The sequence below is a fragment of the Macaca fascicularis genome, chromosome 1 (assembly GCF_037993035.2).
Source record: "Macaca fascicularis isolate 582-1 chromosome 1, T2T-MFA8v1.1".
In the NCBI taxonomy this organism is placed as follows: Eukaryota; Metazoa; Chordata; class Mammalia; order Primates; family Cercopithecidae; genus Macaca; species Macaca fascicularis.
In genome coordinates this window covers 204,248,708-204,318,392 of record NC_088375.1, presented here as the reverse complement: position 1 = coordinate 204,318,392, position 69,685 = coordinate 204,248,708, and the positions used below count along the sequence as shown (strand labels likewise).

Sequence of the window (69,685 nt, the reverse complement as noted above, 5' to 3'; positions counted from 1 at the left end):
GTAAGGCCGCACTCATCTCCTGGAAGGACCAGGCAGTGGGCACCCTTGGTCCATGCTTAGCCCCGGGGCAACACTCAGCCTGTGCCTACTCCTCCTCCTCCTCCCTCCTCTTGGTCCTTGGGACCCTGTCTATTTTCCTCTTATCCCCCTGGCCACTCCTTTGGCTCCCTTGCTGGTCCTTCTTGCTGTCCCTGAAATGTAGGGGTCCTGGGGCTCTGTTCCAGGTCCTCTTCCCTGATCTTCCTCTCAACTCCTCCCCCTCGGGGCTCATCACTCCCTGCAGCTTCAGTCATCTACATATTTGCCAATGATCCCCAAACCTTCACCTGCAGCTCAGGACCTGCTTCCCCTGCCCCCTGGACACTCATGGGGTATCCACCAATACAGCCACATCTAGAATCTCACCTAACCCCAAACCTACTTCTCTATATGAGGACTTTAGTGAGGGTCCCCCAGGCACCCAAGTCAAAAACCTGGGAGCCCCCCTCCACTTTCCCATCACTCATCACTGAGGCTAAGACTGAAACCCCCAAATGTCTTCAAATTGCCCATTTCTCCCAAGCCTGCAGCCACTATCCTATTCAGAGCTCCATGGCCTCTAGCCTGCATTACAGCCCCCACCTCCTGACTGACTCCTTCCCATCTCAGTCCTGTCCGCACCCACATGGTGGTCAGAGGGACTTTCAGACCCAAATCTGCTCATATGCCTTCCCACTTATACCCTACATGCAACTGTCACACTTAGGATGTCAACTCCCCACTCCACACTCACTCTACCCTAATCCAAGCAGCCATATTAATTAGCTTCAGGCCCATCTCACCACCCATCGGCACCTCCCAGGTAAAGCTAAGCCTCCACTTAGCCCCCTGACACTCCCTTCACTTGGGGCATCTGAGCCAGTACTGGCAAGACCAGGAAGAGTTCCCTTCACCTATGAACTCCTCCTTCCCTTCCACCATGAACTCCACCATGAACTTGCAGGTTCCAGCCCATATGCCCCTTCCTCCAGGCAGGTTTCCCTGATTTTTGCCAGGGGCACCCACAGCAGCCTGTGCTCCCCTCCATAGCCATCCTTACACCTCGTGGTGACATGTGCTCAACACCAGTTTCTCTGCTCAACTAAAGCACCATGCTGGCAAAAACTTTGGGTGTCTCGTCCAACTCCACCATACAGGCACATAGTAGATGCTTGGTTGCCATTTAGTGGATGCATGGATGCATGGATGCATGGATGCATGGATGGATAGATGATGAATAAATGGATGGATGGATGATGAATAGATGGATGGAAGAACTGATGGAGGATGATGGATGATGGATGGATGATGGATGGTGGATAGATGATGGATGATGGATGAATGAATTGATGGATGGATAATGGATGATAGATGGATATGGATGGGTGGGTGGATGGATGTGACTTACCAAATGTTCTATTAATATTTGTTGATTTTTTTTTTTTTTTTTTTTTGAGACAGAGTCTAGCTCCATCACCTAGGCTGGAGTGCAGTGGCACGATCTCAGCTCAGTGCAAGCTCTGCCTCCCAGGTTCCCACCATTCTCCTGCCTCAGCCTCCCGAGTAGCTGGGACTACAGGCACCCACCACCATACCTGGCCAATTTTTTGTATTTTTAGTAGAGATGGAGTTTCACCGTGTTAGCCAGGATGGTCTCAATCTTCTGACCTCCTGATTCGCCCGCCTCAGCCTCCCAAAGTGCTGGGATTACAGGCGTGAGCCACCACGCCCAGCCTAATATTTGTCGATTTAAATTTACATTTCGGTGCTACTTAGCTCCCATGTTGTGAGTGGACATGTTGGACAGCTTCAAGGTATCTAAGAACCTCATAAATAATGATGATTAGCCATGGGTAGGATGAAATTTTGGCTTAATTGTCAGACTACATATCTGACAATCAGAGCAGGGTCGGACCCCCAGAGATTATGCCAAACCTGTCCCCACCAGAACAACAGATCTTTCCCCTGTGGAGGACAAAATCTCAGAGGATAAAGCCCTAGTACATTCCAGGACTTGACCTGCCTCTCCTTGGTGCTCCTCACAGTCACCCCCATGAAGTCAGCCTTGTGGTGTCAGCCTACCATCAAGGACATGGTGGCTCCAAGAAGCTGTCACCACTGGGTGACACTCCAAAGCCTGCCTGGCCCAGGGCTATGAAGTTTGAGGAGGAGGTCCCGGGTGGGGACGGCCCTCATGGAGCTCTGCTGCAGATTGGGGTGGCAAGCTCTTGGCCCCTTCCCCTCTAAAAGCCATCAGTCACCTCACCCAGAGTAAAGCTCCTGAGGATAACAGCGGTGCCAATGCCGATAATAATCATAATGATAACACCAACCCCCTCTGCCCTTGGTGGGCCGACCCTGTGCCACGCTCCTGCCAGCACGCCAACCTCCTCATCTCACCAACCCTCGCCACAACCCTGCAAGCTGTTACTGCTCATCCCATATCACAGATGAGGAAACTGAGGCTCACAGAGGTGCAGCGACCTGCCCAAGGCCCCTCAGCCCCAGGCAGAGCCAGGCTGGCCCTGGGTGTCTGACTCTGGGCTTCAGAGGCCTCGTCCACATCCCTCACACTTGAGCAGCTTCTCTGACACTTTCATGCTTTTTGCTGTCCTCTCCCCCTGCACAATGTTGACTCAATCGTCCCTTTAATCCCACTTGAAATAGGCCCTCTGTTTTCCATTTGTGTCACCCTGAGCAACAATATGCATGAAATCAAGTCTTCAATCCACTAATTGCTGGTGGGTTTTTTCCTGATACTATTAAAATACATAAATGACTGGGAAACTATGACATATAAAATGTTTGTGCACCCACAACCCATGGTCACCTTGTATCCCATTAAGTTCAACCCCATCCCTGGGTGACTCTGACTGCTGTTGGAGAGGCGGCAGGACCGGGAAGGACACAGCATCCCATGTGGACGTGGCCTGGCCTCTCCCAGTCCAGCCCAGCCCAGCCCAGCCCAGGGCAGGGCCAGTCTTCTCCCTCCTGGAAAGGCCCCACCCACGCCTGCTGCTCCCAGGCTGGGCATGGACAAAGGAAACTCTGTGGCAACTGGAGGGGGCTCAGCTGACCATGGGCTCTGTGAGGGAAGGCCCATTCCGGGGGAGTTGGGGGGGATTGGAGGGCTGTGATAGACCCAAGGGCCCCTGAGAATGGGATGCGGATGCACGTTGCGGTGCTCACCACACGCACTCCCCAATACTCCTAACTCCTGGAAAAAGCCCCAGGCATGGGACGGAATTCTCACTTTGCACCACTCACAGGAGAGTGGCTGAAAGGCACTTGCAGTCCTCAGGCGAAGGAATTCTGCCAGGAACGAGGTCAGGAGACTGCAAGGGAAAATCTGATACCAAGAAGAAGGGAAAATCCTTCTCGAATTGTGGCAACCTGCCCAAGCAGCCACTGCACCAGCCGTGGGAGGAGGAAGATGGCAGGCAGACAGGCCTCCAGGCAGGAGTGGAGGCTGCCGGACTGGGAAGGGGGTCTGTTCCAGCCTGTTCTGTAGCTGGGACTTGGCCACAGTGCAGCAGATCCACAAATGAAGCCAGCAGGGGCAAGACCCCAACCCGTGAACCAGAGGTGCCCCAGAGAACACCTGAGGCAACAAAGGGGTTTCCCCATGGAGGAAGGAACACCTAGGAGCCATGTGGGGCGGACAGGCCTGGGTCCCAGTGCCAGGCCCGATCTGCTGCTGCAGGTTCATCTGTCCTCTCAGCCTTGCTTTCCCCCACTGTGAACATGGAGTAGTCCTGAAACCAGCGCAATTGTCTGTTAGAACTGATGTTTTTGTTTCTTTTGAATAGACATAGAATTGACTCTCCCAGTCTTAAAACTTGAGAAGGTTACAATTGTCTTATCTAAGTTCCTTTCTCAGGAAACCAACCATCAGGGCCCCCAGATAGTATCAAGGAGCTGAAAGTCACGGATCACTGCATCAGGACAATGAGATGCCAGACCCCTCACCCATCATGATGGTCTCACTGACCACCTGCTTCCTGTTGACCAGTTTCTCTTCCTTATCCCTCCCTAATTCTTATTCTCCTGCATGTAGGTACATTTATTCCCCACTATTGAAACCCTCGACTTTAGTTGGTCGTGACAGATTTGAGACGAATCTCCCATCTCCCATCTCCTTGGCTACAGCACCCAATTAAAGCCTTCTTCCCCAACGGTACTCATTGTCTCAGTGATTGACTTTCTGCACAGTGAGCAGCAGGACCTAGACCACAGGCATTTCAGTAACAGCCTTACCTCCCGCAAGAGGTGTGAGGAATAAAGGAAGTTGGTCTTTTATTGGAACAATGCTTGGCTCATCATAAGCACTAATACATGTTGGCTGTTTATAAATTTATATTTACTAATTACTAGTTAGGAAATATAATACACCACAAGTATGCTATTATAAAATAACATACATATTTTATATTTATATTTATATTTCTTTTTTTTTTTTTTTTTTTGAGATGGAGTCTCGCTCTGTCTCCCAGGCTGGAGTGCAGTGGCGCAATCTCAGCTCACTGCAACCTCCGACTCCCAGGTTCAAGTGATTCTCCTGCCTGTTTATTCTGTAATATACAAGTATTATATGTAAGTATATATAATTGAATAGTATCTACTCTGTAGATACTATACTATAAATCACCACTTATAAATTATTTACTATTACTACCACGGAAGGGCTGTGGGAAGCAAGGAGAGCAGGTTCATGCTTTCCCTCATTCACTCACTACGTATCTTTATCAAGCCCCTGGGGAGCAAAGCTGCCTCAATCTGAGGAGAGGCTAAGTGCGACTCAGCGAACACTGGCTGGCGGAGTTCCCACAGCGGGTGCTGGAGTGTCAGCTCAGTCCACATGGACAAAACGCCTTCTGAGTGCCTGGCACAGCCAGCGGTGCCATCAGTGGAACAGAGCTCAGAGAGGGGCAGAGACTTCCTGAGGTCACTCAGGGCCTGAGTTTAGAGCCACATGTCACACCCAGGTCTGGGCACAGTCCCCTGAAGACTCCTTAAATCAGGGGGCTGGGACTTTGCATTCGAAAGCCTCCTCAGGACAGCAGTCTGCACTGGGGAAACACAGAGGGAACTCCAGTTTCCAAGAAGAATCAGTGGCGGGACCTTCAACCTCCCCCGAATCTCTGAAAATCAGGCACCCAGTATGGAGCCAGGAGCTTGGCCCAGCCTCATGGATGGCCCGGCTAGCTGGCCACACAGTGATAATCAGACCCCATGCCCTGTGCTGAATAAGCCCCTCCGCTCCTTGAGTGCCCCCACCCCACCCCAGCTGCTCTCCCGTCCCTGGTCTGGGCGCTGGCACATGCCCACCGCCACCCACCTTCACATCACTCTCTGGACACTCCCTGGACCGTCCCCCGACTCCCCCGACAGCAGACTCCCCATCACCCTCACGGACAGGTGCTTGCACCTCACAAGGAAGGGGAAGGACAGAGAGAAGCCACATGAGACACCCTACACCCTGGAGGGGCGATGGGAAGGGAGACGCTTTGACCTGGTGTAGGTTTTCCAAGAGGGAGGAAAGGCAGCTCTGAATTTGGAGGAGAGCCGGCCTCCTTGAAGCCCTGGTGTGAACCTGTGATCTGAGCCTCGAGCCTGGGCCCAGACCCTGCGCTGCTGTCGCCACAAAGGTGCAGCTTCGTCTTGAACAGCGAGGGCGCCCGGCCCGTGCTCGGTGCTTTGCACACATCCCCTCGGCTCACAGTCTCCCCCAGCGAGGGGAAATCATTCTCGCCATCTCCCAGAGGAGCAAACTGAGCCCCAAAGCTGCAGTCGCATGACCATGGCCACAGGGCACGCCAGGGACGGAGCACACTCACGCCAGGGCTTTGGATGGCAGAGTCCGTGGTCCCTCCAAGGTGCCTGTGGTCTCTCCAAGCTCTCTTCGACACCTCTGTTTGGTGTCTGTAGTATCCCCTCCCCCACCAGGCTGCAGCTATTTTTGGCTTGAAGACACTTACATTCTGACTTGGGGACAAAGGACTCGGCAATTTGCCCATAGGAATGAGGGAGGGTAGGGCACAGGAAAATACCTCCTTGGTGTGCTCCTGCCTGGCCCCTACTGTACCCCAATGCTCCAGATCTGAGCTGCCACCCCCTGCTCCAGCAAAGCCTCTGGACATGCCCCTCCAGGGCATCTCAGAGTGAGTGATGGGATAGCAAGGCGGGCTGCAATTGGGGAAGATATAACCGTCCCCATGAGAGAAGTCACCACCTTTGGGTGCCTTTGGGAGGGAGTTTGGGAAGGAGGGGATTAAAGAGATTAGATTAAGTGCGACAGGTGCCACAGTGACAGGGACTAGCCCAGCTCACAGCAATGAAGCCTGAGCCCCATCCCCCAGCAGGGCCTGGTCACCCCATTCCTGGGCCAATGGTGCCATCCTGTGGCCAGATTCCTCCCTAGCAGCCTCAAAGCCAGCCATTCCAGCCCCATTCAAATCACATAATTCCACTGCAGTCATCATTTCACTAAGTGTATGAAAACATCCCATTGTACACCTTCACTATAGACAAGACAAAATAAAGAAAGAAAAAATAAATTTAAAAAAAATTTTTTCAATCTGTAATTCCAAGGTCCAAGGCAGTCCCTGAAATGATTTTGCCCCCGTGTCAGGAGTCCATTTCACAGATGGGCAAACAGGCTCAGAAAGTATCAGCCAAGGCACAGTAGAGGGTGAACTTTGGAGTCCAACAGACTCAGCTTCAAATCCCAGTTCCACTATGCCATGACTCAGGTGAGTCTCTTCCCGTCTCCAAGCCTGTGTGTCATCTGTAAAATGGAGCTGATAACCATACTGGCTTCACCTCGTGCTTGTGAACTGTTAAATAGCACGCCGGTCTTTGCCATCATGACTGTGTAGGAATGTCCACCTCTCTGACTCCAGGCTGCACCCCACACTGTGCACAAGCTCAGAATCAAGTCTGAAACCAGAGGCCTGGGCCATGTTCACACCGGGCTCCCCCAGGGTGAAGGCCAGGGCACCACCCCCACCACCACCCCACCCGCCTGCCAAATACGGCTTCATTGTTATGTTGTTCCTCAGCATTTCTGTGTCTGCAATGCTCCCACACTTCCTTTGCCCCTTCCTTCACAGCCAGGCTCCTGTGAAAAAGCAGGGTCATGATTGCAGAAACAACCTGCTCATTGCTGGGGCCCCGGGGCCTGAGCCAGTGCCTGGCACAGAGCAGGTGCTCAGTAAATCACTGTTGGATGAGTAAATCAATGAATGATTTACTTTTGGTCCCCGCTTTCACATGCAATTACACCATTGTTCCTTTTTAACATCATATTCAGTTGTCAATGCACGGCTGTATTATGTCAGCTCAGTTAGCACTGTGGCTGAGAGCACCTGACTCAGGAGTCTGTGAGATCTGTTTAGTCCCACTTCTATCACTCACTAGATGGGGCACACTGACATGCTACTGAAACCCTCCATGCCTCAGTTTCCTCATCTGTAAAATGGAACAATAAATAGTAAGTCCTTCATAGGATCACAGTGAGAAGTAATCAAATCTAGGTCTAGTCTATGAAAAGTGCCCAAAGCAGTGCCTAGCACATAGTAGGTGCTCAATAAACACTGGCCCTTATTACTGGTAACTGCATTTGGCCTCGATATCTCCAACTCTTTCCAGCATCTTCCCTCATTTGTGTCTTACCCTGTCCCTTGCTCGTTAGCCCTTCCCCCATCGTAATCACAGAGCAGGGGGAGCTCACTGCAGAAGACGGGGTTCAGCCTCTGAAGCACAACAATCCTCAGTTCAAACCCTGTTTGAGCAGCTTCTTGCTGTGCAGTTTTGGACAATCTATCTGACCTTTCCAAACCTGTTACTCCTCAGTGAGCAAGAACAGCAATGTGCACCCAGTGCAATATTTGCCATCAATAAAGGGAGGCTGTCATTTTATTACTATCATTGCTCAGGTGTTCCAGTCCCATCTGTATCTGTTGCATTGAATAGACCGGAAGCCACTTGAGATCAAGGACAGTAACTAGTTGATCACTGTCTCCCTGTCGTCAGCACATGTCTTGTGCCCTGCACACAGCAGGTTCTCAGGAAGCATTGGGAGAATTAAAAAACCACCTGAGGTTTCTCTATCTGACTTCCATGGCAATGCCTGGGACTCTTGGAGCACCATAGGGTGAGCAAGACCCTAGTGGAAAGATATCTATACCCCCTTACCCTAGTCCTCACCCTGTTTCACAGCCTAGAAAGTGCCACCCTTTCAGGACCTCTAGCCCTGGGAGTTCTATCTTGCACAAGTGACTTTAGCTCTCTGTGCCTGTCTCTCCATCTCCACAATGGGAGTATTGATGGCAACGTCATATAGTTCTACGTTTCTAGAATGCAGCCTCTGTGAGATCACAGTAAGATGAAGTGAGACGGAAGTAAACAGCAGCCAGACCATACAGCACTTAAGGTGTCAGGCTATGTTTGAATTTTATTCAGGAGGCAGTAGGGAGCCGAAGAAGGTTCTTGGGCAGAGGTTCTGATCAGATGGGCACGGTAAGATCATCACTCTGGTATCAGTGTGCAGAATGGACTAAAGAGCAAGAGCCCAAAGGCAGGAAGGCCAGTTAACCAGTGATGGCCCCAACCTGTGGAGAAAGGAATAGGGCCCCCTTTCACCATGGTAAGCCTGAACCTCAGAGAGGTCGTGTTCTGGAAAGAGCCCTGATCTGGAAGGCAGAGACTTCAGGGTTTAAATCTCAGCCCAGCCACTTCCTGTCCACGTGACACTTTACAGCTGGCAGCCCTAGTGTCCCCATCTGTGAAATAAGTTTATTAAAAGGATCACTGAGAAGTGCGAATTGGAAATTGTGTATATATATCACCCAGCACATAATCATCCGAAAATGGTAACTCAATAGGTGACCCAAACTTGATTCTGACCCCAAATACTCCAAAGTTGCCACGACCCCAAGAGCAGAGTAGCCCCCTCCCCTTGTCAACATACTTTGATGCCAACCAGGGTTGAGTAGCAGGGCGCCCCAACCCCCGGCCTCACAGGCGGCTCTGAAGAGGATGCAGGCCCAGCCACAGGGATCAGGAAGTCCCTGAGCAGCTCCTGTCTACTCCTGGATTAATTGCATTCACATCTGGAACAGATGGAGCACTGGGACTCTTCACCCCCGCCCCCTTTCTTCAAAGAGCACTGGTCCAGGAGAAAACCATGTAATTAAAAGAGGAGAAATGCAAAACAATCCCCTTAGTGGACTATGCCATCTTCTCTCCCTTGTAAATCCATTAATGAACTGTAATTGCAAAGACAAACCCCTTATTGAAACCTGGTAACCAATGCACTACAGGGCCAAGAGACTCCCATTATAGCCCAAGGCCTGAGGAAAGAAAGAAAAGAACAATCCTAATTAGTTTAGTCCTGTTTATTTATACAAAATTCAAAAAAACAAAATTACAGGTTACAAAGTAACTTGCCATCTGTCAGTAGACCACGGCTGCCCGAGGGAGATGCTGGTTTTCGTTTACAACCTTCTGTTAATCAAACCTAGAGCAGAGAGGGGTGTGGGAAGTCCATGGAGAGGATGGATTTCAAAAGGACCTGGAGTAGCCGTGGGGAGAACTGCGATGAGTTACGGGCAAGAGTTTGGGATTGAAAGACCCCAAGAAGCTGGTCCCTGCCTTCCTCAGAGCCTGGTGACAAGTTCCTGCCACTACTCCACCCGCCGGGCAGGGAAGAACGAGGTCCTATTCCCAGGCAGGGCTTCCACCCCATCTGTCTTCACTCATCAGGGACATCTGTTGCTTCTGCCCACCAGCTCCCAGGCCATGGTGTCTGCTAATGAGCCCCTCTTCCTCCTTGGGGACACACTGCTGAGCCTTCTCAGTCCATATCAACATGGCTGCCTTTCCCCCACCCCACCTGTGTGGGGAGAGGGAGTGGATAATCTCAGAAGAAAGGAAGAATGGGCAGAGTCACTCCTACCCCAGGGACAGGCAGAGAGAAAGGGCTTGGTGAACCGTGTAGGAGGTGGAGTCAGGTCACAGGGGCGAGGGTGGCTGTGTCCCGTTAAATCACTCTTGTGTAGTTGTGCTGTTGTACTGATGTGGCTCTTGGGTACTGTTCGTGTTGTTATTCTGCCTCTATGAACTGCCTCTGAGGAAGATCTTTCGGTGTGGTCTGAGCTTCTTGTAAAAGCCTTTTAGACATGCTCTCAAGTGTGAATCTAGTAGTAACACTAAAAATGCTCCATTAAACAAGAATAGGTTCAGAAAATCACCAAAGCTGCCCCTCTGAGAGGACAGAGATGGAGATTCCAGAGGGGTAGGTCCAATAGGGGCCTGGGGGAAATGGCCAAGATCTCAGGCTGTGACCTGCAGACCCCTCGTAGGGGCTGGAGGAAGGGAACATAGGGCCAGGAGTCTTTCTCTTATGCAGTCTCTGAGGTGGAGCTGCTGCCATCTGTGTTGGGGATTTTAGGTTGGGGGTGATGCCGCCTGTGCACAGGAAACAAACAACTCCAACAGGGCGTGTTGGGGGCAGGAGTGGAGAAGCACCTAGGGCAGCCCAGGCCCAGGCTGGAGCCCTTCCCATCATCTCATGCACACACTCATCCCGTGGGCTCCCAGGTATCAAGAGGAGGCACAAACCCCTGGTACAACCTAAACCCACTCTCTTTTCCTCTAGCTGGGGTGGGGGTGACATGAACACCCTGCTCAACTGTAAGTCCCTTAGGGCAGGAACTACGTCTGTCTCTTATGCCACCATCCCCCACCCAGCTGCCCTGTAAGTACATGATACCTGAACGAATGAGTGAACGAACGAATGAATGAACAAATGAGTCCTGTCTGGTGTCATTTCCCTTTTTCTCTGACGCCTTTTTCTTTGATGTTCTTCAGTCCTAGATTCAAGTCCTGTCTCTCCAGTCGACCCACTGCTGAGCAAGTCATTTTATCATTTAGACTCTCAGCTTTCCCATTGGTAATGGGGACAATTTGAGTCTTTTCTGGGTAGGGTTACTGGAAGTGAAATGAGGTCAAGTAAATGAATACGTAACTGAAAAGGCAGGACAAACACCAGCTGGTTTTGGTGTGGTCACCGTCATCACTGTCACCACCACTGTTACCATCCTTCCAACCATCGCCTCCCACCACATCTTCATCCATCCTTTGCCCTGGTCCCCAAATAACCACACTGCCTCCAGCCCCATTCAGTGCTTAAGGTAAATCACATTTAATTGTTTCTCACCAGAGAATAGAGAAATCAGTAAATAAATTCACAGCACTCAGAGTCAAGAAAGGGTTAACTAAAAAAAATGGGAATATATTAAGCTTTTGATTATAAAAATGCAAACGCAGTCTCTCTCACACTCACCCCTGCATTATCACCCTCACACTCGCATTCTGGCTTTCACACTCACACCCACCCTCAGGCACACGTGCACACGCACACACACACACATGCACACATAAACACACAAGCTCCCAAACACCATTACACACTCCCAACAGGCATACCCAGACATGCCCCCTCCCACTCCCAGGCTGGCTTCCCTCACTAAAATGGCAAAGCTACAGGGGACACGCGCAGGATGCTTGGAGAGGCCACAGTGGCGACAGGCAGCCTTAGACGACTGTGTTCTCCAGGATAGCCAGTCGCTTACTCACAGCTTCCAGTGGACTCAGAGTTAAGGAGAGGAGCAGGTTGGCCAGAGCAGGGCAGGGGTAGGTGTGGCCCTGCACTCAGGCCCCTGCAACACCCCACTACAGCATGCGTTCTCCCCTCTGTCAGAACTTATGCATCCACTGTCCTCAGAATGGTGCTTTCCAAAAAACACAGCCGGTTACTGTGAGCCCTGAGTGCCCAGCCCTGCTCAGTTGCAGGTTTAGCCCTGCTGGGTCCCCCACCTAGTCCTGGCTGAGCCAGGGGAACTGTCTGGGGCCCAGCCCCACCTCTGAGTGGGTACTGGGGTCAGGCATGTCACCATGAGCCTGAGAAATGGGGTGTCCACGAGCTGCATGTTCTTCAGAGCATGTCCAGGACTCTGGTGTGTGTCCAGTCCCTAGATCCTGCTTTCTGCTTCAATTTCTCTATTTACCCTTTAGGAGTCTCCACTTTTGACAGGGTCTGCACTATCTTCAGCCTATTCTGCCAGAATGCAGCCCATCAGCAGAAAGCAGGCCAAGAGAAGGCTTCCCAATCGACTACACTTGAACCATGCCCCTGCCTCCCCCAACACTGCCCTGCACCCCTCCCCGGCCCCAGCCACCTCTGGGAAGGGATATGTTTCCTGGTCAGGGCCTGCAGCAGCCCCTCCACTTTGGCCTGGAATGTCACCAGGGACTCACAGGCACACGGATCTTCCTCTGCAGGGGACAGGGAGGAGGAAAAGAGAAAGAAAATCACTGTTGAGTGATTGCCCAGGGGGAGGGGGGACAGTCACTGCCCAGGGCCAGGACTCAGGAGTCTTGGGGGAGTGAGGGGCTCAGGGGACCTGAGAAGGCAGAAAGATATAGATAGTCCTTGAGACAGCACCCTTAGGAGTGATGGAGGAGTGACCCCTGAATGTCTTCCTGGTCCCTTGGAGCCCTGAGAGTGAACTACGAGAGCATCCCTGTACGTGCTGCATGAAGAACACTATTAGGGACCTCTATGTCACCTCAGTGAGTTCACCCCAGCCCTTTGGGTTTGAAGTCATTTATCCCATCTTACAAGTGAAGAATTCAAGAAGTGAAACAACTTGCCCATGGCCAACAGTGTCAGAGCAAAGACACAGGCCCAGGCATGGCTGGCTCTGAAGCCCACATGCCTTACCACTAAGAACCAGCTGGTGAGGTCACCAGGGAAGACCAGAGAGGCAGTAATGTTCAAATCCTGGGTCTCCCAGCTATTAACAGTTGTTCCGCCCCTTTGGCCTTGTTTATCCCATCTATAAAATGGGGGTAATGACATTCTTACCAGATAGGATCTGATGATTTAATATCCGGAGAGCACTGAGAACAGTGCCAGCCACGTAATAAGCATTCAACACGTTTGCTGGTAGTAAGAGCTGTACTTGCCAGCCCACTTTCTGGTTCTGCCAATTCCTAGTGCCACCTCGGCCCCTGCTTTTCCCCACCCACACTGAGTTCCAGGATGGCTCCACTCCCACAGTGCCCCACCTGCACATTCCATCAATGCCAGCCCTGGCCTCACTCACCCACACAGATCTTCTTCTGCAACTTCTTGCCTATCTGGTTGATGGTCTTGAAATCAGCCGTGTAGAAGTAGTGCTCTGCCACAGGCTCCGAGGCTATTTCCCTCAGCTCATCCTCCACAGCATTGCCCACACCCACAGCAAACATCTTAAAGCCTGCCAGGAGGAACAAGAGAAGTAAGGCTGGACATGGGGACGGGCAACCATATGGCTGAGCCTCCTGGGGAAGGCTTAGGCAGCCAACACCAGACACCTCCTGCTGGCAGCTGCTGGAATTGCAAGCACAATGCCTGGAACAAGGACAATGAGAAATCAACATTTCCTGAGGTTCTACTCTGTGTCAGACCCTATAGTGACTTCCCGTACTGGAAGCTTTGTTCAGCAAGCTTCATTTAACCCTAATAATCATCCACCTGATGGTTATTTTTTCCTCATTTAATAGGTTGCAAAACTGAGACTCGGGCTTGTTCCAAAGTAGAGTTGCCTTCCAACAGTTGATGTGCTCTTAGGAATATCTGGCTGGAAAAGTTCCAAGCCTCACTTACAAAAGGACCATCTTACTTTTCTGGGGCCTCAATTTTGTCATTGGTATGAGAGAATTGGACTAACCAATCCTCCTCATTCAAATTCACCTGGGTTTAAGGCACTAAACAGAAGACAACAAGATAAACTACAGTTGGGCTGTACCCGTGTGTACCCCTGGACATCAGTGGTGTCCAAGGTCCAGGCAGGCAACACCTACCGAGGTCTTTGGCCTTCTTGGCAGCATCATTAATGTAGTCCTGGCTCCGGCCATCAGTGAAGACAATGCCCACCTTCTGGGCCCCAGGCCTAGCCCCACTGGACACAGTGAAGGAATTGTCAATGAGGTACTTGAGAGCAGCCCCGGTCATTGTGCCCTTCTCCATGTAGGACATATTCCGCACAGCCGCCTTGATGTCCTTCTTGGTGTGGAAGCGACCCAGGGGGAACTCCTGGCGCACAGAACTTGAGTACTGCACCAGCCCCACCTGGGCCAGCTTGTCTGACACATCCAGCGTATCCACGATCTGATTGATGAACTTCTTTACCAGCTCAAAGTTCTCTGGCCTCACACTCTTAGATCCATCGATGAGGAAGACCAGGTCAGTGGCCGAGCTGCCACCACCACCACTGCAGACTGGGGAGAGCAGGAAGGCAAGGAGATGAAGCTGAAGGACATAGTCATCCATCCTGTTCCCTGGCTGGGTACCCATCACACACCAAGAATTGTGCTGAGGATCATTCCACTGTGCCCTCAGAACTGCCTCTATAAAGCCAAGGTGACAGGTCCCACTGTACAGTATTGGAAACTGAAACTCCAACAGCTGTGAGATCACACAGCTCAGAAGTGGTAGCACCAGGATTTGATTTTGAGACTATGTGAGTCCTTCTACCACACTAAACCCACCACCTATTGTGTTGAAAACAGGGACAGAAGTCAGGCGAGAACTTCTGCAGATACCAAATTCTAAAAGGCGTCTGTCTGCTTTGAAGATTGGTTCAGAGGTAAGGTGCAGGAAGGCTCGAATGGGTTTCCTGGGGAGTTGCTGAGGCCCCATCACCGCCCCTCCACACCCTCTCCAGGGCGAGCCTGTGTCCACCCCACTCACCATTGCAGGTCTTGCCGTCGCTGTTCAGAGTGAAGCCCTCACGGCAGGCACAGGTGTAGGAACCCGGGGAGCTGATGCACACCTGCTCACAGTCATGGTCCCCTGTTGCGCACAGGTCTGACACCACTGCGGGGACAAGAGATAGCTCAGATCTCACAATCACAATGCCTTGGGCACTACAGACAGGTTGTCCCTCCCTGATTGTGGATACCAGGCCCCATCCAGACTCAGGGAAACTAAGGCCTCCAACGTACTGTGGCCCAGGTCCCTGACTCTCAGCCCAGGTCTGGAATCACTGCACCAGTGCCTAGATACCTGAAGAAGGTTATAATGCTGATGATAAGAATGAAAAGTTCCACTAAAAAGGTAAAGGCCAAGGGTTAGGGCCTTTAGTCTGTTTAGCTCACTGCTGTATCAAGACACCCAAGTGCCTAGAACAGCATACAATGAACACAGCACATATCTGTTAAATACCATAAAATGAGAGTTACACCTTGCATTATCTCACTGGATCCTCGGAATAACGTGCATGCTCGTCCTAGACCCATTTTGCAAATGGGTAAAGCCCCTGCCTTAACCCTGATCCAGTCCTACTGGACACCCCGCCCCTGCAGGTCACATCCCAAAGACCGCCACACACACCTCCCCTCCGAGAAGGGCTCTGAACCTTCTCCTGCCAGTGCCCAGGCCCCCTCAGACTCTCCCGCATCACAGAAAACTCTGGCACCCAAAACTCACGACACAGAAACATGTGTCGTGGGAGCTCTCCTTCCTGGGCTCCGGGCCCTCCTTGGTCCCTGTCAGGATTCCACCACATAAAAGGGCTTTTTTTTTTTTTGAAACGGAGTCTCGCTCTGTCACCCACGCTGGAGTGCAGTGGCCCAATCTCGGCTCATTGCAAGCTCCACCTCCCGGATTCACGCCATTCTCCTGCCTCAGCCTCCTGAGCAGCTGGGACTACAGGCGTCCGCCACCAAGCCCGGCTAATTTTTTGTATTTTTAGTAGAGACGGGGTTTCCCCATGTTGGCCAGGATGGTCTCGATCTCCTGACCTCGTGATCCGCCCGCCTTGGCCTCTCAAAGTGCTGAGATTACAGGCGTGAGCCACCGCGCCCGGCCATAAAAGGGCTCTTAACATCGCCTCTCCCCAACTGCCTTCACCTGGATCTGGAGACCCTCCTCCGTTATCAGGCTCCGCCCCAGCTACGGCCCCACCCCTGGTGCTGGCACCACCTCAGTCTAATCCAGGTTCCACCCCCAATCCACTTAGGCCCTGTCCCTAGCCCTGACCCCGCCCTGATGTTCCCGTGTAACTCAGTCCCCGCCCTTTTATAGGCTACCGCCCCAGCCAGGCCCCGCCCTCTGATGTGGCCCCGCCCCCGACTCTGAGTTTTCTGTCTGCACCTCCTCCCCGGCCCCGCCCCTAGCCTTGGCCCGCCTCAACGCGGACTCTCTGTCTCGGCGCCTGCCATGGTCTCGTCTCGCTTAGCCCTGGCCCCGCCCCTGGCTCTGACTCTCTCCGTCTCCGCCTCCGCCTCCGCCCCGGCCCCGCCCCGGCACTTACTCTCTCCGTCTCCGCCCCTGCCCTGGCCCTGCCCCCAGCCCTGGCCGCGCCCCGCCGCGCTCTGCGTCTCCGCCCCTGCCCTGGCGCCACCCTTGCCCCGCCCCGGCGCTGAGTCTCTCCGCCTCCGCCTCCGCCTCCGCCCCGGCTCTTCCCCGGCCCCGCCCAGGCATTGATACTCTCCGTCTCTCTCTCTCGGTCGCCGCCTCTGCCCCCCTGCCCCCGCCCCTTCCCCGCCCCGGCGCTGACTCCGTCTCCGCCTCGCCCTCGGTCCCGCCTCCAGCCCTGGCCCAGCGCCGCAGCTCTCCCCTTCTCCGCCCCGCCCTGGCTCTGCCCCCGCCTGCCAGCGCACCGCAGAAGGCCTCCTGGAACTTCCTGGAGAGCTTCTCGATGACGCTGTAGCTCTCCACGTAGTCGACGTGCTCGTCCTGCGGCTCGCTGGCGATCTGCCGCAGCGTGGCCTTGTCCACGCGGCCCACTCCGATGGCGAACAGCTCGACGCCGCTGGCCCGGGCCCGCGCAGACACGTCCTGCACGCTGTCCTGGGGCCTCCCGTCTGTCACCACGATGACCACCTGCGACACGCGGGGCGGTGTGACAGCGGGCTCCGGGAAGCCCACGGGACTGTTAGGAGAGGAGGCTGAGGCCCGGAGAGGCGGGGGGACTGCCGGGGTCGCACAGCCAGGCGGCACCCGGGGGAAGAGGACCTAGCTGGCCAAAGAGGAGACCCCGTTTCCTCTGACTGAAAGATGTGGCGGAGGGGCTTCCCATCTGCGTCGCCTCCCTCGGGCAGGCAGCTCTGAGATGCCCGGAGGGATGCGATGCCCCATCGCCAAACTGGGGCCTCTAAGGTCAGGGCCATGCCTTCCCCTCAGACTGAGGCGGCTGAGGGCAGGATCCTCAGACTGATGGCTGTGGGAGCCGTGCCACGCCCCTCGTGCCCCCGTGAGGCCGGGCCGGGGGTCCCGTGGCTTCACATGGTGCTGTTCTGGGCTTTGGCCACCAGATGGCAGCCGAGGCTAAGGGATGGGGCCACCGCTTCCCGTCCCGCTGTCCTTGTGCCTCTAAGCCCCGGGACCCTGGACCAGGAAACGGAGGGAGGGCCACTCAACCCAAGGAAGATGCCTCCCTTTTCTTCCTCCACTCCCCGGTGTGATACATGCCCCTTCCAGAGAGGGAAAGAATCTGCCCGCTCCTCTCCCACTAGGCTCCTCTGGTCTGTACCCTGGAAGGAGAGGCGGCGGATTCCGAGACTCATCTTCGAGACCCCCTGCCTGCACCCGCCCTGAGGCTAGGGCGCTCCCAGCTCTGCCCAGTCTGGGTTAGGCGTCCAGCCCCCGTTTGCTGCTTCTCTGCTTCTGACTTGGGTCTGCATCTGATTCCTGGGTCCCATCCTTAGCCCCAGGCCCTGACCCCCTGTCCTGATGACCGGCAGTTTAGATAGGCCGTGGTTAGAAATGCAGCTCCACAGCCTACAGGTCACCTTCCTGAGCCTCGGTTTCTTCATCTGTAGAAAGGGGTTGTGCTGAGGTTGAGTGAGATGACTCGTGGTTAGAAGCCAGAAAAAGCAACTCTTATTTTTACCGTCATTACCCTGGGCTCCCTGGGGAGTGATCTTGCACAATCTCTTCCTCTCCGGGGGCCTGGGCTCCTGGCTTTGAAAATCTAGCTGTGACTATTAGCTACCATCCAGAGACCCACTGCCTCTTCGAGTCCCTACTCTCCCTGCTACCCGGCTTTCAGATTGTCCACCTTGTTGGGTCCTCCCACAGACGAACTCCAGGCTGAACACCTGGAGTCTGGCACCAGCTCCCCCAATGCCTCTGTGTCACCTGCTGGAGGACCTCACCACCCCAGGTCACCACCCCCATCTCCTTCACTCTCTCCACCACCTCAACCATCAGCTTCATCTGCAGCACCCCATGCTGAAACTTGTAGTTGGCCTCAAGACCGACAGGCTGCCTGATATGTCATTTCTTTGAGGGGTGGTCATGGCTGGGATGATATGCTGTTGTCTCTGTGAACACTTTTCCCACTTATTGGCTAAGCAAGTTGCTTAAGCTCCCTATGCCTCAGTTTCACCATCTGTAAAATGGGGATACCACCTCTGAACAGGATCGTGCTCATTTATTCACTGCGTGCTACAGAGTGGGGTAGGAAGGGGGGATAAGAAAGAGAACCTCCCCTGGGCTGGGGCCCTGGGCAGGGAAGTGGTGACTGGTGCTAACGAGGGCTGCGGTGGGGAAGTGCTGGAGCCTATGGGTGTGCTGCAGCAACAGAGGACACCTGGCTTAACCTCAGGTTCTGTGCTGAGCCGTGAACATGACAGTGAGGATACAAAGCCTGGGAAACGCTCAGCTCTCTGCCTGGAACCCTCGCTGACAGCGCAGGTGGCCGCACAACCTTTCCATTTCCGAGCCCCTGCCCTCAGAGGATTATGAAATTAAAAATTAGCAAATGCCATGACGAGGCTTACGTGGTGCCAGGCACCGTTCTGAGTGTCTTATGCTTATGAACTCAGTCCTTGTAGCAGCACGTGGGGAAGGTGTTTATCATTACTCCCATTTTACAGGTGAGGAAACCAAGGACCAGTGAGATGACATCACTTGCTCAGGGTGGCGCAGCTTGTATGGTGAAGCAGGGCGTGAAGCCAGACAGGTTGGTGGCGGAGTCCACACCTTCACTCCTCCCGTCAGCATCTGGTCTGTCTGCAATGTCTTCAAGGGGCTCAGACTGGTGGGGGAGCCAAGGTCAACTAAACTGAAATGATTGTGAGCTCCTAGGATGGAAAGGTTGGGTAAAGGTGGCTTCATATCCCGCCTCTGTCACTTGCAGCTGGTGACCTCTGTCTAATGACCACCCCACTCTGACCCTGTTTCCCCAGCTGTGAAATGGCCACCTCATGGGGCATCGTGGGAATTCAAGTGTCTGCAGGCAAAGCTCGTAACTCTGAGCGGGAGCCTCCAAACAACAGCATCCTAGCAGGGAGGTGTGCACGTACCTTGCTGATGTCAGGGGACCTGGAACGGCCACCCTCTGCATCGCTGAGGGCTTTGGTGATGGCAAACTGGATGGCCAGGCCAGTCATGGTGCCTGTGGACAGCGGCTGGATGCGGCGCACAGCCTGCAGCAGGGCGGCCTTGGAAACGTGAGCCCGCAGAGAGAACTCCTGCTTCACGGTGCTGGCATAGTTGACCATGCCCACCCGGGTGGCATTGGGCCCCACGTCCAGCGACTCAATGACCTGGGACAGGAATACCTTCACCTTCTCAAATTCTACAGGCCGCACACTGCGGGAGCTGTCGACAACAAACACCAGGTCCGTGGGCCGCGTCCGGCAGAGATGGCCTGGGAGTGGGGCAGGAGGGGTAAGCAGAGAGCAGGGACACAGGTCAGGGACTGGGCCTGAAGACACAGAATGCGGCTTCTTAGATCCAGTGCGAGGCCTCAGGCCCGGGAGGCTGCAGACTTCAGCTGGGCTGGCTGAACCCTTTTGTCAACGTGCAGACACCAGCAAGCAACTTGTCACAGGCCCCTGGCTCAGCCCATGGGGAACACAGAGGGCCAAGCCTGGCTTTGGGCCATTCGCTTCACTTCTCTGAGCCTCAGTTTCCTCATCTGAGCAGTGAGCTGGCAATCCTGCCTTACAGAATGTTCTGGGGAGCCAGGAGAGGGCTGGGCATGCAGTGAGTATTCCGGGGGTGGCAAAGGATCCCTTGGCCTTGAAAACATACTTAGGTTTCAGCCCAGACTTGCTGCCAGAAACAAGGGCAGCTATTTCTTCTAGCTGGGCAGGAGGGCACCAAGGATGGGCCCTCCGGGCATGGGCACAGCCTTGAGAGCCAACGCAGTGCCCGTCAACATGGCCTTTTTCATCTGAGCATCAAAGCAAATCACCAAAGTGGAACCAGTTTCCCTCAGCCTGGCAGCGCCTGCTGGCGGGTTGCGGAAGACAGGGGAAAGGAGCAGGAATTCCAGGTGGCCACCTCAGCAGCCTGATCAGGTGCACCCCCAAGACACACCCCCAAGGAGCAGTGTCCTCCAGAGACCCAAGAAGGCAGCGCTATGTGCTGGGAAATATGCAGGGTCAGAGTGAGTTCAGGCCTGGGTTCAAATCCTGGCTCAGCCACTCTGTCGGGCCCTGGGCAGATCATTGCACCTTTCTGAGCCTCAGTAATCTCACATGTCCAGTGGCGAGAATGTGGCTACTGCATGACACTGTCACTGGCCTGGGCCTGCAGTCAGGAAGGGCTCACTACAAAGGCCCTTCCCTCCTCATCCCATGTGGAGTCTGAACTGAGCAGAGCCAATCCCAAAGAGGAAAGGAGAAACGTGCAGGGCCGTCCCAACCCCCAAGTCACAGTAACTCACAGTGCCCCAGACTGGAGCTCTGGACATCAGAGTTCCTCAGGAGACCTTAGACATCACCATGCAGCTGGCTCCCTGCTGTCTATAAGCTAAGGCTACAAATGGGTGAACTGAGACCCAGAGAGGGAAAGGGAGTTGGCCACATCGTACAGCAGTAGATCAGTAGCTAGAGGATCTGGGGCTATCTCACTGTGTGGTCTTAGGCCCTCGCTGACCTCAGTTTCCCCATCTGTACAGGAAGAATGGGCATTCCAGGACTCAGTGCCCAAACCTGAAACTCTGGGGGGTGGTGTTGCCCCCAGGGAGCCAACGGCTGGAAGGACCCGCAAAGGGGGAATGAGCTCTTGGCATCCCAGGTGTGCTCTCATCAAAGAGCTGTGGACTCAGCCCTAGGCTTGATGCAGCTCCAGATGTCAGCCAGCTCTGAGTAGCTTCTGCTCCCCAGAGACCTGGAAGACCAAGGTCCTTGCCGCATGCATGGTCCCTGAGGGCTGAGGAGCACCCCTGCCTGACCCTTATCAGCACCATGGTCCCTGTCTGCTCCTGCACCAGCCCACTGCCCACTGCTGCCACCCTGCTCCCTTTCCCAGCCTGGATCCCATTTGCTCCCTGCCATATCAGTACCCAACCCCCAGTGCTGACGGTCAGGGCCCACTCGCTCAGTATCCCCCACCTCACACAGGCCCCCTCACCTCTGGACTGGGGAACGAGGCCGGGGCTGCACGGGGCCTGGAGCAGCAGCAGGCTGCAGAGCACGAGGCTAGTGCCAGAGAGGACCCTCATAGTTCTGGCAGCACGGGCAGTAGCCGGCGCGGTTGTGGGGGCCAGTGGGGTCCAGGTCTTATCAACCTCGCTGCCCGCCCAGCCTCTGGGTCAGGTGGCCCCCAACTGACGACTGATGTGGGGGCAGCCCGCCCTGGCCCCTAGGCCCCCAGGGGCGGGGCTCGGGCTGAATGGAGGTGTGTGTGCCCTGAGAGGGCGGGAGCGCCTGGCCCGGAGTCCGGAGGCCCCTCTGACCACAAGGGCTCCTTTGCCTGCAGAAGCAACCAGAGCCGCAGCTGGAATTTGGGAAATCTCAGGTGGGTGGGGGGTGGCTCCTCCAGGGGCTGGAGCCCACACTGCCTTGAAGCTCCACCCCAAGCCCAGGCATACCTGAGTCCAACGGCCGAGCCCAGCCCTGCCCTGCACCTTCATCCCACACCCAAATCCTTCCCCCACCCACAACCCCAAGTTTCTCATTAAATGCACTTCCCCTTCCCTAGCCTCACTGCACTCTGCTCTCTGCACACACCCTGCTCTCCAGCTACCCCTGGATTCTCCTCGAAGGCCTCCAGGCCATCGCACATGCACGGCCATCTGCCCAGAATCCTTTCCTCTTGCTAACTCTCTGCCTTGCAGTATCTTTCAAGGTCATAATCAGGGCTAACATGTACCTTCACTCAGTATGGGCAGGGCAGTAGAGACCATGGTTAAGAGCACAGACTTGGGAGCCAGGTTACCTGGTTTGCTGGTATAGCAAACCACCTGTGTGACCATGGGCCAGTGACCTCACCTCTCGTGTCTCAGATTCCTCATCTGGAAACTAGGGATGGTAAGAGCGCCTGCCTCCTAGGGTTGACTCAAGGAGCAAAGGAGTTAGGTGTGGTTTCTCAGTTAATCCTCATGACAACTTTGTAAAGCAGCTACTGTTAAAGAACAGAGAGGTAAAGTAACTTGTCTGAAGTAACACAGCTAAGAAGTGTTATTGCCAGGATAGAGCCCCAGGCCCGGCTCTCGGCCATGCTGCTGTCTCAGTGCAGCATGATGGGGGTGCCTTCTCCATGCCCATCTCTTCCCGCTGTGGGTCCCTGCTTGTCCCACCTCACCTGTGAGCCAGTGGATTCAACTCTACATCAGGCCCAGCACAGAGAAGGCAAAGATAAAGCTTTCTAAACAAAGTGAAATCACCAGGAACGATCCCTTTCATTGCATTTGGGTCTAATAGGTCATGAGATAGAGCGGAAAGAGCATGGGCTTGGCTACCTGAGAGATCCAGGTTCAAAGCCACTTCTGCTCCTATCTGGCTGTGTGACCTGGAGCTGGTGACTTAACCTCTCTGAGCCTCAGCTTGCCATGGTGCAGTGGGAATGGTCGTTCTTGATCTCCCTGCCCCATGTGAGGGGCAAGAGGGGGACAGAAGTGGAGATGGGGTTAAAAGATTGTCATTGCTCCCGGAGGCAGAATCCTAAGACTTGGGACCTATGCCCTTCACTCGGTGTAAATTATCCTTAATAAAAGGAAATGTACAGACAAAAAGTGATTGCCGGGTGCAGCAGACCCAACTCATGGCTACCACGCTCTCTGGCAATTATTATAATGATCCCGTCCACCCTTGACATGGCACAGTTACTCATTCTATCACTCTATCTCCTTTGCTCTCCCAACAAACCTGTGAGGTCAGCAGATCTGAGTGTGTTGGCCCATTTGTCAGATGGAGAAACTGAGGCCCAGAGAGGTTCACTGACTTACCCGAAGCCACCCAGCCAGTTTGGGGCAGAGCCAAGCCTAAAGCTCAGGCCTCACTCGCCTTTGCACCAGTGTTAGGGAAGGAGGATGTTAAGAGCATCGCCTTCTGACTTTCTCCTCTTACATTTTATGTGTGCCTGATTCACAGCCCTCCCCAATTCCAAAAACCACGTGAAGCTGCTGATTCCTTTTTCTGCTACAACTTTGAAGTCGAATTCTCCTCCAGAGGTGCTGCAGGGTGGGGCGATGGTGGTGCCTCTCCCTTCCCAAAATGGTGTAATAAAGATGTTACCTGTCTCCCCCACAGGACATGAGCTCCCTCTGAGCAGGGGACTTGCCTGTCTCAGTCGCCACTGAATCCCTGGGACCCAGCGTGATGCCTGGCACAGGATCTCTGGTGAGCAAATGAAGGAAAGAATGAAAAGAACTAACTACGAACCGGTTCCATTTCCCTATAAACCACCCAGGGTCACACAAGGGCCATCGATGGTGACCAGGGATGAGAAATGTACAGTGCTGTCCTCGTGCCATGCTGGAGGTGAACGAGGAGAACGTGAGCTGGGGTGTCCTCGCCAACTACGCACGCCCCCCCGCAACTCCCCTGACGGCCAGGGCTGTGTCTGGGGCTCAGGGCACAAGGCTCCATTAGCTGGGCAGCAGCTGGCCCATGAAACAGCCCTTTCAGCTCCACCTCTGAATGGCAGTTCTATGGGCTCGTTGGAGGAACACAGGCGCCTTCTCTGTGTCACTTCTGCGCTCATTAGCAGAGCTGTAGAAATACACTACAGGTAGGTTTTCAGGAAGAGAGATGGGTCCCCCACCGACCACCACCAAAAAAAAGTAAGGGCAGCTTTGGCATTCTATAGCAGGGGCAAGGCCTGGGGGCGGTGGTGGAGAAGAGATCTGGAAGTTCAGCATATACATTAAGGAAAGAAAATCAATATTTGTGTTTTTTTAATGTGAAACATTTTTCCCTAGGACTCAAAATCGAGAACAGTGTGTCTGGTATGAGCCAGAAGAAAAAAAAAAAATGCACGGAGAGGCCTTCTGCGTAGTTGCTCACAAGGCAAACAGTGAAGGGCTCTGCTGTTCCCTCCTCCTGTTTTCACATCCCTCGGGCTTCCAGAAACTTAAAGCCGTTAGTGTTTAATGCAAGAGAGAGCATTTGTGATCCACGGAGAGGCCCCTGGGCAGTGTGGTTCAGTGGGAAGCACCCAGGACTCCCTCTCCAGTGCTCCCAGGATCAACTCTTTCCCTAAAGAGCAAACTGGTTAACTTGCAATAACCTAGCTAACCAGATGCAACATCAGACGGGGCAGGCTGCCGCCTTCACTCTTCGCTCACCATCATCAGTTTGGCAGTATCCACATACGCCTTTACCAGTACTTATTTAATCTTTTTGTATAATTCACTCTAAACCAACTCACTTCTTAAAAATTTCTCTGCCTTCTAAGAAATAATAGCCATGAAATCACTGGTTTGATGTATGGTTTATTTATTTATTCCAATAAACATTCATTCAATATAAAATTTAAATAAATTCAAAACTAATTAAATTTAGCTTTTTCATCCACACATCACTGAAAATTTTGTTTTCTGCCGGTGGCATGCACGACAGACTTTGAGGAATGCTGTGAAGTGAAACGGCTTCAGAATCAAGGAGAGCTGGGCTTGAGTCCCCCTCAGCTGTGGCGATTTCCAGTAAATCCCTCCCATTTCTTCCTGTTTCATGTCTGTAGCATTGGAATCTTAATGCTAATGCCACTGGAAGATTGTAAGGAAGCAATGCAGTGAATGCTACATCAATGTGTATTGGACTTTTTGTTTTAGTTTTTGGGTTTTTTTTGTTTTTTGTTTTTTGTTTTTAAGATGGGGTCTCTGTCACCCAGGCTGGAGTACAGTGGCACAATCACAGCTCATTGCAGCCTCCACCTCTCTGCTTCAGGTGACCTTCCCACCTCAGTCTCCTAAGTAGGGGACTATAGGTGTCCACTACCATGCCCAGCGAATTTTTTTTTTTTTTTTTTTTTTTGGTAGAGACAGGGTTTCACCGTGTTGCCCAGGCTAGTCTCGAACTCTTGAGCTCAAGTGATCTGCCCACATCAGCCTCCCAAATTGCTGGGATTACAGGCGTGAGCTACCATGATGGGCCAATGCTTATTGTTCTTACAATGCCTTCTTGTATCAGTCAGGCTAGGACAGGCTATGTTGCAATAACAGACACGCCCCCCAAATCACAATGGCTTAATACAGGGTTTGCTTCTCTCTCCTGGCACCGTCCAGGGCCGGGCAGGTGCCCCCCACATAGACCCTCTCCAAAGTTGCCTCCACCATTTCCAAGTCCTTGTCTCTGGCCATGTGGACAAGAGAGAGATAGCAAGGGTCTCTCTTAACTGCCTCAGACAAGGAGTACACATTACCTGACTCTACTTGGATGCCCAGGGCCAGGATATGGCATTTAGTTAGCAATGACAGTCTCTGTCACCACTGCCAGAGGGGTAAGGCTTTGTTAGCCCTGTATCACCTCTAGATGGAAATTCAGACTTAGCTGGCGTTTAAAGCTCTTCACTGTCAGCTTCCTTCCACCTTCCGGGCCATTGTCAGTCTTTCTCTTTCTCCCCCTCTCCTTCCCTCCCGCCGTCTCCCTCTCTTCTCTAGCACAGAATGAGTCACTCCTTCTGTTTTCAGAGCCTCCCAGAGAGACTCCAGTCCTCATACTAACTCCCTATCAGAGTTTGCACTCAATCCATGGTGACCCATTTTATTTGTGGGGAAATGTCAAACCCTGAAGCTCAGGCTGTGAAGGAAACTCAAAGGTTATCTCCACCTGGCCACCCATGCTACTCACCTGTTGTTAAAACTACAAGCTCCACCACTGCTACGTGCCTTCTCGGGGCCAGAGGGTCAGCTGTCACCCCAGGAGCAGCTGTGAGAGCTTCCCAAGCGAATGGTTCCTGCAGTCAATCACAATGGAAGAAGAAATGAGCATCTGGAGGAGCGGGCTCAGGTTTAGCACTGGGAACTCTAGCTGGCCCAGTTAATGCCCCGACCCATGGCCCTTCAGCCCACTGTGGGTCCAGCTCACCTACAGCTGCAGCAGGTAGTTCCCAGGGACGTGGGCAGTGGGCCAGGCAGCCTGGGATTTAACATCCCCAGGGGTAACCCACAACCCGTGGGGATCAGAAGACCCCAGCATCCCCATCCCCCACTGGACAGTTCTGAGACACGCTCCTCACCATTCCTCAGAAGGTCCCCAGCAGGAGTGAACCCCAGTTGCCCACAGAGGTGACCAGTTTATTCATGCACATTGTATTGGCTTTTATCCTGTCCCCACCTCACTTCCCCTCACTGTATTTCCTGGGATCACCTCCCAAATAAGCTACCTGCACCCAAGTCCTTTTCTCAGGATACCTGGTCACGTCTCCAGGCCTTGGCCCAACTGTTTTCCAGCCTGGCATGTTTCCCCAGCAGGTAGAGCAGAGTAAGCAGCAGGCGAGTGTCCTGTTTGACCATCTAGGCCACTGAGATGGCAGCAAAATTGTTTCTCAGGTGGATGTTGTTTATTTATTTAGAACTGCGGCTCCCTCGTGCCAGCAGCTCTCTGCTGTGCCCACTGACCATCGGAGCGCTCTTCATGGCTGATTAGGGAGGCTTCCTCCCGGAGACCCAGGAGACAGACTGGAATGTGAGCACTGGTTCCCAGAGAGCCCATCCGGGAGGGCAATGGGCAAGGCCTGTGGCTGCAGAGACACACAGTGGCTGCTTCTTACACCCTCCGTGGAGGCCCTGCTGCCACCCAAAGACCCAAGGAGAACCCAAAGATGGGTCCTGCCCCTGACTTCCTTTAACCTGCAACTGCTTTTCTTGACACTTAAACAGTTTCATTGCATATTGGAGATACTGCCAGAGTATCGGATTGGGCATGAATCTCTGGTCTTCCCAAAAGTCAGGCAGAGACGTGGCGGGACCCACAGTCACAGGGCAGGTTCCTCATCTAAAAGGTGGCCATGCTCATCCCGGCATCCAGGAGCCTGCAGTGCAGCTAGGCTGCTCCTCCTGCCCAGGCCCCATTCGGACCACAGTCCCCATGATCTGAGATGTCACATGTGGTTCATGACACCTCCCATGTGCTGTCTTGGTCTCAGGCCCCACGCCTGGTCAACCAAACTGGAATCCAGGGTGAGGAGGCATGTGCTTTCATCCGCGGGCCTGTCTGGGGAGGCTACGGTGCAGCAGCGCGTCCTGCTGATGGGTTAACACCTCTGTGAACTTGAGTGACACCCACCCAACCTGACATCCCACCCACACATCCACAAGTAGTGCTCACATCTCAGCCTGCCTCCTTCCTCGCTCTCCTGAACTCCAGACCTAGAGACCCAGCTGCCTCCTGAGCACCTCCCAGTGAATGTCCCCCAAGGTAGTGCAAATCCAGCACCACCGAAACTCGATGCGTCCTTTGCCATCCCCCACTCTGTGTCCTCTGCTCAGAGCTGGGCATCACTATCCAGGGGCCTGCAACATCCAAAAGCTCCCTGCCGCCTCCGAGGCCTCCCTCTTATGCCAGGGCCCTCCCAAGAGGGCTCAGAGCCTGGAATAGGAATTAAGTGAGGGCCTTGTGAGGTGGAAGTTCCCAGAGGAAGGGTGAGGTTACCCAGAAAGGTCTAGAAACACAAGCTCAGGTCCATTTGGGTGGACTGAAGTACAACCAGCTCTGCCCCTTGGCCGATGCATGACTGTGGGCAGAGGCAGCCCCTCCCTGAACCTCAGGAATGATCACCACCCAGCACCTGCCGTGTGAGGCCACTGGGAGCTTCATGGAGCCAGCACACTGAAGGGCCTGCTCAATTATGGGGACCCTTCCTGCTACCGTTACAGCCCCTGAGAAACCTGAGGTTGCCCCACTTAGCACCCCAGGTTTAATTTTACCAGCTCTTTTTTCCCTCCAAGAGACAGCCACTCTAGGTTGCCCTCACCTGCCCAGGCCTGGGAGCAGCTCCCTCTATCCTGGGGCTGGCTCCTTTCCAGGCATGAAGCTCAAACAGGCGCCGTCAGTGGGTCCAAACCATCGCAGCCCCGTCAAAGGACCCCTGTGTGAGCCTCAAACGGGGCATTGATAGGGCCTGGGTGAGGGCTGCCCAGGCGATCATGGGCTCGCTTGGCTTGGCTGGTCATGCGGACTTCCCCAAACCCAGCTATTTCCTGTCCCTCGGGTGGCCCCCTCCCAGCTGCCTGGCCACAGGGTACAATCCCACTACACAGCTCAGCCTGTTCCTCGGCTCCAGGCCAGAGGTGGGAGTCGGGGAAGGCGGGAAGGACAGGAGAGTCACGCTGGCAAGTTCAGGGCCTCCTGGTCCTTGTGATACAGGCAGCCATGGCCCTTTGGTCTCCTTGTGAAAGGATGCAAGACTGGGCCAATGTCTCTCCTCCTGTGACCTCTGCTCTCAATCCACACTTCCTGGGGCTTCTCAGCAGGCCCTCTTCCCATGGGTCTTTGCAAGAAGCAACAACTCACACAGACTGGGGCTCCAGCCCCTCTAATAGCCTCCACTCGGAGTAGAAAAAAAAAGGTGCTTGGTCTCATCTCTGACCACTGTGTGGCCTCAGGAAAGTCACTTGATGTCTCTGGGTCTCTGCCCTCAAGTGTGAACAGGAGCTCGCTTTCCATTTCTGTGAGTTACACTGCACCGATTGCTTGGGGGTCTGATAAGGAGCAGATAACATCCATGAAGAAATCTGCCATTTCCCCAAAAAACTGACACCACCAGAAGGTTGACAATGCCTCTCAAACTCATCCCCGTCCCTACCTCCCCATAGGACGACTTCCCCAGCCTTTGTAGGGGTCCCTGCACTTGGGCTCTTCCTTCCTAAAACCCAAATCTTGTAACTCCTTGGCCCAAAATCCTTCAACGACACTTGTCTCGGGTTAGTCCATGTTCCTCGGTGTGACATTCAAGGCTCTATGAGGGCTCTTTTGGTATTGGTGACAGATTCCAATTCAAACAGCCCTGGTCTCTTTATTAACTTTACTCTCAGGTGAGCCCTCAACAGCTCAGCTACACCAGGGGAGAAAAGATAAGAGATGGAGAAAGAGAAAGAGACATTAATAAAGAGTTGGAGTCCTGGATCCTGCCATACCTGAAGCCGAAAATCCCTGGATTTTTTATTTGTATGAGAGCCAAGAAACATCATGAACCACCTTCTGGTTTTTCATAATAAACTTGGTTCATAAGGCTTCTGTTACTTGCAACCATGTCCCTCCTGTAAATTCCCTTCTTGGCTGAACTTAGCCAGGGCGAGCTTGCACCCAAAGAGCCCCACTGTCTGCAAACGCTCTTTCTCACCCAGACCCCCACAGCTGGCCCACAGCTGGCTGGCCTCCTCTCCCTCCCCACCCAACTTGCAGCCACGCTGAGCGTCTCGCCCGGGCTCCTCTCCCCAATGCCACAGAGTCCTTGCACGTCCTGCTACCTAGACCTAGAGCACCCTTCCCACTCTGCTTACTGCTGCCTTCTTATCCTTCAGACTCCACTTGGTGACACCCTTCAAGAGGCTTTCTCTGGCCCTCAGGCCACATCTGAGGTCCCCCAGGCTTTCCCTATTGTGGCAGCCCTTTTGTGGATCTGTCCCTCCTACCCAGACTGGGGGGAACTGGAGGCGAATCCTACCTGTTGAGGTCATCCCGAGTCCAGAGCAGGACCCGGCCCCAGGGGAGTGGAGTGCGCGCCCGATTAGGGAGACGTCAGAGTGCTTCATCTCGGGCTGTGGTTCATGATCAGTCAGCATCGGGTCAGGACCACCTCTCGCTCAGCATGGCTCATGGGAGGAGTTTCTGGATGGAACAACCAGGTGTGTGTGTATTTATGTGGGTGTGTGGAGGTGGGTGTGATTGTGTGAAGGGGTGTGGGGAGTGTGTGTGGGTATGTGGGGGGTGTTTGTAGGTGTGTGGGTGTGTGTGTGTGTGGAGGGGCATGGGGGGTGTGAGTGTGTGGGTATGTGGGGGGTGTGTGGGTGTGTGGGTGTATTTGTGGATATGTGGGTGTATTTGTGGGTGTGTGGAGGTGGGTGTGAGTGTGTGGGTATGTGGTGGGTGTTTGTAGGTGTGGGGGTGGGTGTATGTGGAGGGTTGTGGAGGGGTGTGTGTGGGTATGTGTGGGGTGTGTGGGTGTATTTGTGGGTGTGTGGGGTGGGTGTGAGTGTGTGGAGGGGTGTGGGGGGTGTGAGTGTGGGGTGTGTGCGGGGTGTGGAGGTGTGTTTGTGGGTGTGGTGGTGGGGGTGGGGGTGTGTATGTGGATGTGTGAGGGGGGTGGGGGGTGGGAATGTGTGGGTGTGTGTGGATGTGATTGCTTGATGGGTGTGGCTGTGTGTTGGATGTGTGTGGGTGTGTGGGGGTGTTGGTGTGTATGGTGGTGTGTGTGGGTGTGTGTGGCTCTGGAGAGTATTAATGTGTGTGGATGTGTCTGGGTGTGTGGAGGGTTGCTGTGTATATGAGTGTGGGTATGGGAGGTATGTGTGAGTGTGTGGGAGGAGTGTGAGTGCATGGGTGTGTGTGGATGTGAGTGGGTGTGGATGTGTGTATCTGTGTGTGGGAGTTGGTGTGTATGTGGGTGTTTGTGGGTATATGGGTGTGTGGGTGTGGGGGGTGTTAATGTGTGTGGGTGTGTGTGGATGTGGGTTTGGCTGGGTGTGTGGGTGTGTGGGAGGTTGGTGTGTATGTAAGTGTGGGTGTGGGGGTATATGTGTAGGGGTGTGGGGTGGGAGTGTGTGGGTGTAGGTGTGGCTGTGTGTGGATGTGTGTGGGGGTGTGGGGGGTGTTGGTGTGCATGTGGGTGTGTGGATGTGTGGCTGTGTGGGTGTTTGGATGTGTAGCTGTATGGGGGAGTGTGAGGGGGTAGGGGTGTGTGTGTGAGTGTAGATGTGAGTGCATGGGGGTGTGTGTAGATGTGAGTGTGTGTGGGTGTGTGGAGGGTGTTGGTGTGTATGTTTGTGTGAATATGTGTGTGTGGGTGTGAGGGGTGTGAATATGTGTGGATGTGTGTGTGGGTATGGGGCGTTGGTAAGTACATGGGTGTGTAGGTGTCGGTGTGGGGGTGTGGGGGTGAGGGTATGAGTGTGCATGGATGTATATGTGGGTGTAGGTGGGTGTGTGAGTTTAGGTGTGTGGATGTGTGAGGGGGTGGGGTGTGTATGTTGGTGGGTGTGGGTGTGGGGGGTGTGAGTGTGGGGGGCGTGTATGTGGGTGTGTGAGGGGGTAGGGGTGAGGGGGAGGGTGTGGTTGTGGGGTGTGTGTGTGAGGAGTGCATATGTGGATGTGGATGTAGGTGTAGGTGTGTGGGTGTGTGGGGGTGGGGGTGAGGGGTGGGTGTGGTTGTGTGTGGGGGTTGTGGGTATGTTGGTGGGTGTGTGTGCTGGGTGTTGGGATTGTGAGTGTGGGGGTGTGTATGTGTGGGGGTGGGGGTGAGGGGGTGGGTGTTGGTGTGAGTGTGGGGGGTGGGGGATGTGTATGTTGGTGGGTGTGGTTGTGGGGGGTTTGTGAGGGGTGTGTATGTGGGTGTAGGAGTGGGAGTGGGGGTGAGGGGGTGGGTGTTGGTGTGAGTGTGGGGGGTGGGGCATGTGTATGTTGGTGGGTGTGGTTGTGGGGGGGTTTGTGAGGGGTGTGTATGTGGGTGTAGGAGTGGGAGTGGGGGTGAGGGGGTGGGTGTTGGTGTGAGTGTGGGGGCTGTGGGTGTGTACATTGGTCAGTGTGGTTGTGGGGGATGTGTGTGAGGGGTATGTATGTAGGTGTAGGTGTGGGTAGTTGGGGGTGAGGGGGTGGGGTGGGTGTGAGTGTGTGTATGTTGGGTAAGTTGGTGGGTGTGATTGTGGGGGGTGTGAGTGTGAGTGTGAGGGGTGCATATGTGGGTGTGTATGTAGGTGTAGGAGTGTGGGTGTGTGGGGGTGGGTGTGAGGGGGTGGGTGTGGTTGTGTGTGGGGGTTGCGGGTATGTTGGTGGGTGTGTATGTTGGTGAGTGTGGGTGTTGGGAGCGTGAGTGTGGGGGTGTGTATGTGTGGGGGATTGGGGGTGAGGGGGTGGGGGTGGGTGTGTGTGGGTATGTTGGGTGTGTATGTTGGTGGGTGTGGTTGTGGGGGGTGAGTGTGTGACGGGTATCTATGTGGGTGTGTATGTAGGTGTAGGTGGGGTGGGGGTGATGGGGTGGGTGTTGGGGGTGTGAGTGTGGGGGTGTGGGTGTGTACTTTGGTGGGTGTGGTTGGGAGTGTGTGGGGGTGTGTATGTAGGTGTAGGTGTGGGGCTTAAGTGAGGGGGTGAGTGTTGGTGTGAGTGTGGGGGTGTGGGTGTGTACGTTGGTGGGTGTGGTTGTGGGGGGTGTGTATGTGGGTGTGGGGGAGTGTGGGTGAGTCCTGGGGGTGGTGGAGGTAGAAGGCTGGTCTCCGCCCTCTCTACACTGTATTTCCAGAAACACATCAGCCAGAGAGAAGCTTGTTGCTGCTTTATTGAAACTTCCTCCCTGTCGCACACAAAGCAATTACACAAGGGGGTATTGCCAGGAAGCTTTTGCAGAGCCTTCTCCCTCTGTACCCCCCGACAGTCCCCAGAGACCCTGCCTCTGTGGTCTCCACCTCTGAGTCCGCTCCCTGGAGGACCCCGACACACAGGGAAGCAGGCACAGGAGGGCTGTGGGGGCCAAACCTCCCTGGTTGCCACAACCACCATGACCCCAGTGGCAAGGTCTGTGCCCACAAGGGGGTTGCCTGCTTTGACTGAACTAACCGGTGGGTTTAGTCCAACGAACAGATGTGCCCGACTTCAGGGCTGAATTTTTGCTTGATCACAAGCCTCAGGCAGAACTGACTCGTCTATGACTGAATCGACTGAATGGATGGCCAGCAACGGCCTGGCCTGGGAATGGACTGGCAGCTCGTCACTAAAATGACTGTGATTGAGCTGACTCCTTTCATGGAATCAACCACTATGCAGCCACACTGACCACAGAGCAACTGAATAGGTGAGCATTGGACTGTTGATGACAACTCTTCCGCAGAACAATTGTGTGTTTGAAGAGACGGTTTTATGATGAAATAACTGTTATTTCCTGGAGCTAATTATTGAATGACAGTCTGTCAACTGTTTAAATTAATCTCATTTGAATTAACAATTATACAGTCACTCAGAGGTCCTACATTCACCAGAGTTGGCATCCAGTTGATGGGTTCATTTGAATAAAATGGTTTGGAGGCTAACTTGGTTTTTTAAATTGAATTTCGTCACTATTCTATGTATTCTATTTATCACTATTCTAAACGACTCATGGTTGGCTAACTGATTATCATTTAAGCAAGCTAGTTGAAGAAATTGATTACATATATATTTATATATGGGGGTAGCTAATTGATGACTACTTGATTAAATTGCTATGTGAAGTGACAACTATTTATAAATCAATGCAATAGACTGTTGTTTTGACCAAATTATGTTACTGAACTGACAAGTGGGTTTTTGATGCGTCAGTTGCTTGGCTGAACTGATCAAGTCGATAGTTGCTTAACAAACTCACCAACTTTAGAATGACCGATGGTCTAAACAAGTGTCGGAGCTGATTGACATAAACCAAGCATTGTTGGGCTGAATTTTTGAGAGACCTGAGGAGTGATTCAGCCTAAAGCGTTGACCCAATTGTGAGCAGCTCACAGGCCCTGCAGGAGGAGCAGGCCAGCGAGGGAGACACAAGCAGATTGTCCTGCCGAGGGGGGGGGCAGGAGGGTCCACCCAGGCTGCAGGGGCCACCAAAGCAAAAAAGCAAATTATGAGGCAGCTCCACCCCTCCCAGCACTGGGGCTGGGGCCAGGCGAGGGTCACACTTCTGAGTATGGGGGTGGTGCTGGGTCGCCCTCTGGGGTCTTCGATGGCAAAGACAGGGCTTCCTCGTAGGACGGAAGGACCACCTGGGAGAGACACAGAGATGAGGGTTGAGTATGATCAAAAACGACCTGCAATTCCAACCCGGGGTCATGGGACCCAAACCCCCACCTCTGGCAAAATGATGCTGGTGCTGCTGCTGATGATGATGATGATAATGACTGGCAGGTCTTGGATGTTTGCTATGTGCTAGACACTGCCTGCATGAGATAGGTGCAGTCCCCAGCCCTGTAGTGGACATACTTGCCTTTGCCTATTCAGCATCAAGTCCCCCTTATTTTGAATACAGTGCACCATTTTCCTTGGGAAAACATTCTCTGTCCATATACCTCCAAAAGAACTCGTCCCATCCCTCAGATCCAGCGGGGTGGCTGGACTTGGCCACTCAAAGTAGAATTCCATCCTCCTGGCTATCGTCCTTGGTTTGGGGATAGGCACGTGGCCCAAGTTGGTCCAATCAGACATACTACTGGGACCTTCTTTTTCTGTTGGGATTACTGAGAGGGTGGGATATCGCCTAGGGGTTTTGGCAGTCATTTTGCCACCACAAGGGACGGGCTTCCTGAAAATGAAGCCAACATCAAGGAAAGTAGAGTCGAGAGATGGAGAGGATGAGATCGTATCCTGATGTCGTAATTCAGCCAGGCCCAAGCCAGACCTACATTTGGCTGCTAAGTTCTATGAGCTAGTAAATTCCTTAAGTCAGATTGAGTTGGGTTTTTGCCACTTGCAACCAAAAGTGCCTTAACTAATACAATCTCCACCTTACCGGGGAGGAAAGTAAGTTACCAGGAATTTAAACCATCACTTTCCAATAAGCTACTTCTAAGTACACCCCATCCTCTCTTCCCCGAAAGCCTCCTTCTCCTTTCCCAGCTATCTCGTATCCATTGTCCCTCCAAGACCAGTCAACTGTCACCTCCTCCAGGAAGCCTTCCCTGATATCCAAAAAGAGGCCAGGTCTTTCCTCTGTGCTTACTGTCCCTGTGCTTCACACCAAGTTGTAATTGTATCTATGTGTCTGAACTATACACTCCTCTAAGGCAGAGGTGGCATCTTAGTTTTCTCTGCGCCCCCTGGGATTGATATGAGACTAGCAAAGAGTGAGAGGTAGTAAATACTGAATAAATGAATGAGTGAGTGAATGAGTGAGTGAATGAATCTTAGACTACCAGAACTGAAAGAGACCACATTTCTTCTGTTCCAACCCTCGTCTTACAAACAGAGAAACCAAGGTCCAGAGAGGGAAGGAGACTCGACCCAAATGGCACAGGCAGTGAATGGCAAGGCTGGCACCCACCTGCAGCCAAACTCACCTTCTGGAACATCTTGGAGTTGCTCCTCTCCTCAATCGAGTTCAAGCACTTGATGAATCTGTAGCACCGCCACACACACTTGAACATGTAGACCTGGAAAAAGGCCCAGGTCAGGCTGTGCTCTGCTGAGCGTCCTTCTCACACTCCAGCAGGCCTAGGACGTATGCCAGGCAGGAGCCACCACTCTCCCCAGAAGCCAGCATCCAGCCGCTCCTGCTCAGACCTCTCATTCTGTTCCTCACCAGCCAGTCCAGAATATTCCAGGTACTGCCCTTTTCATTGCCCCATAGACACCACATAGCAAGCGGATTTTGGTGGCTTCTGGCCCACCCTCCAATTTCCCCGGCAATAGACCCACAGCTCCTGCTTGACTGCCCACACTGACCGGGAGCTCACTACCTCCCGAGACAGCCCTGGCCATCTGGAAACAGAGCTGATGGTGGGACATGTTTTCTTCAAAATTGCTTCTGATATGTTGTTTTCTAAAGCAGATTACAAAACAGCATGTGCAGTATTGGTCCATGTTTATAAAGGAGGAACAATTGGTATATATCCATCAGCTGATGCAAGTTGATGTAAGAATTGGGCAGAAGCTTTCCAGAGTGGGGCGTACAATCCCAAGGGGCGAGCTCAAGAAACAACAGAAAACCCCCAGGATGCCCCCTGAGCAGGAGGAGAGGGTCCTGTATACTGGAAGGTCTTGTTTGATGGATTCCCTGGTTGGGCACATAGGTGGGGCAAGGAGACATGTGGAGGTACTGAGTGACAAAGAATGAGGCATGAAGGCCCAGGGAAAATCAAGTCGGTGGAGGGGGCCAGCAAGGCAGAATGAGGGTCAAAGAGGGAAACCCCTCATTCTGGAAGATCAAAAACAGAAGGGGAGCTGGGGGACGGAGCTGTGTGGTGGGATCTGGGGAGGGGTCCTGCAGTAGAGAGTGCCGTGGAAACCCCACACTGACTTCCCCCATGAAGCCTTTGGAGCGTTCTCACTGCACACTCACTAGTGCTTTTGTGCTAGGTCAGTCCTTGGAGAAGATGTTAAAAGGGGCAAGGTTCTGTTTCTAGATTGGCATTAGGTGACGGCAGAGACTGCCCAGGGCCTCAGATGGAAGCAGGAGCTGGAGTCCGCAGACGCCCACCCACCAGCACAGAAAGGCTGGGGGGAAATGCCCCAAGTTAGCAGTGATGTTCTCTGTGTGGGGTGGGGATGGTGGAGTGCTTGTCTTCTTTCTACTTATCTGGAGTTTTTTGTTTTTTGTTTGAGAGGGAGATTCTCACTCTGTCGCCCAGGCTGGAGTACAGTGGCACGATTATGGCCCACTGCAGCCTCTACTTCCCAGGCTCAAGCAATCCTTCTGCCTCAGCCTCCCTAGTAGCTGGGACTACAGGCACGTGCCACCACATGCGTCTAATTTTTTTTTTTAATGTTTTGTAGAGACAGAATCTTGCTATGTTGCCCAGGTTGGTTTTGAACTCCTGGTCTCAAGCAATCCTCCCAACTTGGCCTCTCAAAGCACTGAGATTACAGGTGTGAGCCATCGCACCCAGCTCACCTGTAGTTTTTTAATTTCTACAATGACCTATGTTACTTTTATGATCAGAAAAGAACACTTCTTAAAAGCCCTTCCTTCTGTTCTGTGGTCATCAGCATCCCTGTGGCTTCAGGCCACAGGCCCCCATTGTGGCCTCTAGGATCCCACAAAATTCCCCACGAGAGTTCTTCAGGTGTTAAGAAACAGCAGTCGTGTCCCCCTTGAGTCCTCTATTTTCCATGCAGAATAGCACTCAGGTCTTCGTTGGGTTTTGTGGGGGGGTTTTTGACTTCCTAAGATGGTATGTTTTCTTGTCTCTTCACATTGCTGGTTGCACTGCTGTGAACACACTCTGGTCCTTCACCATCACTCAGACCTGGGTCCTGAAGCTGGACCCTATCCCTGGGCCTGACCACCCCAGAGAAGAATGAGACCATTCCCCTCCCTCCTTCTCATCAACAAACCTCTATTAACATGATCTCAGGCACATGTGGATGCCTGAATTACACAAAACTGTAACATAGGCAAAGTAAGACTCATGCCCCTGAGGCCCAGAGAGAAGTGACTTGCTGAAGACCAAGCACACAGCTAATGACAGTGGGGCTGGGATTCAAACGCAGGCCAGTCCAAATCTAATTCCGGACAGCTGGAATTAGACATCCGAACGCAGGTGGCCTTCATGGATTCACATCCCCTAAACGGGCTGTCTCGGAAGATCCCAAGTAAAGTCAGAGGAGCTGGCATGGGATAGCAAGAGAAAGGAGCTAAAAGCAGGAGAGGAGGCATGGAGGACACGTGTCCCTGCCTTCTAACAGCTTGGCACGGGCAGGCCTGGGCCCAGCACGCCTCACCACCCCTCCCAGAGCCACAGGGCAGGGGTCCACTCACCTTGAAGATAAGGACAGTGATGAAGGCGATGGAAAAGATGATCATCATCTTGATGAACTGGTTATACGGCATATCCTCCTGGCTGGGGAGGTAATTCTGCAACAGATTTGGGAGCCACATCAATGTCTCTGGACATAAGGAATTCCAACAGCACCCACACATCCAGGACTAATGATCCCACCCTCCACACACACAGGAGCACAGTGTGGCACAGCCGTCACCTTGGTCGACCGCCACAGCAGCCTTAGGAAGCAGGTGCTACCCTCAGCCCCATCCCACTGACGGGCAAACCAAGAAAAGCCAAGTGGCTACTACCTCCAGATCCGCGTCCCAGGCTGGTGCACCTGCCCATCCCCAACTGGCAGGTGTCAGCTGCCCATGGGCCACACCTATGCCCTTCTCTAGAAGATCATTTTGGCTGATAGGGACCACCTAATCCACTAGTACCCGGGAGGTTACATTCGCTCCTCTAGGGGCAGCTTGAAACCAATGACTGATGCAGAGGAACTCGCCCTAGGTGAGACTGCCTCTGCGGTCATTTGCAAATATTACCACACATTCTTTGAGACTCCTCCCTTCTAAAGGTAGTGTTTATTTCCTGTCCCCATGAGTGTGGGCTGGACTTAGCAACTCACTTCTAACTAACAGAGTGTAACAGAAGTGATGGAAGTCGTAAAAGACACTGCCTTTCCTCCTTGCTTGTCTCTTACATCGCTCCCGCAGGGGAAGCCAGCAGCCATGTCAGGAGAGCACTCAAGCATCACTACTACAAGTCCACACGATGAGGAATTAGACAAAGAGCCCACATCCTGTGAGTGAGCCACTGGGAGTGCATCCTTCAGATCCAGTCAAGCCCTCAGTTGTCCACAGGCCCAGGGACCATCTTGGGTGCAGCCCACCAGAGTCCCTGGGTCAGAAGAACCCAGCTAAGCCACTCCCAAGCTCCTGATCCTCAGAAACTGTGTGAAATAATAAATGTTTATTGCTCTAAGCCATAGTGTTTAGAAATAATTCATTAGACAGCAATAAAAACGGATATTATGTCTGTGTTGCAATTCACACACCAAGGCCCTCTCTGGGATCATGCAGGGCTGCTCCTATAGTCGTGTCTTTGCTTGGTTTCCTCCTTTTCTCAAACCTGCCTTCCTCACTCCTTACAAGTTTCCTCCTGAGAGGGCTCCCTCAATACATCACCAACACAAGAATCTTCCTCCCAGGTTCCAGCTCCAGGGAACCTGGCCTAAACCACAGACACACAGAGACATGAAGTAACTTGTTCAAGGCCACACAGCCAACAAATGGGCATGGACCACTGCCCCAGACTCACCATGTGGTTCATGGACTTGAAGTTGAGATAGGTGGGCACTTCCATGTAGGAGCTGCAGAGGGTCAGGATGCTCAGGCAGAAGTCCAGCAGCTGCAGCGTCATCAGGGGGAACTTGGAGGGGCTCTGGGGAGGACAAATACAAGGAGGAAGAATAAGGAGCGGCAATTAAAGTCCCAGTTACTGAGCAGCACATAATATGCCCTCACTTGAGAGAGCATCTCAGCTACAGACATCATCGACTCATCCCCTGTGCACAGAGAGACGTGAACACACAGATGTTCATACCAAGAGCTGGTGGCAAACCTGGGACTAGAACCAGGGTCTCCAGACTCCTAGGCCAGGGCCCTTTCACGATGTAGTCCCTCGGTCTCTTCAAGGACAACAGTTGGGGAAAGTGAGAAAAGCAACTTTGGGTGACTGTGTCCTTGACTGGTAGCAGCCCTCAAGCCACTCCACAGTGGACACTCACTGGCAGGAATCATCCTTCTCTTCCTTTCTTCAACTTGGAATAACACTGGGGGCTGGGGGCCTGAAAGCACACGTGCCCTTTCCTCAGGTGTCAATTCACTCCCAGCGGCACTGACCAAATGCTGACCATGGGCTACACCCCCCAGTGTGCGTGTTCCTCATTTAACCTTCATAAAGCAGGCTGGTGAGATGTGATTGCAGGTACATTCCACAGAGGAAGAAACTTGGGGCAATGTGGAGGGACTCAGAGACTGGGTCAAGACCCCAGCCAGGAAGAGGGCTCCTACCCTCCCCAGCCTGAGCCCAGGGCCCGTGTCTGGCCCCCTCCCATCTCCCATGCCAGGCCTGGGGTCTGCTGTCCAGTGAGAGGTGGGGGCTGGGTACTCACAGCACGGCTCCGGGAGGCCAACTTGAGGTAGGCAGGCAGCTCAATGTAGGAGCCCAGCAGGGTGAGCAGGCACAGGAGATAGTCCATGATTTGCAGGGACAGGAAGGGCAGCAGGTACTTCTCCCGGTTCTGAAAGGTAGGCCCAACACCATCAAGTGTCCCCTGCATGCAGCCAACACTCCCCCACCCAGCCTGATGTCCTCATGCATCCCCTGCCCACCCTCTCCCAAATCTTCCCTGCCCTCCTCAGTTGAGGTCACCTTCCTCTGAGTGACACTCTGGGGACAGGGAGTGGACAAAACCCAGGCCCTGAATGAGAGGAGTCTTGGTGTCCCAGGAGACGTAAGGGAACCGTCCCCATCTATCAGGGCTCAAAGAGCAGGATTTGACTCAATTTGCTCACAAGAACCCAGCAAGGAAGGGCTTTGTGCACTTTTTACAGAGGAGAGGGGATCGGAGAGGACTTGCTGGAGTTGGGGACACCAGGGCTAGATCGGGGAAGGAGACTAGGAGCGAGCAGGAGGGAGGGGTGGGGCACTGGAGGCAGAAGGACCGACATGAGCGAAGGCCCAGAGGCAGCAGAGAGCCCTGGCCCCCCACCCCCTCCATCTCCCCCACCACCACCCCACATACAGTTGGACCTCCCTCCGCGGGCCACTCCCAGGGGTCCAAAGTCACAGTAAGGGGCCCTGCCAGGAAGAGGCTGAAGTCCCTCTCCTTCAATTGAAAGCAAGTGACCACCGTGACCAGTATTCATTCATATGCTCTCACAGCTGGGGACAAAATCACGGAAACAGGGGTTTCCTGGTGTCTCATGTGGTCATTTAAAATCACTCAGGAGGCAACCAGAACAACCTTGACTGATCTCAGAGTCAAGGACCACTTGCTCCATTTCTCCATTTCCCTAGCTGAACCATTTGAGTTTCTGCACAAGCACCCAGAGCCACCCTGCACAATGCAAACGGCCTCCCCGGGGAACATGGGTTCCAAGACACAGTGGATGTTAGCAAGGGGAGAGGGTGTTGGCATTTTAGGCAGGGTGGGTGCATTCCAAACCAGCACCAAATCATCACCTCACTCCTCCGGCCCTGCAAGTGCCAGGCCCCTGTCTGCTCAGGAAGGACTCTCTTTCTGGATCCTACTCTCATGGCCATGTGATGAGGCCCTGGCTTCCTGCCTTTCTGGGGACCAAGGGACAGCGGCTTCCTCTTCTGCAGGGGGTTGAGCTGCAGCCCATCTCAATCCTCCCACCAGATTTGCCTCGGGCCCAGGAGCCCCTCGTTGTCACACTAGACTGTCCCTGTCTCTCTGAGGGCCCATCTTCCCCAGTTAAATCATGAGCTCTCTGGGGGCCTTCCAGGGCGTAGGTCCCCCTCAGGGTGCTGGCACCTGTCACTGCACAGATAGAGCTGCATGCATCCTACGTTCCTCCTGCTTCGGCTCCTCTCATCCATTACAAAATCCAGTGCTTTCTCCCCTCCCTCACCCCCAGAAACAACACTTCCTCTTCTCACTCTCCAAATTCCCTGCTTCCACCTGCCATTTAAAAGGATGTGGGTCATCAGCTAGTTCTCACCGAAATGTCGGTGACCAGCATGGCCCACCAGGCCCGGCCCCATGGAGGCTCATGTTACCAGGGAACCGAGGTCACCAGCCCAGGGAATCTCAGGGAGAAACATGGTTCGCCAAAAGGTAAATGTGAAGATCTCCAGCATGCAGGTGGGACCTCCGAACACACCCGCCTCCCCCCCGTCTCGGCACCCAGCACTGCCCATCAGCGGGTGTGAATAACAGGAAGGGGCAGGGGCAGCGGGGCTCCCGAGCCCTCACCTTGACCACACCGATCAGCAGGCTCAGGCTGATGACGAAGAGCATGGCGATGAGCATGAAGCTGGAGATCAGGTCGGCTGAAAGGCAAGGAGAGCAGTGAGGCGCTCAGGGGTACCCCCGGCACCCAGCCAGGCTCCCAGGAAGACACTTCAGGAACCACTGGTTTGGGGACACGAGGGTGCACAGGAAAGCCCAGGCCCTGCCCTCACGCAGTCCTCAGTCTGGAGTGGGTACAACGACAAAAGCAGAACATCACGCGTAGCACAAGGTGGATGCGACAGAGGGTGTTGGGCTGGAGGTGCAGGCTGGGGTCCACTTCAGCCAGGGTGAGGCCGAGGAAGGCATCCCTGGGGAGTGGCCTGAGAGCAATGAGGAGTCGGCCTGAGACAGGGACAAGGTTGCTGAGGTCAGTGTGGCTGAAGCAAGGTGTGGGCTGAAGAATTGCAGGGAGATGCTGTCAGAGAAGTGGGCAGGGGCTGGGTCCCATGGTGAGGAGTTTCCATTTTATTCTAGTGTGATGAGCAGCCACTGACAGCTTTAAGCAGAAGAGTGAGGCTGTCACCTTTACCAGCTGGTGGGGGTTTGCAAAGTGCCATTCCATCTGCTCTCACCACCTGCATATGTGGGTGGGGTCAGGTGGAACATCCCCATTTGCAGATGAAACAGCCGAGGCCCCAAGAAAGGAAGACACTTGCCAGAGGTCATCCATCGTCCATGGAGAGGTGACAGGGCCTCCAACCCCAGCCTGGCTATCCCCAGCCAGGGCCCTCCCTGTCCTCCTCCCGCCGCCACTCCACCGGCGTCCCCTGGACCTACCGATCCTGAGGTAGCCCATCTTCGAGAGCTTGCAGGACGCCTTGCCATGGGCCACCTCTATGGAGTGCTCGATGAACAACAAGACGCTCATGATCTGGAGGCAGAGCAAAGCGTCAGTCAGCTGAGCCTGCATCACGGCCCCCCGACCAGCTCTTCCCACCTTAGTGGTGTACAGCAGGGAAGCCAGTAGTGAGGATCCTGGAGTGGATGGCATGCCAGGTCAGTAGGGCATCCCAGACAAAAGAGTGGCCTTTACATAGAAAGCCCATGCTCAGAATCCTGGGTCTTCCTCTCTCCAGCTGTGTGACCCTGGACAAGCTACTTGACTTCTATATGCCTTGGTTTGCCCATCTGCAAGATGGGGATAATACTAGTAACTTCCTTAGGAGGCTGCCGTGAGAAGTAAATGAGACTATCCCAGGAGAGCCCTTGGGCCCGGCTCTCAGTAAGAGTGGTAACTGTTACTACTGAAGGTCAGGCTTAAAGGGGTGGGGTGGGGGGTAGAAGTTGAAGGCCCCTCCACTGCACCCCCTTCTCTAACAACAGGCTCTGGGGATCAGAGAGCATCATAGAGCTTCAGGTTCCCGGAATCATCAACACAGGCCCAGGAGGGCCCTGGAGAGCATCTAACCCTGAATCCCTGTCTCCCATGGCCCCTCAGGGAATAATAACATCTTCCTCACAGGATTGTGGTGGAGCCAGATGGGATAATTCACTTAAAGTACCTGGCAGATAGTAAGCACTCCATCTGTGCTATTATTATTACCGTTATCCCCACTCGACTGTAGGTTCCAGGCAGGGAAAGCTTGTGTGTGTCTTTGTTCATCCCCCTAGCTGTTGTATTTGTTGAATGAATGAATGAATGAATGAATGAACAAATGAACCCCACGCTCTCAGAGGACCGTTGCTAAGAATGATGGGGAAGGGGCGAATCTGATAGGCCAGAGTGTTGGGGTGGACCTAGAAACCACTGAAATTCAGCCACAAAACTGCAGTTTGAAAGAACCTTGGAGATCACTTTGTCCATGCCTTCCACCAGCCAGTGCAGGAATCCTGTGCCATGCAGCCTCTGCTGAAGTGCTTCCAGCCATGGGGAACTCACAACCTTACGTGTGTCCATGTCCTTGCAGCAAGCCCTCCACCCTTCCCCTACGACACACATGCAGTTCTCCTCTGCCCATATAAAGAACAAGAAGACTCTCCCCTCCCTTCTAGTGGGTGCCCTATCTCTATTAATATGGCCCTAAGTTTACATTGGCTTTCTAGGCAGCCCTGCACTGGTAACTTATGCTCAGCTGACAGGCAACCAGCTACCCACCATCTGTTTCCCCCTTGCTGACTGTGTGGGTTTGTTTTTTGTTTTTTTTTTTAGCTCAGACACAGGTCTCAACTTGTCTTCCTGCCACATTACATCCTGTTTATGGGCGTGGAAAGGGACTGAACAGAAGAGTGATGAAGAGCTGGGCTCCAGATCAAGAGGGATTTGAACCCAGATCACTGTGTGACCTTGGGCAAGTCTCTTAACCTCTCTGAGTTGCCTCATCTGGAAAACTGCAATCGCTGGATTCAGTGAAGATTAAATTGCATTATACTTACAAAACCCTGAGCTCAGGGACTGGCAGGGGGTGCCCAGCAAACAGAATCTGCTTTTGGCTGGGGCAAGCTTACGTGGTTGGGCAGTAGTACCAGGAGCATGGTGCATGCTCTAACTGCCCCCTCTAGCTGCTGGAGAGTGAGCTGGAAAGGCTTTGTCTCATCATGAAAGTCGAGAGCACCCTGAGCAGAAGGCAGGTGTGGTGAGGGCTATGGCTAACACTCAGAGGAAACAGCCCTGAGAGAAAAACTCCTTCCTCAGTCCCTAAAGGCCAAGCCGCAGCCCCTCTCCTCTCAGTTTCACCTTGAACGAGAGAAAGAGAAAGGGAGGCAGATGACAGCTCCATCCAGCACAGAACGGGGTGTCCTGTGAAGTGGTGAGCTCCCCGTTCCTGGGAGTATGTAAGCAGATCACAGATGAGTCACAGCTGGGCTTAGGGAAGGACCATGAGCATCAACCAGCTGTGAAACGAGAAGACTTTCAAAGTGTCAAGATTCCAGGAGTATCTGAGATCTGGAACAAAGCCTAGAATCAGATCATCTCAACCTCCCCTTGCTAGAAGGAGCCTACCTCTACTTGTTTTATAAGCTCCCTCTGCTTGTTTTATAAACTCAGAGAGATTAGGTGGCTTGCCCAAGGACACACAGCAAGTTGAGTGGGGGATCCCAAGTCTCCCAGTGCTATTCTGATGCCTTCCCATTCCCCTGACCCCCAAAATGCCTCAGAGCCCTGCTAGCCTGAACCCTGGGGAGGACTTCGATGTTTTCATCATGCACCTATGTCAGTAAAACCTTCTGAACACACGCCTCTATCTTCCTTTCTTTCTAAATTACATGAATGTGTTACTGTCCTAGTTTATCATGAACATCATAAAACAGCTACTAAAAAATTTCCAGAAATTAAAAAATTGTATGATTGAAAAATTTAGAATTTTAATATTGTCATCCTGAGGCCATGAGGTCACCCTGAACATTACCCGACTTTAGAGACCTCTACTAATCCTCAACTCCCCTCTCAACTCCTCTGTTCTCCTCCAAGCATCCCTCACTGCCCTGCAACCCCTCCAACCACCCCAGGGGAAGAAGGGGACATTTGTATAGCCTAACCCCACGCCACGTGATCTTCCCCTCTACTCAGCAGAGGGATTATTAATACTTTCACTCTCATTTCACAGATGAAGAAAGTGCAGCTCAGGGAGGTCCAGGGCCTTGCCCAAGGCCTCCCAGCTGGTCATATGTAGGGTTAAGGTTCAAATCTTGGCCAATTCCCTCCACTGCCCAGCATCTCCCAGCCACCCAGCTCTGCCTGAGGCCTGACCCTTCCCTGTGCCTCAGTGGAGGCAGAGAGGTGCCCCCATCCCCTCTCCCTCTGTAGTCCCCCTCCCTCCCCTCAGCCTGAGCACCAGACACCAGAGGTATTTCTACTTTTGTGAAAACCACGTGCACTTAAAACCCAGGTCACCCTCCCCCTATTTCACCTTCTCAACAACCCTGAGGCAGGGGACGGGGGAGGACTTTGTCCCTATTGCCGGATGGCCCACGAGGCTCGTAGAGAGCAGGGACCGGCCCACGGTCACGGAGCGAGGCAACCTCAGAGCCTGACTCAGACTCTGCGGGGCCCCGACCTTCCACGAAGATGCCAGTCCCTGACCCGGTAGAAAGGGAGGAAGCTCGGCTCCAGGCGCCCATGCTGCTCTCTAGGACATAGAATGGAGAAGAACTCACATTTATTCAGCAGCTACTGTATGCTCAGACCCGCACACAGAGGCTTGCACTGCAATCTCCCAAAACTTTACAAAAGAGGCAACATTTTCCTGTTTTACAGATGAGGAAATGGAGGCTGAGACAGAACTCATGTCCTGTGTCACGTGGCCCGGCTGGGGTGTGAACCCTGTTGCCTCTCTCCTGGGGTCCGGGGCTCCCCACAAGGCTGGGCTGGCTCCCCTGGGACTCCAGAATCTCTCCAGCCATCTGCCCACTCTTCCCTGGCAGCCAGGCCCCAGCCCCTCAGAGCTCAGGAGACCAGAGCTGGGGAGCAGGAGGCCTCCGCCACTGCCTCACTGCTGTGTGGCCCGGGCCAGGTTCTGGCTTCTCCCCGGCCTCAGTGTTCGCCTTTGGTCAATGAGAAGAGACCCTCATTTTCCCCTGGGGCCATGGGGATGACAGAGCGCAGGAGGGTCAGTGGGGTGGAGCTCCTACACACTGCAGGACATCTCACCCAGGCTGCCCACAGTCCTCCACCCCCAGCCACCCCAGGGCCAGCACCCTACCCCTCAGAAGGCCCTCACTGCCCCACCCATGTCCCTAACCAACAGCTATTGGTAATTCCTGGAAAGTACCTGGACGACCTACAGAGTATGCAAAGAGTCCAAATTTCCAAGCTGGCCAGGCACGGTGGCTCAGGCCTGTAACCCCAGCACTTTGGGAGGCCGAGACGGGCGGATCACGAGGTCAGGAGATCGAGACCATCCTGGCTAACAAGGTGAAATCCCGTCTCTACAAAAAAATACAAAAAACTAGCCGGGCGAGGTGGCGGGCGCCTGTAGTCCCAGCTACTCAGGAGGCTGAGGCAGGAGAATGGCGTGAACCCGGAAGGCGGAGCTTGCAGTGAGCCAAGATCGCACCACTGCACTCCAGCCTGGGCAACAGAGCAAGACTCCCTCTCAAAAAAAAGAAAAAAAAAATTTCCAAGCCCCCAGCCCTTGCTTTCCCTTCATGCCCCTGGTTTCCACCTGAACATAGCGCTGGCTTCTCCCTAAGCTCTGAGAGCCCAGCTGGGCTGTGACCTTGGAACACAAGTCTTCCCACGACAGGCACAAGGCTTCTCTCCTCCAACAATGCCCAGGCAGATAGCATGCCCTCACCCACCTGTTCCCCCATTACAGCATCTTTTAACCCACTGTCCCTTCATTCTATGCTGGTGAGATCATGAAGATAAGAGTTGGGGTGCTGGAGTCAGATGGCCCCAGGCCCCAGCTGATCTCTGCACCCTTGAGCCAGCCACTAACCTCTCTGGGCCTCGGCTCCTCATCTGAGGAATGGGGTTAATCACTGACCTGCCTCACAGGATTGCTGAGGTCAAATGGCATCATGCAGTGCACAGAGCCAGGCACACAGCGGGTGCGCCACAAGCAAGCACAGTTGGGTGGTGGTTTTTGCTACCTCTGGGCTTTCACTGACTCTCAGTAAACACCCGCTGAGCACCCACCACCTCCAAACTCTGTCTAGACAAGCCACTGACTCTGACGTGCCGGTGTCTCAGTCTCCAGGGAACTCAGTGCATGAATGGTGTGCTCAGAGTCATGACAGAGGACACGCATGGGGCTTGGGGTCCTTGATAAGGGATAATGCATTGCTATTTAAAAAACTTAAGGAGAGTTTCACCAACAGGAAACCCACGAGCATGGCTTTGAAGGATAAGTAGGAGTTTTCCAACACAGAAGAGAAGAAAGCATTCCAAAAGAGGGGACATCGTGTGCAAGGCTACAGGCCTGTCAGTGCAGGTGTGTTTCAGTCTCTCCAGGGAAGCTCAGAAGGTGCGGGAGTGTCTCTTCCCTGAGAGGAGGATGTTACCAGTGGGGAAGTATGGCCCAGAGAGAGACAGCGACCAGCCCAAGGTCACACACCAAAACTGTCGCAGGGTCAAAATCAGCTCTGTCCTCCTGCCTCCAAGCCGGGCTCAGGCTGCGGTCCCAGCCATGCTCAGCCACCGTTCCCACCCCCACTCTCCTTTCCCGCTTTTCACCTCTTCCTTCTGCCCCTCTTTGGTTTCAGTTCTTATTCCTGTCTGCATGCAGCACTTCTTTCTTAATGACAAACACAGCTTCCCCAAGCTGGCCACTGGGGAAGTGGCCAGGGCGCAGGGGTATTTGTTTCTTTTCCTGGTGGCTCTGAGGAGCAAGCAACAGGTTGAGCTAAAAGAATGGGGGCAGGGGCTGGAGGAGGGAAATCAGGGAAGGTGGGGACAATGGGGTCAGTACTGAACATGGCTGGGCAATAAGGATGGCGGTGCCAGAGGGGATGCCGTGTAAACAGTGCACCAGATGTCACCTGGGAGGCACTGGCCATGGTGACCATGTGAGATGGGGAGTGGCTGTTGGGATGTTGTTGGAGTTGGCGTGGTGATGACAGTGATGATCAGAGATGCTGCTGGTGATGCTGGTGACAGTGATTGGGGTGACGGCAGTGGGGACATCAGGATAGGATGGTGATAAGGAAGATCATGTGGATGGTGGTGATGACACCAGAACCCCCAATTCTGGGGTTCAAAGACCAGTCCCTTCTGCAGAAGAACAGGCCCACTCTCTCACACTCTCTGATGCCCAGGATCCACCATCTCAGAAGCAGACAGGCAGAGACCCACCCTCTGAGATTTTCAGGGAGGTGAAGGTTACAGAGAAAGAACCCAGCCTTCAGTGAGCACCCATCGTGTGCCAGCCGGAGTGTGGACACTTTCCTGTCTGTTTACTTCATTGGCTCCTCCTACCAAATGTGCGAGCCCAGGACAGAGGCTGCACAAGAAGACATGCCCGGGCTTGTCCTCAACCCTTCCCAACAGACAATGCAGTTTGCCAAATGGGTCCCAAGTGCCACAGCCTTCCCTTGCCCCTCCCGCTCAGGGCTGCTCCACCCTGACCTTGTGTCCTATGGCCTCACACTTCTGCCATCATCGTTACCATTATGGCCCGTCCCTGAAGCTCAGTCCCCTCAACCTCACCTGCCCACCCTGATTTCCCCGGGTTGTCTGGGAGGAGGATGTCAGAAGGGAGTCAGATGTATCACTGTCAAGAGGAAGCTCCCCTCCCCCACCCTGTGCTTCTGGTCAGAGCTTATGGGGGGCTCAGTGGGGGCCAGCCCCCCAAGAGCTCTATCTCCCCAACCACCTCTCCAGCCAGCCCAGATACCACCAGACGCCCCCATTCCTGGGGCCACGCACTCTGCAGCAGCCCCGCCTGGCTGCCTACAGCTCCCCAGAGCCTTGCTTCTCTCTCTTCTTCACTCTTCTGCAGTCCTCGTCCTCCCTCCCACTTCCACCTCATTCCCTCCTCCCTCCACTGGGCTCTGGGGCTCACAGACTTCAGTGAGAACCCCAGTGCTGATCCCCTGTGGGATCCTGGCCTGGCCACATTACTTCATCTGTAACATTTCCTCATCTGTAGAAGGGAGGGAAGAATCCATCCACCTCCCGGAGTGGGTGTGAGAAGTAAATCACTGAAGACAGTGATTCAGAAAGATCAGCGGAGCTGCAGAGGTGGCTGTGTGTGGACACCCAGCACGGAGCCTGCTGGCCGTGGCTGCCTTATTTGTAACAGCCCCAAGCTGGAATCAATCCAAATGTTCTTTTGCAGGAAAACAGGCAAACGCATTGTGGTAGATTTATACAATGGCGTATACACAGCAATGGAAAAAATGAGTTAGCTACCCGCAACCACACAGATGACACTCCCAAACATATCGTTGGGAGAAAGAAGTGCTCGCAAAAGAACACACGCTACAGAATTTCATTTCTACGTAGTTCTACAGCTGTATGTGATATAGAACTACATAGATGGGTAGAAGTCAGTGGGGGTGGGGCAGTGGCGAGGGGGGGTTCTAGGGGCCTCTGGGTGCTGGTCCTGTCTGATTTCTTAGTTTGGGTGGAGGTCACATGGATGTGTTCACCTTGTAGAAACTCACCAAGATATGTGCTTACGATAACTGTGCTTTTCTATAGGTAAATTACACATCAAGAAAAGGTTTGCAAAAATAAAATAAAATAACATAGAGATGGGCTGACACCTACTGTGCCAGGTTCCACAGGATCATGAAGATGAATCAGGCTGGGTCAAGACCCAAACGAGCATCCAGGCCAGAGGGCACGACTCCCAGGGACCCAGCACACAGGGCTCTGGGTCAACACCCAAAGCTTAGGGTCCAATGGTGGGGGTCAAGGAGGGCTTCTCAGAGGAGGTGAATATTGAAGAAGATTCCCCCAAAGAGCAATGGGAAAAGTGTTCCAGGCAGAAGAAAGGGCATGAGCAGAGGCCAGTGTGTGTGAGTTTCATTCAGGAAGCCGCAAGACGTTTCTCTTAGTGAATTGTGATTTGGCATCATCCATGTGCTGAATACGCAGCAGGCCTCAGTAAATGGCAGCAGTTGGCTGGGAGAACACACGGATCCACTGGTTTGGCAGGGGTGGGGCCTCTGGGGTTAGAGAGAAAGGGGAAAGAACATGCAGGAGACATGACGGCTCATGCAAAAGCCTGGAGAACCTAGACTCAGATGGCTCAGATGGCACTGGAGGAGGCTGTCACAGGCAGCACAGGAAGTGCTGTGACTGGGCGCTAGCAGCTAACTTTGCCCCAAAAACAAACAGTGCCAGTGAATCCCAGCAGCAGAGGTATGCTGGCTGGTGGTAGCTTATCAAATCTCCCTTTAGGAGCAGCCAGTTGGGGGCTCAGAGTTGGCCTCTAGGTATGACACAAGGCCCTGTCATCCTCCACTTCCTAGATATCTGGGGAAGCGCCCTCCACTCCCCCAACGATTCTCTCAAACCATCGCTTCTCCCTTTATCTTCAGAACAAAGACCCACGACAGTGATAATAAGTATTGATACTATTATTATTCTGCATTTATTAGACGCCAGGTCCTCTTCTGAACATATACAGTCGGCCCTCTGTATCACGGGCTCTGCATCTGAGTATTTTCAATCTGCAATCCAAGATGCGGAACCTGCGGGTAGGGAGGGCCGACCAACCACACGCTCTCTCACGTCATCCTCGCGCCAGTCTTGAGGGACAGGTTCTGACATGAGTCCCACGTTTTTCTGATTTTGCAGGTAGAGTTGAAATCAGCTCTTCACACATGGGCTCTGTGCTTCTCAGAACAAGGCTCTGGGGATGGCAGAACTGACCCCCCACCCCATCCCATGGCTGCCAGGAAGCCTGCCCTCCCTGCCTCCGCCTGGAGCAGACACTTGGGCTCGGATTCTTTATCTAACACAGGCTTCAGAGTCACTCGCCCTCCTGAGCCTCAGTTTCCTCATCTGTAAACTGGCGGCCCCGGTGGCAGCTGCCATTTGTCCGGTGCCACAAATGGGAGTTACTGATCCCCATTTGACTGGGGAGGAAATTGAGGCCGGGGGAGGGGTGCCTTGTCCCAAGCAGCCCCTGCGCAGGGCTGAGGCGGTGCAGCTCATGGCTCTGCTTCCTGCCTCATTAGGGGGTGCTTTGCGCCACTTCCCCTGGCAGGGTGGGGTCCCCTGGGAGACCAACGCTCGCCTCACAGTGAGCTCAGAGCGAAGTCCTGGTTTCAGGCCGGTGCTCTAGGCTCAAAATAAAAGCCTCATTTCCTGGAGGCCTCGGGGCCAGGTTGGAAACAGAGAAGTCTCGGCCAGGCCAGGCTAGAACCTTCAGCCACTCTCTCGATGGGATGGGCCACGGGGCCCTCCTGCTTTTAGAAGCTGGGGTTCACGCCCCTGAGGTGAGGAGAACAACTCAGTTCTGACACTGAGGAGGGGCTACAACTCCCACCCTGCCCCCACCGGCCTCCTCACCCCTCCATGAAGGGCACAGAGCTGCAGTGGCAGAGAACGCAGCCTCTCTGTCCAGCCCAGGGGCATCGGGCGTAAAGGTAGCAAGTTCTAACAGATTCTCATCCAGGGTTTTCCCCACCTGGCAGTTTGGACCCATTTTTCAATCCCAAACAGATGAACTTTCAAGAGGGGAGCGGGGCCAGGCACAATGGCCCACGCCTGTAATCCCAGCACTTTGGGAGGCTGAGGCGGGTGGATCACTTGAGGTCAGAAGTTTGAGACCAGCCTGGCCAACATGGTGAAACCCCGTCTCTCCTAACGATACAAAACTTAGCCAGGCGTGGTGGCACACACCTGTGATTCCAGCTACTTGGGAGGCTGAGGCACAAGAATCACTTGAACCCGGGAGGCAGAGGTTGCAGTGAGCCAAGATCACACCACTGCACTCCGGTCTGTATGACAGAGTGAGATTCAGTCTCAAAAAAAAGCGGGAGGCCTTGTGTTCTTCTTCCATAGCCCACTTCAGGGACTCGCCTGCTAGCCCCCGACCCAGCTTCGCTAGGGCCTCCTCCAAATGATCACTTTTGAGGCAGGGACCACTGGCCCCATTTACAGATGAGGAAGGCAAGGCTCAGATAACAAAGGTGCCTGCCTGCTCAAGTCGCATTGCCGGTGAGTAATGGAGATGGGCTTGTGTTCCTTTCAATCACAAATCACTGTCCCCGAAGTGGAGCAGAGAAAAGAGCCCCAGGAGTTCTAAGGAGGTCAAATCAGGAGAGCTTCCTGGAGGAGGAAGCTTCCCGTGAACTGGACCATAAAGAAGAAATGAATGGTGGGAGGCTGGATGAGGGCAGGGCCTCCCAGACAGACACACCACCCCAGCCATGGGCCAGGGAAGGAACTCATTTGCCCACTTTCTGGATCATTCCACACACCTGTGTGCCAGCAGTGGGGCCTGAAGGAAGCTCCTGCCCCACCTCTCCATGTGTCCTGGAGCAAGTAAGGGGCCCTGCTGGACCTGTTTTCCCATCTGCAAAATGAGCTGACGGACCGAGCAGAGATCCATCCTCTTAGCTCTGAAGCTTGTAAAAGCAAAGGACTCGGGCAGGTCCCACCCCTGGGGACCTCTCCACCCTACTCCCCCACACACCTCGTGGCCACCCCTCCTAACCCAGCTTACCAAACCTCCTAGGTCTCTGAAGCACGGCGGGGTCCTTGCCCTTCAAGCCTGTGTTCATGCTACTCCCCCCGCCCAGCATGGCCTCTTTTCCAAGGTGCCCAAGCAAAGCCCTACTCATCCTTAGGACTCAGACGTCCTCCAAGAAGCTATTCCAGAATCCCAACCTCCAGCCCTGCGTCTGTGCCCCCATCATAGCCAGCAATGTCATCTGTTGTCCTTGTCACAGTTTTTCCTTGGCAGACTGGCCCCTCTAGGGCAGAGGCCATGAATGAGTCAGGGCTGTATCACGGCCTGGGACTGGGCACAGAAAGACATGGGGGGCTTACCTGCACGAGGTCAGGGCAATAGACACTCCTTCTTCAAATACTATGATTTGAATGCTTTACCTTTTTTTTTTTTTTTTTTTTTGTGGAGACAGAGTCTCACTCTGTCGCCCAGGCTGGAGTGCAGTGGCATGATCTTGGCTCACTGCAAGCTCTGCCTTCCGGGTTCACACCATTCTCCTGCCTCAGCCTCCCTAGTAGCTGGGGCTACAGGCGCCGCCACCACGCCTGGCTAACTTTTTTGTATTTTTAGTAAAGACGAGATTTCACTGTGTTAGCCAGGATGGTCTCAATCTCCTCACCTCGTGATTCACCCGCCTTGGCCTCCCAGAGTGCTGGGATTAAAGGTGTGAGCCACCATGGCCGGCCCTTTTTTTTTTTTTTTTAAACAGAGTCTCACTCTGTCAGGCTAGAGTGCAGTGGTGCGATCTCGGCTCACTGCAACCTCCGCCTCCCAGGTTCAAGCAATTCTCCTGCCTCAGCCTCCCGAGTAGCTTGGATTACAGGCTCCCGCCATCATGAATAGCTAATATTTGTATTTTTAGTAAAGACGGGGTTTTGTGCTGACGTCAAGTGACCCACCCGCCTCAACTTCCCAAAATGCTGGGATTACAGGCATGAGCCCCCACACCCGGCCTTATTTTATTTTATTTTTTTAATTTTTCTCGATTTAAAAGTAGTATACTTGAGCCACAAAGTAAAGTAGCATTGGGTTATAACCCAAAGCATACAGTAAAGATCCTGGGGTCCCTGTGATACAAATACATCATTTATTTATATAATAAATCAGGAGTACAGACAAATCTCCTTGAGAAATTCTAAGTAATTTATGTAGCTACTCTGCCCTCAAGGAGGTGGGGCGGAACTCCCCATTCATCAAACTTGGGCTGCATGGAACAGCACAGTGATTTCCTTCTAAAACATACAGCATGGAAAGGAGAGAAAAAAGAATAACTTTACAAGGGAGCAACCTCAGCCGGGGGCTCAACGTCACCAGCAACAGTGGTGAGTCAAGTTGGCAGAACCTTTTCTTAGTACGATGTTCTGAGACTGGCACGTCACCTCCGTGGGCTTCCTCCCAAAAGCACATTCCCAGTCTACTCATGAGAAAATCACCAGAGACCCCAGCTGAAGAACATTTGACAAAATGCCTGACAAATACTCCTCGAACTGTCAAGGTTTTCAAAAACAAGAAAAATCTGAGAAACCATCATACCAAGAGGAACCTAAGGAAGCATGAAGACTAAATGGGACGTGGCATCCTGGATGCAATCTTGGAACAGCAAAAGGATATAAGAGGAAATCTGGGGAAATACGGGTAAAGCGTGGATTTTAGTTAATAACAGCTCACGAATATTCATTCACCCATTGCAACAAACACACCACGCTAACTGTGCTCTATTGCTAATATTGAGACGTTAGCAATAGCGGAACTAGGCACAGGGGATGCATGAACTATCTGTACTGTGTTTGCAATTTTTTCGTAAATCTAAAACCGTTCTGAGTACGTGCTCATTGTACCAAATATGGAAAATACAGAAAAGTAGAAAAAATAGAGTCTTCACCATCCTAGAACCCAGACACATTTCCTCCTCGCCCTGTTTTGACGTATCCTGTTTCGATACTGTTGAAATCATAGCAGGTGCTAAGTTTTTTAACCCAGACAATGCATTTCTAAGAGTGGAATTCTGGGCACCCTGGGGAAGAGGGGTCAGGAAAGGAAGAGATTTCTGGACGAATGCGTCTTCTGGGGGTGCCCACTTTCTCCCATTGACTTAGGACATGCTTCAGGTTGACAAAAAGCCAGGACCCAAGGGATCAATTTAAGAAATTTATCTAGGCTGGGCTCAGTGGCTCATGCCTGTTATCCCAGAGTGTTGGGAGGCTAAGGCAGAAAATCACTTGAGGCCTAGAGTTTGAGACCAGCCTGGGCAACACAGTGGGACACTGTATCTACAAATAGATATATAGTAAAAATTAGCTGGGCATGGTGGCATGCACCTGTGATCCTAGCTACTCAGGAAACTGAAGCGGGAGGATCACTTGAATCCAGGAGTTCAAGGCTGCAGTGAGCTGTGATGGCACCACTGCATTCCAGCCTGGGTGACAGAGCAAGACCCCATCTCTTAAAAACAAAAACAAAACAAAACAAAACAAACAACAAAAGATGGGCAAGTTACTGAACTTTGGAAAAAAAGAATAAATTTTAAAAAGAAAGAAAGAAAGTTTGTTGGCTTCCTAAAGTGTGCAAGTTTGGGTGACCCAGAGAATCCTCTACACAAACCCAGTGACATCCTGAGGAAGACGCCCGAGCCCAAAGCCACGGACCAGGCTTCCCTCATGTAATAACGCCCTCATGACTCAATAGAGCATGGCACTGTCTCAGGATGGCAAGGGCCCAATTTAACCCTCCCCAGAGGGGCCAAGTCCACAAATAGCTCATGATGTGTAGAGTCGTCACCCATGGCTGGGTCCAGATGACAGCCGGCATGGGCTATTGACACATCTGGACCACAGCTTCTCTTTTTCCATTCAGATGCTCAAGGTCCTATCAGCACACCTGCTAGCCTATGGGAAAGCCCCCAGGCCCTGCCCTTTCTGGGAAGGAGAGAAGACTCTTTCGGGGTGCAGGAAGATAACCCCCCACTGGAGTCAACTGAGGACCACAGCCTGGAGACAACCTGGGCCGAACGCACAGCTTCCAGGACACCCCTCTGTTCTTATGCCTGCTCCTGCTCTAGAGCATCTCATCACTCATAGGCATTGGCTCTCAACTGGAAGAGACTGGGCCCCATAACTAGAGACATTTTTGGTTATCACAAGAGGCAGGGTAGGGAGAGGGGCAGTGCTACTGGTATGTAGTGGGTAGAGATCAAGGATGCTGCTGAACTTCCTCTAACGCACAATTCACTCCCCCATGACAAAGAATTATCCAGCCCAAAATATCAACGGTGCACTGCAGGGAAGATCCAAAGTCTTAGCTTGTCACTCAAAACCTTTATCACCTCCTCCCCAAACTCCAGGTTGGTCTCTATTGTGTCCCTGTAGAAGCCAAACATATACGCCATTGCTCACCCATTTCTCCTCCCCTTCCATACTGCCCACAACCAAACTCTCCCTTTTGCCAATGGCACCACCTCCAAGAAGTCTTCCATGATTGCTTGGGCCCACACATTCTTCAGCTCTGTGAGCAGGGACCGTATATCACACCACCATTTACAGGTGAGGACATCGGATCAACATTTCTTGATCAACAAGAAATCTTAACAGCCCCACAGTCCCGGGTTTGCAGGGCAGCCTCTAGGCCCACACAGCCTGCAGATGGATTCCACTTGGCCGGCACAGAGATTTTTTTCTACCGTGCATCAATCACTAGCATTGAAACATCAGAAGATGTGACACAAAAGCCTGCTCCCTATTCTCCAAACATCAGAAGAGTGGCCACCAGGGCCCACAATCTTTTGTGGAAACAACCAGCAAAAACAGAGAGCAGCTTCAGGGTGGGACAAGCAAGGCCTCCCCAGGTCACCGCAGGCCCATCTGCCCCCTGCTGTCACTCACATGGCCTGCCCAGACCCTGGAGGCATCAGAGTTGGAGACCTCTGAGCCAGTCAACATCACCTTACCCCTGACTTTATAAAAAGGAAACTGAGGCCCGGAGAAAGGCTTGTCTGAGTCCACACAGCCAGTTAGTGGCAGGGCTGGGGTGAGGACCCAGGGACTTGCTACCTGTGAGATGCCCCTGCATGCCACACTGTCCTTCCAAGAACGCTGCATAGTCTCAGAGCTTGAAGGCCTAAAAGACAGGGTACAGGGACACCCAAAGAGTGATATGCTTCTCTCAGCTCTTGCATTGGCAGGAGCTGGGCAGGACAACCTCTGAGTTCCTGCTCCCAAAACTAGAGTCCTTGAATCTGACAGCTTGACTCCAAGGATGCTCACAACAGGTGCCATGTCTGATGCACAATGAATGATAAGGCACTCACCTGTGCGTCAGGCATGGTTCTGCAAGCTTTGTATATATCAGCTCCCTGAGCCTCACAACAAACCCTATCAGATGGGTACGATAACTCACATCCCCATTTTTTTAAATGAGAAAACTGAGGTTCAGAGAGGTTAAGTAAATCACCCAAGGCTGCACAGCTGGGAAGCAGGGAAGCCAGAATTTGCACGCAGAAGTCCGCATCCAGAGGCCGCGCGCTAACCACTGAACAGCATCGCCCCCCTGAAGGCTGGGCTCTTGCCACAGCTCTGCCTGCCCTGCCTGTGACAGGAAGCAGATGCAGGCAGGTCTAAGTGTGCAGCAGCCCACCGCAGCATGTGGATCTAGGCTAATTTTGAGGAAGCCCTTCCAGACTCATGAGAAAACTGTCAACCAACCACAGGCCCTGAGTCACCCCAGGAGGAAGTTGCCTGGGTCTAGGGGAGATGGGTGTGGCCAGGAGTTTGGGGGTGAGGTGGGTCTAGGCAGGACAGTACAAGGACCCTGACCCTCAGCCACCCCAGGCAGAGGGGGAGCCTTGGCCCCCGGGCACTGTGACTTGCCCGAGATCACACTGTGAGTTACCAGGAAAGGAGGAACCAGGGACAGCTGTGACTTCACAAGTTGCCCAACAGGAGCTTGGGCCGGGCAAGTTACCCTAATTATTAGCACAGGTCGCAATTCTCTTTGGTAGGCAGAAGGCCGTGGTTTGACTGAGCTGGAAGCTAAGAGGACTCGGCCCCTCCCTTCCCACTGGAAGCACAAAGGGGTGATGCCCACTTCTTTTCCCCTTGAGTGGCCCAGGCTCCATTCGGGCCCCAGGGGAAGAATCGGGGCTGTGTCTGTGGCCGACCTCACATCCTGGTCAAACAATCCCAGCCCACGTTCCTTCCAAGATCCCTGACTTCCAAAGCACTTTCACATCTGCTGTTGGCTTTGTGCACAAATAACCTTCCGGCCGCTGCTGTGCCCCATCTCACAGAGGCAGAAACAGAGCCAGCCTCGGAGTGAACGTCAGTTACATTTGCCTGGAAAGTGGATTCCTGCTCCCTTACTCCTCACTCCTGCGGGTCCCCCCAGCCATTTGACAGAGGAGGAAACTGAGGCCCAGAGCAGGACAGGGATTTGCCCAGGATCCCCCCGAGAGGTGGAGAGCAGGAGCTCTTTCAGTTGCGGGGGGCTCCGTAGATGAGGGGTCACCGCAGACACGCACACTCACGCACGCACACACACACGCACACCCGGGGCCCCCACACTCACCACATGGTAGATGGCCAGGGCGGTGGTGGCGATGCGGACATTGAAGCAGCAGCAGGTCTGGCGGACGGTGGACAAGCGGGGATCCATGGTGCTGCTGTCCCCTCCTCTGAGGCACTGAAGGGGAAAGAGCCCGGTCCCTGGAGCAGGGCAGAAAAGGGGAAGCTGCTGGCTGCCCTCCTCACTTCCTTCCTGCCCCTTAGACAGGCAGGGACAAGGTCGTCACAGCTGGGGTGGGGCAGCTGGGAGCGGGGGCAGGGCAGCAGCCTGCCTCAGAGCACCCCACCACCCTCTGCCATTCCCAGGAAGGGGTTCCGGGGAGGACAGACCCTAACAGTGTCATCAGGCCCTGCTCTGCACCAGGGCCAGGGTTCTGCCATTTCACACACCTTGCTTACTAGAAGCACACTACCAACTTTGGAAGCCAGGACTGTTACCAAACCCGTTTCCAGATGAGGAAACAGCTGTCCAGAGAGGTCAAGGCACTTGCCCCAAATCACATAGTAGTTAGCACTGGTGGCAGGATTCAAACCTAGATCTGTCTGGCTGCAAAACTAGCTGTTGTGTAGGAGGCATTTCCTGCCTCTTCCAGGCATGCTCCGGATTCACTCCTTTCATCCTCACCTCAACCCTTTGAGGGAGGTACTATGATGATCCCCATTTTACAGATGAAGAAACTGAGGCACAGAGGGGAAATGATTTGTGCAAGGTCACACAGCTAGTCAATGAAGGTACAAGGATTTTAACTGAGGCTGACTGGTGCTAGAAGCCTCCCTGGAGCTGGCATTCTCTCCCACTTCCTCACCCTGAGCCACAGGGAGAAGCATGTTCTTCCTAAGCTATGAAGAGGCATGCAGGGCTCCAGACAAGAACGGAAGAATAACCACTAAGCAAACCCATCAACTGTGGGCCAGGCCCTGAGCTAGGCTTCTCTTCTAGCTGGGTCAATAACTCTTCACAGCAATCTGCGAGACCCAAACCTCATTTTCAGGACCTCGAGACCCCTCCCCCATACTCACACAAAATCAGGGATTGCTTTTCCCCTTGATCTTGGGAAAAGTTGGAATTAATAAGCACAACTATTCGGCAAACTACCTTGGGATCTCTACTCCCTCCTCAGATGATAAGTTATCCATATTTCAATAAAGAAAGGGAATAGGAAGTAGATGCAACTTTTCTGGAAGAAGCCCTGCTTTGTCCCACAACTGAGCCCCTTTGCAATGCCAAGCTTCTAGTGGAGAGCAGACAGGAACTGCCATGAAGCCCTGCCCTCCCAGGAGATCGTGGAGTTAGGATTGGACACTGCTGCAGCCCATCATGTCTGCCCCAGGAGAGGTTATAAAAAGTCCCTAAGCTCCTCCCACTTGGCAGAAGTTGCACTGTTAGACCCACAAAACTTGGTTGGTGGACTTGATCAAACCATTCTCCTTGTGCCAATGAGACCAAGGGGACTCCACAAGCTTGGGGCTCCTGGGAGGCCTGGCCTATCCCTTCCCAACTTCATTTCCTTTTTTTTTTTTTTTTTTTTTTTTTTTTTTTGAGACAGAGTCTCACTCTGTCACCCAGGCTGGAGTGCAGTGGTGTGATCTCAGCTCACTGCAAGCTCTGCCTCCCCAGTTCATGCCATTCTCCTGCCTCAGCCTCCCAAGTAGCTGGGACTACAGGCACCCACCACCACACCCGGCTAATTTTTTGTATTTTTAGTAGAGACGGGATTTCACTGTGTTAGCCAGGATGGTCTCGATCTTCTGACCTCGTGATCCACCCGCCTCGGCCTCCCAAAGTGCTGGGATTACAGGCGTGAGCCACCGCACCCAGCCCCCAACTTCATTTTCAAGTCTGTTTCTGTTCCTTCATAAGCCTTGCTGAGGCTGGACATCATAGAAAGGTGACACAGTGCAGTGGTTAAGAACTTTGGCTCCACAGGCCCATGACCTGGGATCTTCTGGCTGAGTAGGCAGAAAAACAAGAGAAGTCCTCCTTTGTCTAAGAGTAGCAAGGCCAGAGGAACTGGAGATCAGGAAACCAGGGGCCAGGAGGGCCCTGAGACCATGCTGGGGAGTCTGCATTTGATTGTGCACAGAAGCCATTTGACGATTTCATATCATAATAAATGATAGCCATTCATAACATTGTGATTTGGTGAAACTAGGACAGGTGCGAAGCCGACTCCCAAAGAGAGGGATGAAACACACTGATGGCATGTGGAATAATTGTACATGGTCTATGGATGAACATTTCTCATTTTTACGGTGATAAATTCATTTTAATGTGCATTATAAAAATATACATAACTAGCCCATGAATCCTGTGATTTTCCATTCATAGGAGTAATATAAAGTCTCATTTTAAAAGAACGCATTCAAATAAAAAAGGCAGTAAGTCGATTTAAAGAACATATTAAGGAAGCCACAGCCTAGTAGGAAGCAGATGTGGCAGACAGCCCTGGAGGTGGAGTGGGTGGCATCCGTTTGGGAATCCTGGGGCATGGGGAATCCCAGCTCCCCACTTGGTAGCTGTGTGATCTCAGACAAGGCACTTGATCTCTCTGAGCTGTTGTTTCCACCTCTGCGAAATGGTGGGGGGGTTGGGAGGGAACAGAAGTTTGCCTGGCAGGGCTGCGGTGAAGGCGAAATGAGGTCACATGAATGCATCTGTTTGTTTTCTCCCTTCTAGCCCCTCCCTGCTCCCCGATCTCACCCATACTCAGGCTGCTAGGAGGAGGCAGAGCTGGGATTGAACCCCTGATCTGTCTGATTCTGGGTCCCCTCAGGCACTGCCTCCCTCGCAGAAGCAGGAGTTCTGATGGAATCATTTGTCCATCACCGGGTCACCAGGCTCCAGCACACACTGGCCCCTTGGCAGGTGCTTCAGTCACTCCCTGTGGAATACAAGTCTGAATCACCTTATTTTAATTCCCACCAAACTCCCTATGGAGAGGATAGCTATTATCCCAAAGGTCAGACCTTTTGGCCAAAGCCACTGCGATAGGCAGAATAATGCCTCTCACCCCCCAAAAAAAAAATCCGCCTTGATCTCTGGAACCTGTGCATACATGGCCTGGCATGGCAAAGGAACTCCACAGGCGCCAGGAAATTCAGGATCTTGAGGTGGGTGGGGAGATTATCCTGGATTATCTGGATGGCCCTGAGGTCATCAGATGGGACCCCATAAGTGAAGGAAGATCAGAGAGAGACTGAAAGTTGCCACGCGCCTGGCTCTGAAGTTGGAGGAAGGGCCATGAGCCAAGGAGAGCAGGCTGCATCTGGAATCTGGAAAAGGCGAGGGAATCGCTTCTCTAGAGGCTCGAAAGGGAATCACTTTGATTTTAGCTCAGCGAAGCCCATTCCTGACTTCTGGCCTCCAGAACTGTAAGACAATAAATGTGTGTTGTTGTAGTCACTGTGTTTCTGGTCTTTTATTATAGCAGCCACAGGGAACAAATACAGCTGCTCAGTGGAGGCCACAGCCAAGCCTGGGCCCCCTGTCGCTGGAGCCCAACGCACTCCACCAAGACCACAGTCCCCATCTGCATGAGTACAGCCCTTACTTCCTTGCTGTGTGACCCCGGCCAAGTCGTGAACCTCCCTGAGCCTCCGCTTCCTCCTGCACCAAGTGTGGATAATAGTAATGCCCATCTCATTGTCTGTACGTGCAGGTGGCAGCACTCTACATAAGCTCACTATTTATATTCTGCTGTTTTCCGTTACGAATGATACGTTTTGAGTTTCTTCAAGTTGCTTTTCATACCTTCTTTGCAGACAGGTGGAACCCTTGAAAACTTCAGGCCCTCTGAATTCATCAAGATAAGGACAAGGAAATGCTCCATGCTGCCACGGCCGCAGCAGGGCAAATACAAATCTGCTTGTCAAACTGCCCTTGTCAATGTTATTTCTGACAGAGGAATCTTCTAAGACCCCCCTGACTTCAGAGATGGTCCCCAGACCCTAGAGAGTCGTCTCTAATCCTGAAAAGTTCTGTGATTCTGGCTGGTTATCCTGCTTAATAATTTGCTGCCATGGTATATTAATATTTAAACAGACAACTCTGTTTCCTCAAAGGCAGAATTACTTGTAAGCTTTCTTTATTAAGTCAGAACATCACTAGAACTTCCCTCTTCACCCACATGCCTGCAGGTAAAAATAAAACCCACGGCTCTGCCAGCTTTCATATTTAAACAAAGACTTTGGGAGTCTTGCGTCCTTTCCATTAACCTAGATGAAGCACTTAGGAGGGGCTGGGTCATGGTAAGGACTGCACACAGTGGGAGGCATTTTGATCACGATTATCACTGTGATTCTTCTTCCTGTCCTTTAAACCCTTTCTCAGCCGAGCCTCCCCCAGCCCCGGCCAGCAGAGGAAGGCAGCAGACAGGCACAGATCAGCTCCCGTAGACCCAAGGGGCCAGTGATCTGCTGCAAGACACACAGCTGGTCAGGAGCAGAGCCAGGACCCAGGTCCTCCTTGGGGACAGCTGCGTGGGCGGCATGTGAGTGGTGGCAGCCAAGGTAGCTCCAGGGCTGTCTTCTCCTGAGGGGCTCCTGGGTGCCCCCTGCAGCTCACCCAGGCTGAAGGTCAGCTTCCTGCCAGACCACTGGCCTGTGACTCCCTCCTGGCTGCGAGCCCCACCTCACTTCTACCTTTGAGGTTTGGGTCTGGAACCTGTACGGCCAAAGCCAAAGGCCTGAAAAATGTGAGAAATGGCACAACATTCTCTCCTGTCTCCTGCTCCGAACCCAGCACGATCACCAGGGGTCAGGGCCTGCACGTGCAACCCACAGGGTCCCTCCCTTACTCCCCTGCCTGTGGAAGGGGTCCAGGCCTTGAAGTCAGCCTGGAGAGTCAGCCTGGCAAGGGCAGCCCACAGGCCTGCGGCCTGGGGACAATCAGACCTTCCAAAGACCAGCCGCTCAGTCCAGTGGGCAGGCAGGGGACCCCAACTGTCTGCCAGACACGCCAAGGAGGCCTCCCCTCAGCCAGGCAGTCCAGGGGTCCCTGGCTGCACCCAGGGGCACAATGACACCATATCCTAGTCTGTTGCTGCCACAGGCTCTGCAGGCAGGAGGCTCCAGGGAGATGGGAAGAGCAGGCAGAAGGGGCACTGGCTGTGAAGTCTACATAGCCAAGCCAGCACCCTTCAGCTGAATATCAGCTCTGGGCACACCCCAAGATGGAACATTTTAGATCATGGTGCAGCCAATGCTGTCCGTGCAGAGCTGGGAAACCCGGCTCACTCCTGGCCCTGGTCTCCACCCAGCCTTGGCCTCACTCTGAGTTGTAGAGTGGGGATTGTCATAGCACATCCAGGGTGCCGCAAGGACTAGGTAATTCCCTCCTAAGCACCGGCTTCTGCCAGAGCCACCTCCTCCCTGCTGCTGACCCCATCCTCAGGAAAAACCTCAGAGATCGAGGCACCTTAAGAAGTTGGTGGCTAAAATAGCACAACTGCCATTAACACCACAGTAGGAGTTACCTCATTAGGGGATTCTCCCAGCTAGGGGATTTTTATTTTAAAAAATAAAACAACAACCACCTGCAAACAACAAAAGTGACAGGTCCCACTGAGGACCAAGTCTGGGGCTAGGCTCTAGATAGTTTAAAAAAAAAAAAGAAGCGAGGTAGAGAACTACTACACACGGTGTGCGATTTAGTCACTTCTAAGAAAGCTGCAACTTTCCTGATTTGAAAGGGACAGATTTCATAAGCACATGACTTCTACCCATTGTCCTAACTCCCTTCTACCTTCTGGAAATGCAGGTGCAATGCCTAGAGGCACGGCAGCCATTTGGGGATCATGAGGACAAAAACCATACCCTAATGCGGAGAGGAGAAAGAGGAAGAGCCAGGATCCCGGATGCCATCATGAAGCCTCTGTACCAGCCCTGAACCTCCTTTCTCTGGACATCTTGTAATATAAGGGAAAAAACCTCACCAGGCCTTCTGACTTCATCCCTTCAACAAGAGCCTTGTTCTGTGTGCTCAGGACATAGCAGTGAACAAGGCAGACAAGGTCCCTGGTCTCAGGAAGCAAACATTCTAGTAGGAGAGGTGGTGAACAAGGACACACAGGAACAAGAGCATCTCAGCCAGTGACAGCTCTCCATCACTTCCTCCTGCTGCCCTCTAGACAGGCTTCTGGTCTTGACTGGAGCACCAAATTGCTGTGGGGCTTTGGGATGGCCACTTCCCCACTCCAGCCTGTTTTCCTGTCTATAACATCAAGGAGGGGTCCAAATCCATGCTCTCTGAGGCCTGGCCCCTCTCAGCCAGGCCCTGGCACCAGGCAGGTTACTCCGAGCAGCTGTACCCAGAGGCTGGACCCACTCCAAAGTGACTGGGCTGTTGCTGCCCTCAAATTCCTCGGCACTGAGTAAACAGCTGGGCAGCTCTGGTCAGCCAGCCAGGCCTCCTGACTGCATCCTTCTCAGGGACATCCACAAATCTTCAGCCAGCTGCAGGCTGAAGAGCCTAACTGCAACTCAGGCTCCCCCTGCCAGTGCCTGGCACAGAGCAGCCTGAAGGGCCAGGCCATGAGGGGGCCACCCCTGCTGTTCTAGGGCCACCATCCCTACTCTGGCGACTCCAGCTGTGGCTAGTGCCTGCCCAGATCAGTCACTGAGTCTCAGCACCCCTGTATGGCACACACACACACACACACACACACATACCCCACAGCCATCGTGCACTCCATACATCTCAAACTGGCCCGTCTGAGTGTTGGCCCCTCCAGTCTCCCCACTGCCCAGCCAGAGACTGCAGCACAGCCTCCTCTCTCTCCTCACTCTCACTTCCACCTCCTCCCAACCTTCAAGCCCTGTGGATTCTGCTTCCCTCCCACCTCCCAAATCTTTCTGGTTTCCTCCACCCCCACTGCCCAGATCCAACCCCCCACGCCACCCCACACCTGAGACTTTGCTGTGGCAAAAGGCGGGGAGCAGAAGAAGAGGCCTGACCAGAACCAACCAGGCTCCAGGGGCTGCTGCCTGGACCAGCCGCACTGCTCCACCCAGCAGGGCAGGGTTTCTTTGGCCAAGGGGCTTGGAGGGCTGGGATCTATCAGGCCTGGGGCTCCAGGCCACTGTCCAGAAAGTGGCTAAAGAGCAGGTGGTCTAGGCCACCAACAAATTCAGAATATATATACACATATTCTTTTTTCTTTTTTCTGAGTCAAGGTCCTGCTGTGTCACCCAGGCTGAAGTGCAATGCTGCCCGCAGCTCACTGAAGCCTTGAGCTCCCAGGCTTAAGCAATCCTCCCACCTCTGCTTCCCAAGTAGCTGGAACCACAGACATGCACCACCATGCCCAGCTAACTTTTTTATCTTTTGTAGAAATGGGGTCTCACTTTGATGACCAGGCTGGTCTCGAACTCCTGGGCTAAGAGATGCCCCTACCTCAGCCTCCCGAGGTTCTGGGATGACAGGCGTGAGCCACCACACCTGGCTACATGTATACTTGAACAATTAAAACCTTTTGTCAAACGAGGAGATCAATTAGGGCACGCATCCAACTGAAAGGTCGCACTTCCCACAGAATAGCTCTGCCGTGGCTCCTGGAGCCCATGACCTGTGCTTGTGAGGATGCCCCCATTAGGACGCATGTGAGGAGACCATGTGGCCCCGCACACACCGGCCTTGTCATGAAGAGAACTTGGGTCTGTTCTGACATCCTCCAGGGGGACAGTGTGAATATGCTAATCTGGCATGCGACTGTATCATTCATTTATCCAAGCAGCGTCGGGTATCTCTTGAATGCCTGCTATGTGCCAGGCACTGCATTAGGCCCTAGAGCGGTGACCAAGACCACCCTGGCTGCAGGGGCTGCCGTCTACTCAGGGTGCCCGCCAGATCCCAGCCCCACTCACAGAAGCCCTCCCACCACACTTCCTCCCCAGTCCAGGCTGCCTGGGGGCTGGGTGAGGCTGGGGCCGCAGATGGCAGCCCCAAGGACCCCAGGTGGGGAAGGCAGAGGTCAGTAATAGTCACAACGTGAGTGACAGCATCACGAGACAAGCCGGGTAACAATGCCATCTCTTAGTCAAAGGCACAATCGAGATGACACCAGTGGGCTAAAAATAGCAAGCCCCTCTTTAGAGAGGTATCGGGTGTAGGGGAAGTCCACAGACCCTGAAGGGACAAACCTGGTCAACACACCGGCTTTGCCCCCGGCACGCTGTGTGACCAAGAGTCAATCTCACCACCTCTCAGCTGCTCCGGTTTTCTCAACTGTAGAATGGAGGTAACAATATGTCGGCCCCTCTTGAAGAATTACTTCAAAGAATAAGAAAACATTGAGGAAGTTGGACTGGACAGGTGGTCCCCAACCTGTCACCTTCCCCTTTGCCACCTGTACTTCCTAAAGGCTCATTCAGAACAAGCCTGCCTGGCTCAAGAACTTTCAATGGCTCCCTGTTGCCTGCAGAGTCATAGCCAGACAACTGAGCCTTGGAATGTTCCCCCTAATCAGGTGCTGCCTCTCTGTCTGAAGCTTTCCACAGAAGCCAAGGCCTTCTTGGAAGCAGAGCCCACATGCAGCACCTCTCCTGGGTCCCAGAGCAGGGCAGCCAAGGGGGCTAAGGCCCCTGCTAGTGCACTCTCCACCACCCAAGGATGCCTTGGCCAAGAAAGCTTAGGGGTACAAGGCCTGAAGGTGTACAAGGCCTCACCAGCCTCAGCCCCACCCCACTCCCCTAAATACTGGAGGGAAACGTGGGGGCGTTTGTGGTTGGAGAAGCACGCCATTTCCCATGGTGCTATCTGATGTTGACATTTTCCACTCCACCCTCAGCTGCTTTGCTAAGCAATGTGGCTCTGTCTCCTGCCTGGGGAGGGGAGCAGAGAGGGAGCCTGCCCCAGAGGGAGTTCCCAGAGGGTGGCAGAGGGTCATGGTGATGTCCGGGAACGCCGAAGGGGCAGCATCACAGCGCACAAGTGTAACCCTGTGAATGAGGCGCTGTGTTGCCCCCATTTTACAGACTTAAGAAACTGAGGATTGTGGAATGAAGCGGTTTACTGGAAGTACATTTGGACTTCGGGCTCAGGCATGAAATCCTGTATACTTACCACCACCCCACATGATCTCCTGATGCTGCTTAGGACTGAAAAGAATTCTGAGATATGTACAAGGTATAGATCTTCTTCATCTCCCCTCCCTCTCCATCAGCCCCTCAGTGATGTGTGAGATGTTGGCATTAGCCCTTCTCCTTGTGGGTAAAATAATACCCCTGCTGCCCACTTTTGAAAATTTTTGTTTTAATAGATAGCAAATGCACATGGTACAAAGTTGAAAATATACAAAAGGATATACAGTGAAAAATAAGTACTCATCTAGCCCCTCCCATCTACCCTGTTATTCTTACTAGGACAAACATGATTACCTACTTTGTGGTGTTTCCTTCCAGAGATTTCTATGCGTATGCAAACACATTCAAATACACACCAGCATCACAAATAGTAGTATAACTTACCATGTTCTGAACCAGCTGTTCAACACTTAATGTGTTTGGAGATTGTTCCGTTTAAATTTTTTTTTTTTTTTTTTTTTTTTTTTGAGGAAGGAGAGAGTTTCACTCTTGTTGCCAGGCTGGAGCACAGTGGCACAATCTCAGCTCACTGCAACCTCTGCCTCCCGAGTTCAAGCAATTCTCCTGCCTCAGCCTCCCAAGTAGCTGAGATTACAGGCACCTGCCACCACGCCCAGCTAATTTTTGCATTTTTAGTAGAGACCATGTTGGTCAGGCTGGTCTCGAACTCCTAACCTCAGGTGATCCACCAGCCTCAGCCTCCCAAAGTACTGGGATTACAGGCGTGAGCCACCGGGCCCAGCCTTTTCCATTTAATTACATGAAGAGTGCGCCCAGTCTTTATTTTGGCTGCATACTATTCCTTTGGGTGACTATCTCATCATTAAATAAATTTTAACCCACAGACATAAGATTGTTTCCAGCCTTTTGCAATTACACACGCTATAGCAATAAGCACTTATTGTACACGTATCATTTTCACATGTGTGAATACAATACATGTGGAAGTTAGGTTCCTGAAAACGGAATTACTAGATTAAAGGGTACCATCATTCCAGTGTTTTTCAGTATCAGCAAATTGCCCTTCGCAGAGGTTGTACCAATTCGTACTCCCACCAGCAAGGTGAAAGAGTGGCCACTCCCCATAGCCTCACCAACACAGTGAGGAATCAGACTTCTTAATCTTCACTAATATGATTGATAAAAAACGGTTTGCATTGCAGTTCAACTCTTTTTAGAAGGTTAAGAATATTTTCACATATTTAGGAACCATTCGTATTTCCTCTTTTAGAAACTGCCCCAATCCTCTGCCCACTTTTCTTTCTGGTTGTTGGTCTAGTTCTTATTGATTTGCAGGTATTCTTTTGATGTTAAGGAAATTCTTCTTTTACCTGTAATGTAAGTCGCAAGAATCCCTGGATTTGCTTATGGAATTTTTCACCTTTTTTTTTTTTCTTGTTTGAGACAGAGTCTTGCTCTGTCACCAGGCTGGAGTGCAGTGACACGATCTCGGCTCACTACAACCTCCACCTCCCAGGTTCAAGCGATTCTCCTGCCTCAGCCTCCCGAGTAGCTGGGATTACAGGCACGCGCCACCACGCCTGGCTAATTTTTGTATTTTTAGTAGAGACGGGGTTTCACCATGTTGGCCAGGCTGGTCTCAAACTCCTGACCTCAAGTGATCCACCTGCCTCGGCCTCCCAAAGTGCTGGGATTACAGGCGTGAGCCACCGTGCCCGGCCTTTCACCATTTTTAAAAGGAACTTGAATGTGTTGATAATGTAATTTATAGCATCTGTTAAAATGAAAACTTTCCTCCACGGTTTTTGCTAGCACTTTCATGCTGCTGCTTTTACATCAGTCCCTCTTCTGAGTCACTTGTGTGTCCTGGCTTGCACCATGCTTCAGGCCCGGACATGCTGTGTCCTCATCCTGTCTGTGTTAGTCTGGAGCGGAGGTTCGAGCAGGCAGAGGTGAGCCTGGGCACAGAAGTGAGCATCCATAGTGTTTGTCCACCGAGTGGCACAGGCCACTGTCCGGGGTTGCTGGAAGGGAAGGGCTGTGAATCACAAGGCCAGGTGTTGTGGC

General features: G+C 53.1%; 3 protein-coding genes across 4 annotated transcripts; all 3 read right to left on the bottom strand.

Moving 5' to 3' along the window:
- Positions 1-11,270: 11,270 nt before the first annotated feature.
- MATN1 (matrilin 1) lies at positions 11,271-21,530 on the bottom strand. Its single transcript, XM_065519663.2, has 8 exons — positions 21,440-21,530; positions 19,381-19,727; positions 16,732-16,954; positions 14,819-14,944; positions 13,930-14,346; positions 13,191-13,343; positions 12,279-12,357; positions 11,271-11,668 (listed from the first exon to the last, which is right to left on the bottom strand). Exons 1-8 carry the CDS (start codon positions 21,528-21,530, stop codon positions 11,617-11,619), a joined length of 1,488 nt encoding a protein of 495 aa, XP_065375735.1. The 3' UTR covers positions 11,271-11,616.
- A 3,216-nt stretch (positions 21,531-24,746) lies between these two features.
- LOC123569517 (uncharacterized) lies at positions 24,747-32,961 on the bottom strand. The gene is made up of 5 exons (XM_065519660.1): positions 32,938-32,961; positions 29,918-32,397; positions 29,057-29,305; positions 26,101-26,206; positions 24,747-25,016 (listed from the first exon to the last, which is right to left on the bottom strand). Exons 1-2 carry the CDS (start codon positions 32,959-32,961, stop codon positions 31,402-31,404), a joined length of 1,020 nt encoding a protein of 339 aa, XP_065375732.1. The 3' UTR covers positions 24,747-25,016; positions 26,101-26,206; positions 29,057-29,305; positions 29,918-31,401.
- LAPTM5 (lysosomal protein transmembrane 5) lies at positions 32,723-58,696 on the bottom strand. 2 transcript variants are annotated; one of them, XM_045376279.1, is made up of 8 exons: positions 58,581-58,696; positions 42,730-42,823; positions 41,914-41,990; positions 40,084-40,212; positions 39,228-39,350; positions 37,901-37,996; positions 35,481-35,573; positions 32,723-34,190 (listed from the first exon to the last, which is right to left on the bottom strand). In XM_045376279.1, exons 1-8 carry the CDS (start codon positions 58,665-58,667, stop codon positions 34,101-34,103), a joined length of 789 nt encoding a protein of 262 aa, XP_045232214.1. In that variant the 5' UTR covers positions 58,668-58,696; the 3' UTR covers positions 32,723-34,100. The 2 variants fall into 2 exon arrangements, with proteins under 2 accessions (XP_045232214.1, XP_073870327.1); XM_074014226.1 differs by lacking the exon at positions 41,914-41,990.
- Between the last annotated feature and the right edge of the window lie 10,989 nt (positions 58,697-69,685).

Excerpts from the sequence above, each read along its gene's own strand:
- MATN1 (XM_065519663.2), bottom strand. The coding sequence starts at position 21,530 with ATGAGGGTCCTCTCTGGCACTAGCCTCGTGCTCTGCAGCCTGCTGCTG. Across the intron at positions 14,347-14,818 it reads CGACGGCAAGACCTGCAATG|TCTGCAGTGGTGGTGGTGGC; the intron begins GTGAGTGGGGTG and ends TGCTCTCCCCAG. Across the intron at positions 13,344-13,929 it reads CAAGAAGGCCAAAGACCTCG|GCTTTAAGATGTTTGCTGTG; the intron begins GTAGGTGTTGCC and ends TCCTCCTGGCAG.
- LOC123569517 (XM_065519660.1), bottom strand. The coding sequence starts at position 32,961 with ATGGTGGTTGTGGCAACCAGGGAG. Across the intron at positions 32,398-32,937 it reads TGGTTGTGGCAACCAGGGAG|ATACCCGTCACACACTCACC; the intron begins GTTTGGCCCCCA and ends ACACCCACATAG.
- LAPTM5 (XM_045376279.1), bottom strand. The coding sequence starts at position 58,667 with ATGGATCCCCGCTTGTCCACCGTCCGCCAGACCTGCTGCTGCTTCAAT. Across the intron at positions 41,991-42,729 it reads GATGGGCTACCTCAGGATCG|CCGACCTGATCTCCAGCTTC; the intron begins GTAGGTCCAGGG and ends CTTGCCTTTCAG. Across the intron at positions 34,191-35,480 it reads ACTCCAAGATGTTCCAGAAG|GTGGTCCTTCCGTCCTACGA; the intron begins GTGAGTTTGGCT and ends TGTCTCTCCCAG.